The sequence below is a fragment of the Aulostomus chinensis genome, chromosome 13, assembly GCF_037954235.1.
Source record: "Aulostomus chinensis isolate RoL2024-O1b breed Wild chromosome 13, RoL_Achi_v1.0, whole genome shotgun sequence".
In the NCBI taxonomy this organism is placed as follows: Eukaryota; Metazoa; Chordata; class Actinopteri; order Syngnathiformes; family Aulostomidae; genus Aulostomus; species Aulostomus chinensis.
This window is the reverse complement of record NC_141332.1, coordinates 7,056,551-7,113,554: the sequence shown is the minus strand read 5'-3', so window position 1 is coordinate 7,113,554 and position 57,004 is coordinate 7,056,551. Positions and strand designations below refer to the sequence as shown.

At 48.4% G+C, this 57,004-nt stretch overlaps 6 protein-coding genes across 6 annotated transcripts; 4 read left to right on the top strand and 2 right to left on the bottom strand.

Moving 5' to 3' along the window:
- The first annotated feature begins 2,324 nt into the window (after window positions 1-2,324).
- eif1ad (eukaryotic translation initiation factor 1A domain containing) lies at window positions 2,325-8,800 on the top strand. Its single transcript, XM_086222906.1, has 4 exons — window positions 2,325-2,916; window positions 3,018-3,126; window positions 6,033-6,141; window positions 6,646-8,800. Exons 1-4 carry the CDS (start codon window positions 2,830-2,832, stop codon window positions 6,863-6,865), a joined length of 525 nt encoding a protein of 174 aa, XP_086079032.1. The 5' UTR covers window positions 2,325-2,829; the 3' UTR covers window positions 6,866-8,800.
- Window positions 8,801-8,990: 190 nt separating this feature from the next.
- LOC147250710 (N-acetyllactosaminide beta-1,3-N-acetylglucosaminyltransferase 2-like) lies at window positions 8,991-11,052 on the bottom strand. Its single transcript, XM_086222522.1, has one exon. It carries the CDS (start codon window positions 11,050-11,052, stop codon window positions 9,637-9,639), a length of 1,416 nt encoding a protein of 471 aa, XP_086078648.1. The 3' UTR covers window positions 8,991-9,636.
- Window positions 11,053-13,082: 2,030 nt separating this feature from the next.
- Window positions 13,083-19,137, bottom strand: ctsf (cathepsin F). Its single transcript, XM_086222904.1, has 14 exons — window positions 18,831-19,137; window positions 18,039-18,149; window positions 17,750-17,831; window positions 17,383-17,432; window positions 17,208-17,280; window positions 16,272-16,385; window positions 16,007-16,155; window positions 15,764-15,860; window positions 15,605-15,685; window positions 15,411-15,530; window positions 15,215-15,279; window positions 15,030-15,120; window positions 13,523-13,581; window positions 13,083-13,204 (listed from the first exon to the last, which is right to left on the bottom strand). Exons 1-14 carry the CDS (start codon window positions 19,059-19,061, stop codon window positions 13,130-13,132), a joined length of 1,398 nt encoding a protein of 465 aa, XP_086079030.1. The 5' UTR covers window positions 19,062-19,137; the 3' UTR covers window positions 13,083-13,129.
- A 481-nt stretch (window positions 19,138-19,618) lies between these two features.
- On the top strand, window positions 19,619-29,909 carry aup1 (AUP1 lipid droplet regulating VLDL assembly factor). Its single transcript, XM_086222905.1, has 12 exons — window positions 19,619-19,910; window positions 21,172-21,309; window positions 22,444-22,594; window positions 23,263-23,450; window positions 24,822-24,894; window positions 25,264-25,334; window positions 25,635-25,701; window positions 25,783-25,885; window positions 26,310-26,447; window positions 26,649-26,788; window positions 26,879-26,967; window positions 29,574-29,909. Exons 1-12 carry the CDS (start codon window positions 19,870-19,872, stop codon window positions 29,617-29,619), a joined length of 1,245 nt encoding a protein of 414 aa, XP_086079031.1. The 5' UTR covers window positions 19,619-19,869; the 3' UTR covers window positions 29,620-29,909.
- A 1,771-nt stretch (window positions 29,910-31,680) lies between these two features.
- On the top strand, window positions 31,681-37,553 carry fnta (farnesyltransferase, CAAX box, subunit alpha). The gene is made up of 9 exons (XM_086222902.1): window positions 31,681-31,874; window positions 32,216-32,301; window positions 34,645-34,759; window positions 35,377-35,481; window positions 35,569-35,695; window positions 35,880-36,028; window positions 36,193-36,255; window positions 36,495-36,684; window positions 36,783-37,553. Exons 1-9 carry the CDS (start codon window positions 31,753-31,755, stop codon window positions 36,909-36,911), a joined length of 1,086 nt encoding a protein of 361 aa, XP_086079028.1. The 5' UTR covers window positions 31,681-31,752; the 3' UTR covers window positions 36,912-37,553.
- Window positions 37,554-37,940: 387 nt separating this feature from the next.
- Window positions 37,941-41,920, top strand: tmem271 (transmembrane protein 271). Its single transcript, XM_086222903.1, has one exon. The coding sequence runs from the start codon at window positions 41,091-41,093 to the stop codon at window positions 41,877-41,879; it is 789 nt and encodes a 262-aa protein (XP_086079029.1). The 5' UTR covers window positions 37,941-41,090; the 3' UTR covers window positions 41,880-41,920.
- The last annotated feature ends 15,084 nt before the right edge of the window (window positions 41,921-57,004 follow it).

Here is a 57,004-nt window from a genome sequence, read left to right as displayed (position 1 = left end):
CTGAGGCTCCAGGCTGCTTTCATCAAAGAAATTCACTGGAACTGCATGTCTGTGTCCCACAGTAGAAGCCAACGTTAGCATGGAAGGTCTGACCTTGCAGGACAGTTGGACACCCAAACACAAAAACATGCTCAGTCTCGTTGGCGCATGCAGGCCCCTCATGGTGCGACAATGACATAAATAACAATAATAGGACAAATAGAGAACAATCGAGCAAATCATCATCAACGTGAACTATAAAACTGTAAAAGTGTTCAGGAATTGTTTTGTATTCTGAATTGAAACTGAATAAGACTGACCCCCCCCCCCCCCCCCGACGCAGCTACTTCTCACACTCCTCATGCACATCAGGCTGCTGACTGGCCGGCAGAAGTAAAGAGAAGTAAATAACAGCATTAAAAACATAGCATAACCTATTATTGATTGTTTGTCCATGAACACACACATCTGGAACAACTGGATCGGTCCCTCATCGCTCCAAGTCTGGGTCCACTCCTGCAAACACTGCTCGATGTCTTCACGTTGACCGCAGGCTCCTCATCCGAGTGTCCAGGTGTCCGAGGCGGAGGACTGAAGCACCGTTTCAGCCTCTTCCTCTGCCAAAAATCACTTCCTGGCTATCTTCTCTGGCTCTGTCGCGTTCACCGGCATCAACGACTACAGCGCTGCTTTACGCAGCCAAGCTAACTTTACGCACAGCGAGTACGCAAACGCAGTGTTGCTGCCCACCAAACTTGATAGTTTCATGGAAGGCACCGTTTTTTTTCATCTGTTTATTGGCTAAAAGAATATCTACTTCCCGTTAGGAAAAATCTCATAGGCAAGCGTAAGAGTCAATTGGATGCTGCATGGTCCTGACTGTAAACTGGGGGCTGGCAGCTCAACAGCCCAGGCACTGATTGGCTCGTGTGTGGTATATTTGTGTTCAGCAGGGTCTCACCGTGACCCAACGAGTCGTGTCGCGTGGACCAAATGAATAGTGGCAACTCCCCATGACGCTGTAAGGAAAAGTAGCTGTGATGCTCCAAACATCGCACAACGCAGCTTTCCCAGTAAAGCATTGATGACACTGGAAATACCGAACGCTGGTGGAAATCCTTCAAGATTCGACATTGATGGACTCTTGGTGCCTTCATGAAAACAAGTCAGTTTCCAAATTTAGGCGACGTTGGGAGAACAGAGTTGGTATGTAGGTATTTTCCTTCATATGCCATCTGCCTAGCAACAGTCGAACTCAGCTCCGGCTACAAGTAACTTTATTCATCGTGATTGTTAGACCACCAGGTTTCAAATGAGGTATAAGAAGACCGGATACGTTGTTGTATGCCCTTGAAATCCGTCGAATACTCCCTGTACTGGTGACGGTCCACTGTGGCTTGATTAATCTTGCGGTAATTTTTTTAATGCGTTAATTTGCAGTGTAATTAATTAATCTAATTAAGGCATTTAAGTGGCAGCCCTAGGAGTTTTTTATATACTCTTCAGAAAATTCAGCTGTCAAAAGATTTGTCCAACAAATATATTTTGTAGCCTGATTGTGGTTCAGTCACTCAGACATTTGGCGCTGAGGTGAATCCGTCTCTCCGGCCGGCCAAAGCAACGGACATGTTGCTATTTAAAGTATTCATAAAAATGCGACAGGAGAGTCGGTGGGAAAAAGGCCCATTCCTCTTCTGCAGGCTGTTACTCTGTCTTTCTCCCTGCAGGGAATCCTTGAACTTTCCTTTCCCTCTCTAGAAAGATTCGTTTGGAGCTCATCTCAGCGACCCGTCTGGAGGCCTCACCTGCTGCCCAGGCCGAGAGCGATCACAGTCACCCGTCACGCGCTGAAGAACTCCCTCACCCAGCATTTGATGGGATAAGAACGAGTCTGTTCCCTGCATACATGGTAACTGTTTTTTTAAGAATCCATCATCCACCCATCCATTCATCCTCCTTCATCATCCCATCATTTATCATCAACCCACCCATCATCAACCCATCCATCCAGTTTCTATACCTCTTATCCATGAAGGGTGGGGGGTGGAGTCTATCCCAGCTGACACTGAGTGAGAGGTGGTATTCACCCTGGATGGGTCACCAGTCCTTCTCAGGGCCATCAGGTGCAATTAGGGGTTCAGTATCTTGCTCAAGGACACTTGGACAGGGTCACCGGGGGAAGTGGGGATCGAACCAGCGACCCTTCGGTTGCAAGACGCCACGCACCTCTGAATTAAAACAACTGAACAATAAAAACAGAAATCAGCAACGCGCTTCAGCTCCTGGCGGAAATGCAAGCGACCATGAACGCCCCTCAGCGTGAGAGGAAACTCTGTATCCCATGATGCAGGGCGCTGCTGCGGAAGAACCGACACACTTGGAGTTTATCTTAGGACAGCCGAGAGCAGCAGCAGGGTTCGAGAGACTGCTCGATGGACACAAACAGTAGACGCACGATTTCCCTCGAAAGATAAGTTCACCAGAGCGGAAGTGACATCATTGCCCGTTCTACCTTCCGGTCCAGTGTGGTCAGAAAACACGAGTGAGCCCACGCTGCTGCTGTCACCGGATTGTTTCCACTCGCTCATCGATGATTAAACGCTGCTGTTACCGTCGTTCGTTGTTTCCAGGTGCCGTCGCGGTCGTTCGGTAGCTCGGCTAACGCGAGCTAACGCCGCTAGCTGGACAAAGCAGTGCGCGCCCTGCTCCTGTAATGGAGGACTGAGGCTGAAGCAGCAGCTGGCAAGTTTTTGATTAAACTTCTGGGCGGGCAAAGGTTCCAAACTTGACTCGTCCCGTTCGGATATTTGTGTCTCGTGGCTCGCTGTGCTGAAGCGGAAGCTCGCGAGGATGTCTCAGGCCACCAAACGCAAACACGTAGTCAAGGAGGTGCTGGGAGACCTGGTGACGCCAGCAGAGAACCAGCAGATCGTGAAGGTTCCCCGACACACGCACACACACACACACACACACACACACTGGACTGGATCCAGCAGATCTACAATAGGATGAGCTGTCCCTCCTCTGCCTGTGTTTAGGTGACCGGTAGCCGCGGCAACAACCTCCATGAAGCTGTCACCTCTCTGGGGGAGACGTTCCTGGTCAGCATGCCCACCAAGTTCCGCAAGAACATCTGGATCAAGAGAGGTAAGCAATCCAGTAGGGGGTGGAAGTAACCACAAGAGGGGTAGGATGTAATCCTGGAAGCGCCTCGTCACACTGCTTCCTCTCTGGAAGGTAAAGGTCCCTCTGCTTGTCGAGAACCTTAATAAAACACCCCTTCAAAGCTGATGCGTGTTCCCTGGTGTTGGCGGGTCCAGGTTGTTCTGGTTACTTGTTGTGATGGGCTGATGGTGGCCGACCCACAAGTTCACGCGCGGCCCGCCTGGGTTAGAGGATTTATAGTCTTCACGTATGATTTAACAAAACATTACATCATTAGATATTTAACAGGTTGATTGATTCTTTATGACCACACAGCCAGGCTGAGGGAATTTGTTTTCAGGTCCAGGTTCCAATTCCACATTCAGCATCAAACACGTAACATTGAGGTACAGACAGACACGTGCATGCGTGAATCCTCAGAGTTCAGTGTTTATTGTAGTGGGAATGAAACTGTTTTTGAAGCAGGTTGTTTTGGAGGCAATTATCCTGTAGCGCCCCCCAGAGGGCAGCAACTGGAAGGCACAGTGTGTGGGCGAGAGGGGTCAGAGATGATCATTTGCGGCGGAGTGACTCAGTGAATCGTAGGGTGAGCCAGGGTGCACTGCACTTTCCTCCGGGAGTGTGTGGACACTGCTGAACCAGACTGTTAGGAAGACACAACCTACAGATTTTTTTACCATGGCTTTATGGGGGGGGGGGGGGGGGGTGCCTTCTCTCAAAACTGCCTGTCTGTGCTGTTCACATTTTCAACAGAACTTTACTTCCCTGCTGATGCTCTGTGTACTGTAGCTCCTACTTTGAGTTTAAAAACACAGATAGTTCACCCCTGCATAAGGAGTTGGTCCTGGTTCTGGTTTAAGCTCAGCCCCCTCTGAGCATGGCGACTGGTCATTTTGGTAGATGTGCAGATCACATCCTGGTAAGACCTCAGGAGGCGTGTGGCCTCTGGCACCGATCCATCGGTTGTTTGTGGAACCAACAATTAACAAATTCCCAAATCAAGAGAGAAGCATAGACGATGGTCAATGAGGGGACTTTGTGTGCTGAGATGATGATGATGATGGTGGTGATGATGGTGGTGATGATGATGATGATGGTGATGATGTTGATGATGGTGGTGATGATGATGATGGTGGTGGTGATGATGATGGTGATGATGTTGATGATGGTGGTGGTGATGATGATGGTGATGATGTTGATGATGGTGATGATGATGATGGTGATGTGATGGTGATGATGGTGATGGTGATGATGGTGATGGTGATGATGGTGATGATGATGATGGTGATGATGATGGTGGTGATGATGATGATGGTGATGGTGGTGGTGATGATGGTGATGATGATGGTGATGATGATGGTGATGATGTTGATGATGGTGATGATGATGATGGTGATGATGATGGTGATGATGATGATGGTGATGATGATGATGATGATGGTGATGATGGTGGTGATGATGATGATGGTGGTGATGTTGATGATGGCGGTGATGATGATGATGGTGGTGATGTTGATGATGGCGGTGATGATGGTGATGATGATGATGATGGTGATGATGATGCTGGTGATGTGATGTGATGATGATGATGGTGATGATGATGATGGTGATGATGACGATGGTGGTGATGGTGATGATGGTGATGGTGATGGTGATGATGACGATGGTGGTGATGATGATGGTGGTGGTGGTGGTGGTGGTGATGGTGGTGATGTTGATGATGGCGGTGATGATGGTGGTGATGATGGTGATGATGGTGATGGTGATGATGATGATGGTGGTGATGGTGATGATGATGATGATGGTGGTGATGATGATGATGGTGGTGATGATGGTGGTGATGATGGTGATGATGATGGTGATGATGATGATGGTGGTGATGTTGATGATGGCGGTGATGATGGTGATGATGATGGTGATGATGATGATGATGGTGGTGATGTTGATGATGGCGGTGATGATGGTGATGATGATGGTGATGATGGTGGTGATGGTGATGATGATGGTGGTGGTGATGATGATGATGGTGGTGATGATGATGGCGGTGATGGTGATGATGATGATGGTGGTGATGATGATGATGATGGTGGTGATGGCGATGATGATGATGGTGATGATTTAAGTTCTAACCTTATCCATCCATCTATCATCCATTCATCCCTCCATCTTCTCCCTCTTCTCCTGTTCAGGGTGGTGGGGGTGGAGCCTATCCCAGCAGCCTTTACCCTGGACAGGTCACCAGAGATGTACCGATTCCACTTTTCTTGACTGATTCTGATTTCCAGTTTTTCGATCATGTGACTTGCGGATACTATTTTTGCTGATTCCAATGTTCTATCTCAGAGTGATACTTGACAAAATAGAATAACCTAAAAACGAACTTTTCTCCAATTTGTAACATTTATCATCAAAATTACGGACTAATTTCTAACCCTAACCCTGCACCCTGGTTCTGAGCTTTTCCCACTGGCGTTAGCTGCTTTCCTTTGATAGCTTCCTCCAGCTGGTGGAGGTTGAAGGGTCTGATTAGGTTGTTGGTTGCTGCTGGTTCTCACTGACATGAACCCTGAATTCCCATTAGTCCGGCTTCTTCGGTAGTTTTTGAGATCAACAGGCTGCACACAGTGTTTTATATTGAAAACTGACCAGATGTACCGTGATAAAACGTGCCCTTTGCAGACTGATGTCTGACTGATGTGCTGTCTGTCAACAATAAACTGCGCTGCTCCTCCCTGCTCAGCAGCGCAAACACACGACCCTGACCAGCCTGTTACTGGCCAGGCTGGTTTATGGCTCTGTTTGATTTTATGTTGTATTTCATGGAATGAAAAACCTTTCCGTAATTCCATTAAGTTGACTGATGAGTAAGTTTGCCTGCTCTTCCTCAGGTGATTTTGTAATCGTGGATCCTATCGAGGAAGGAGAGAAAGTGAAGGCAGAAATCAGCTTCATTCTCTACAAGGATCACATCCAGCATCTGCAGAAGCAACAGCTGTGGTGGGTGGAACTCCACCACCGCATCTCTGATCCCACGATCTCTGCAATCACTCTGATCACATGATCCACGATCTCTGCAATCACTCTGATCACATGATCCACGATCTCTGCAATCACTCTGATCACATGATCCACGATCACTCTGATCTCTGCAATCACTCTGATCACATGATCCACGATCTCTGCAATCACTCTGATCACATGATCCACGATCACTCTGATCTCTGCAATCACTCTGATCACATGATCCACGATCACTCTGATCTCTGCAATCACTCTGATCACATGATCCACGATCTCTGCAATCACTCTGATCACGTGATCCATGATCACTCTGATCTCTGCAATCACTCTGATCACGTGATCCACAATCACTCTGATCTCTGCAATCACTCTGATCACATGATCCACGATCACTCTGATCTCTGCAATCACTGATCACATGATCCACGATCACTTGTATTATAGAGTGTAACCAAGTGCATTGTGATTGTCTCGGTTCAGGCCAGACGGCTTTATGGAGGAGTCACCAGTGGAGGACAAAACCAGCAGAGAGCAGGGGGAGCAGGACAAGGAGGAGGAGGAAGATGTCAGCAGCTCTGAGGATGATGATGCGGATCTCTTTGTGAATACCAACCGCTGTAACTACCAGTACAGTGAGAGTGAGGATGAGGAGGACAGTCAGACAGCAGACGAAGAGGGAAGGACAGACACCACTGTGTAAGCAGGGCAAGAGACAGGTTCCCTCTGTGCTAACGGACTGATGATGATGATGATGATGATGATGTAACAGCTCCTTGGGACATTGGTAGGTGATGGCCTGCTGGACTCTGTCCTGGACTTCCTGGCTGCCTCTCGGGACTCAGCAGAACCAAATAAGTTTTACTGGTGGAAAAAAGTGTAAAGGTGACTGAAATTTTTCAAGAATTCTGTTGTTGAGGGTGTGAATGTTAAATTCTGCCGGAACGTTTCTGCTCAGCTCAACGATGGTGTGTTGACCTCTGAAAAGTTTGATTCTCCTCTCTCCTTCGGATTTCCATCAAACCCTGGAGCCAGTATTTATTTTCAATGTACTGGTATATTTACAGGTTCACAGTCATTCAAGGGGCTACACAAGTGGTTGAAATGTAATCAGTCACATTGTGACCTGCAGCCACGTTCCAGTCAGGAGCCCAAGAATCTTCGAGGGCTGCTTGGCGTGTACACACAGAACTGTGCTGCAGACGTCCTGCCGCCCAGGGAAACCGCCATCGATCCAGATTCCCTCTGCAATCACACCTCTTGAATTGGGTTTCCATGAAAATAAGAGCAATCATGTAAAAACTCAGTAGTTGAGATATGTGTGGAAAATTGTGGTTTAAGTCGCCTTTCTTTAACCCTGTTAATAAAGTGGAGACTAAAAAGATGAAGGTCTGTTTAAAATTCCCCATCAGACCCTGATGGAGGCCCAAGGTCCTGGAAGCTGGAACAACCACGAAGATCAAGAGGACTTGTATCGATATATACTTTCAGGTGCACACAGACAGGACAGTGAATCCACAGGGTTCCCACGCGTCCTGGAAAACCTGGAAAATTACCAATTTTCCAGTCATGGAAAATGTATGGAGAATGAGAAAAAAGGACGAATGTACCGGAAATGGTTGATATTTCCTGGAAAATTATTTTTCCTCCTGCCTTGTGAGCGAATGATGATGGGTTAAAAGTTACGTGCATGTAGTTAACTGTCACTGTGCTTCTCTGCTGCCAGCCGGTGCAGCGCCAGCGTGACACCGCCGGCCAATCAAATTTGCATTTCAGTTTAGAGCAGTTCTGCAACCCCGTGTTTCCAGTTTATTCTGTTGCTGGATTTAGCGACTTTTCAGATGCCGTTAAGGATTTAGACCCTAGAGATCAAACTAGCGACTCCAAGTTGAAAAGTGTCGCTGGTGTCGGTCCACCAGTGTGAGGTCTTCCTCTCCCGCGGCCGCAGCCTCCTCTCGTTCTAAATTATAGCCATGGACTGCACACAATGTATTAGTAACAAACATGGAAACAATCTGGATAAATGCAAGTTACAACTGTAGAAAAGAAGACTTCCAAAGAGTGAGGGGGACAGAGACGTGGAGTATTGACGTCAGAACTTGTCTCTGTAGCCGCTGAAAAAGTCCTGGAAAATAATTTCAGGGAAAGTGTGGGAACCCAGGACACCTTTGGAGAGGAAGAAATGGTACCTAGCCAGTAGATGAAGGTGCAGCTGTATCTCAGGGAGGAAGCTGAAAGAACCTGCCCATGGACCAGTCAGGGAGGGTTAGACTAAGCCCATATTTCCTCGATCAGCAGCATACAGATGCTGTCAAGAGAAATATTTGGACTATGGACATTTACGGTGCAGCAGTGGTCAGCACTGTGGCCCCCAGCAAGAAGGTTGTGGGTGGAGCCCCGGCTGGAGCACGGGGTCTTTCTGTGTGAGTCTCCATGTTCTCCCTGTTCCTGCTGGGTTCTGTCTGGTACTCCAGCTTCCTCCACAGTCCAAAGACATCAAGAGGGACCAGGTTAATCCAGACTCTAAATTGACCGTAGGCGTGGCTGGGAGAGCCAATGGTTGTCTGTCTCTATGTGTTGGCCCTGCCATGGACTGGTGACCTGTCCAGGGTGAAGGCTGCTGGGATAGGCTCCACCCACACCACCCTGAACAGGAGAAGAGGGGGAACATGGAGGGAGGGATGGAGGGATGATGGAGGGATGGGTGGATGGATGGATGATGGATGGAGGGATGGAACAGGACTTTTTTTTAATTAAAGCATTTCACCATTTAAAATATGTCTCATCATTTTTTTCCTCACAATGACAAATCTGTAGATGAAGGTTCTGGATTAACAAACCGTCACTTTTATTGATTCTTGACCAAAGCACAAGGTTACGCTGTTGCAGGATGTGCTTGCTGATGGAGAATTGTTGGGTGGAGGTTCATTGAAGGAGGGAGGTGCTGGACCTGCTCTACTTGGAAAGAGTCAGGACAGAACTTTGGTTGGGGTTTGGTGACACCCTAATAAACCTGACTTGACCACACATTCCCATGCCTCCTCTGAAACATGTAGAAACATGACTGGAAAAGGCGCAACATGTTTCTCTCCATCAGTGCTGCTGCTGCAAAAATGCTGTTCAACACTGTGAATTTGGATTTCAAATATCTCCAAAGTCCAACTAAGATCATGGTACGTGTCTGGATATATATTTTTTTGCATAAAGGTCCATGTAGCGTTTCCTGAAAACTGAGTGGAAATGTTCAGAAATCCCCCAAAACTCTGCATATGAACAGGTCATGCTGGAACCCAACAAGGACAGACCTGAGCTGTTTCAGGAGGAATTCTGCTGAGAGGATCTGCTGGGGCACTGGATGAGTGAGCATCGGCCTCCTTGTCCAGGCACATTGAATGTTGTCACTGGACTTTGACCCGTTCAGCTGAGACGAGTGTTGGTGACTCCTGAGATCTGTGGACGCGGCACCAACTGCCATCAGGCTCTTGAAGAATAATCCTTGAATCTTCCATTCATGTCCGATTCATTCCCCTTCTTGTCAGCAGCTCTCAGGGCGACATCCCAGCACTGCGTCTGTGTGTTCTTCATGTCGGCCCACAGCTGAACCATCTGGCTTGGGCTTCGTTTGTGGACCATTATGATCGTGTGGTAGACGCACGGTCTGTCCTCTTCATTTTTTGCGAAGTCAAATGAGAGGAAGGCCGGGTGGTGGATGGGGTAGGCGTCCAGCCGTGCCATACACATTCCTACAAAAACATCATCAATGGGGAACAGGTGAACCCTTCTGGATATTTGGTTCAGGCGTTGGGCCAGCAGCCCTGAGTACAGCACCCCTCCCCCTCCAGCGTACGAGGGGTAGAGACCCTTGTAGAAACTGTCCGGGATGAAGTACTTGGACTCGTAGACTCGGTTGGGTGCAGCTGCACTGATGACATCTCCAACCATGAATTCCTCCATGGTTCCTTTTGCCTCTGGCAGTCTCACCTGGTCCTGGAGGTAGGTGATCATGTTGGGCGTATGAACAAAAACATCATCATCCCCCTTAAAGACAAAGCGGGTGTGGCTGCAGTAGCATGAGAACCAGCCCCAGAAGAGCACATCCTTCAAGGTGAGGTTGAAGAACGTGTCACTGAAGTCCCACTGTAGAATGTCTCCATATTCTTTTGCCTCCTTCTGCAGAAGCTGCACTATGTCCACGCTCAGTTCTTCAGGGCTTTCTTTGCCCAGCAGGAAGACCCTCCGGATGTACCCACCACCTCCTCCCCTGCTCTTCCTCTGCTGTCCTGCCGCCCAGCCCACCTGGCCCCAGGTCTGTCGGATGGCCTGGCGGTTCCTGAAGTTCAGCTCTGAGGTCTTGATCGCCAGCAGAAGCAGAGAGGGCTCTTTCTCATCCCTTGCCCCAGCTCCACATGTTCCATCTGGCTGGATGAGGACTGGGTAGTCTCTCCTCATCATGTGACTCACAAACCTTTGCATCTGCTGTGGGAGTTTGTCAAAGTTTCTACTCATGCTATCTGAGCCAGCACCTCCAGAGAAGCTTAGTTTTAGGAGGGAATTAAATATTCTCTTACTTTCTAATCTCGTTTTGTGGTGTTGGGGAAGCAGAATGGGGTTGAAATGGCGGTCAACATCCAGCTGGAGTTTGTTCCACAGGGCGTCTTCATGGAGCTTCCAGAAAGTTTTAGGCATTGAGGCAAAGCTGTCATTTGTAAATGTTCCTGAAGCCACAAAGTGAACATGTTCTATCCCATGAACTCGGGTCCCATGCAAGACTCTGGTGTTTATGTTCAGACACACCATGGCACTGATGTAGATGAACAGCAGCGCCAGGCAGATGCAGGGCATGCACACACAGCCCAATGCATTCCACCAGCGACAGTAGCACCGTGCCATTCACCTGCAAACACACAGACAGCAAATCTGGTCCTTAGTTATGTACCATTAGTGAGTGGGCTGGTGAACAAATGTTTGGTTGAAGAGAAAGAACAGCAGGACAACCCATTTCAATTTGTCTGAGCCAATAAATAAATCATAGACAAGAAGGCGACTCAGAGAGAACCTCACCTGACATCCAGCAGCTTCAGAGACCCGGTGTGACGCGCCTGTTGGGTGGAAAGCTGCTGCTAAAGCCAAGAACGATCACGTAAATGACCAGATGGGATCAAGATAACTAAGGAAGAGTGCAATCTTTGCCCGACTTTTTCAGATGAAGACTCCCTCGTTCACTGTCTGAGTAAAGTTAGTGTCCAACTTATGTCTGAGTCCAAACAAGGCTGTGTCAGTCTGCGGCGCTGCGGTCTGATGAGGCTCCTGTGCTTCTGTGACTCAGCAGCTCTCCAGAGGGCAAGGAGACAAGCAGCAAACTGGAAAGACACGTTACCTCAGAGCAATCAAGGAGGAGGCTGCTGACTCGCTCAGGTGGTCGAGTGGGTAGAGCGTACGTCACATTGTCACAAAAATAAATTCCTAAAAAAAAAGGAGGAGGCTGCTAATGTGGCTAGAACTCATGGGAGACCATCTTCACAGCCACACACACATCCAGCAGGGCTGACACACCGCAGCTGTGTGACCACCGGCTACCAATGGAAACACCAATATCATCCAGAATCTTGTTGGCTCAGGACCTCATACGTCCCTGCAGAACAGGTTTGGCAGCTGGTGAACAACTGGATCATTCACACCCTGGAGAATTCCAGTCTGCTCTGAGCCTCGGCCAGCAGGTCCAACTGGAATTGTGGATGGAAACCATGTCTTGTGTGCTGGGAGTGTCCTGTCTGTCATTGTTGGGCTTTAAAATTTGCACCAACTCACATTCAACCACAAATACTTCCCAGATACCTTGATAATACCAGATACTTCCCCCAGTACTTGCACACCAAACTGTCCAACATTCAGACCGACTGGGACATTTTGTCCTTCACATACATAGAAACAACAGTTGCTGTAAATATACTTTAGCTGTCAGTCATGAAGAGTTGAGGACTCCAAGTGGGGACTGTGACCATTAATGCATCAGGAAATTAAGAACATGTTTAGGGAGGTAATAAGTCACCCCATGCTGGTCTTAAGGGGCACTTCAAGCTTTGGGTGAAGCCCACCTGACATATGGATCACTAGTGGGCTCCATTTTTAGTTAGTCCTGCTGCAAGGAGGTCTTGCTGCTCTGATCTCCTTCAGTTATCAACTTCACCATCAGGGGGTGACACTGAGTTAGTCGACAGCCCCTGACCGCAGATGGCGGTGGAGGCCTCCAGAACTGCTGCTCAACTGCTTCCTTTCACAGTTTGGCAGACACTCAGACAGCTTCAATCTACTTTTCTAAACTCACAAATGACTTTTCTTTAAAACATAGCTCTTATCTTCAGTGTGAGGTTCACCACAAAAGTTGCTGCTGGGCGCTCCAGCGAATTCATCCTCCAAACAGAGACAGAACACAATTACTGCTAACGCTCTTAATTTCAAAAAGACATGACACACTGCAGCTACGGGACATTCACACAAACAGGCATATCTTAGTCCTCCAGACACGGTCGCTGCACGTCTCTGCATTGCTGTGAGGAAGCAGCTGGGCGTCGACGCATGGAGGAATGTAAAGACCACAAAGACTGCACACGTTCGACTTCAACCTTCATTTATTTCTCACTGTCTCACAGCAAAAACTGCAGCTGAGAAGCCTGTAGAGAACAAAACCCAAGTCAGTAGTTATGTGACATAAGCACATCAGAGAACACATCAGAGAACACATCAGAGAATACATCAGACAACACATCAGAGAATACTAGGGAGACAGCAGCCTAACCAGGGTCAGAGTATCGCTATGGAGACCACTGCAGACCTGCAGGGTGAACGGAATCACTTCAGATTCAAGGTAATTTATTCAGTAGCTCAGTAAAACTTAGTATTAATACACGTGGTAGGAAGGGGTGTGTGTGTGTGTGGGGGGGGGGGGGTGTGTGTGTGTGTTAGTGGTTTAGTTGACAACAGCAGAGGAACACATCCTGTTGATCCCACAGGCGCTGGACCCTCTGTACAGGTAGTAGTAACCCTGGAGTAGAGAGAGGAGAGTTAAACACATACAAACACACACACACACACACACACACACACACACACACACACACACACACACACACACACACACACACACACACGATCCCTGAGAGGCTCTTGTGGCTGTCAGAGCTGCTCATCAAACTTGTGTCAGGTATGTAGATCAAACACAAGTCCGACCAATGAGAGACAAGCAGCTCTGGCGTGTTTGTGCTCAACTCCTGAACATTCAAGTATTCTAGATACGGCCGCCAGGTGCACATGGCACCTGGATCCTCCCACCACCTCCACCTGCTGCCGCCGGCCGTCTCACCTCTTCTCCATAGTCCTCCCCCCAGCTGTTCTTGATGGCCCAGAATGGGACTCCAGCACCTGTAGGGACAGAGACAGGGCTCACAACTGGCTGCTGCCATGGTGTTGTGTCCTAGCACACGGCAGGAACACCTGGGTCCGGGTCCTGCTGCTCAGCACATCTGTCAGACTGTTACGGCCAGTGCCTGCCCCCCCATCTGTGTTTATGCAAACGTTCTGGTCTCTGGTCCCTGATTGGATGCCAATGACAGAGGTGTGGTTCCTGCCGCCCACTCTTCTAAAGCCTGGCAGAGCCATTCACCTGGCGGCCAACGCACTGCACGCCCCGGCAGAACTGTGTGGTCTCTGAGGCCGAGCAGCCAGTGTGTCCAAAAGGGTTTGTGCTGGGAGCAACAACAGAGAACCGCTCCCAGTTCACACAGGGCTGTGGTATCTGTCTGGACCCACCAGAACACACGGGGGGCCAACTTTCGCATGGTTCTGTTTTCCCACCAGTGTTCCAGCTGGTGAGGATCCTTTTAGCTCAACCTTCAGACCGTTAGTGGTAAGTTCTCCTGATGAGGACTCTGTTTCTGTTCCATTACTTTGATAAGAGCAACACCACCAGTTCTTTTCCTTCGTTACCTTTGGTATCCAGCTTTAATAGTTTTATTGATACCAGTTATAACTGGTTTCATGTTGCTTCCCTTTCCCTGAGCCGGATCGCAACCAAGACATGTGAGCCGGCCTTGATGCCTCAACTCCAATGGTATGGACCAAGCTGACCCACCACCAGCAGGACCAGTATCAGTATAAGCACCAGCAACAGCAGTGCCAGTATCAATACAAGCACCAGCAGGACCAGTACCAATACAAGCACCAGTAGGACCAGTACCAATACAAGCACCAGCACCAGCAGGACCAGTACCAATACAAGCACCAGCACCAGTAGGACCAGTACCAATACAAGCACCAGCACTTGCAGGACCAGTACCAATACAAGCACCAGCAGGACCAGTACCAATACAAGCACCAGCACCAGCAGTGCCAGTATCAAAACAAGCACCAGCACTTGCAGGACCAGTACCAATACAAGCACCAGCAGTACCAGTACCAATACAAGCAACAGTACCAGCAGGACCAGTACCAATACAAGCACCAGTACCAGCAATACCAGTACCAATACAAGCACCAGTACCAGCGGGACCAGTACCAATACAAGCACCAGTACCAGCGGGACCAGTACCAATACAAGCACCAGTCCCAGCAGCAGCCTCGATGGTGTGATATTCGGGCCCAGCTGAGCGGCTCTGGCTCGTCCACCGTGAGGCCTGTCAGCAGTGCAGCACCAGTGTTTGAACCTCCCACAGATATGCGAGCGTTCTGCTGCTGGTCACAATAATGCAGACGGCGCCGTTCAGCTGGGCCCTGAAGTGCATTTAGTCCATCTGGATCTGACTGGAGGTCATACGATGCTCATAATAAAAATATGGCAGCCATATTTGTTAGTGGCCACCTCAATCACGTACGTTGCCCGTATCCCACCATCAGCACGGCGTGGTCGATCATCCAGGGGTTGCAGAAGATCTTGAAAGGGTGTGACACTCCCTTCCTGTAGAACTGCAGGTGCAGAGTAGCACAGGTTAATGTGATGATGTAAGCACAAGCACAGTGACATCGTAAGTGTTTCTGGTCTGCCGCAGCGACAGCGTACCTGCATGGCAAAGGCATTCAGAGCCACAGAGATCGGACCATTCTCTGCCAGCCAGGCTGCGATTTCTGAGCCACAGGAGAAGAACATCAGTCCGTTTCGCATCCGCACACACAAGAAAAGCCGTTCTTGAGGTCAGAGGTCAACATGCTAGCGGACGCGCGGAGGACCCCTCTGACGATGACGCAACCTCACTCACCGCTCTCGTCTTTGGAGAGTTCCACCGAGCTGTTGATGTAGGCCGCCACCTTCCTGCTGCTGAAGTCGCAGTTCTGTTTGCGTCCGGTGTAGGAGTAGTCCCTCTCCGACTCCAGACCGCCTGGACCACACCCATGAGTCAAGTCCTTCATTGTGAAGGAAACCAGCAGGTAGAAAGTGCTTGCTCACACTCACCAAGCCTCTCGATAGCTTCATAAGCATTTGAGGGCAGCCCGCCTCTGCACGCCTGGTCCAGCCCATCGCAGTCAACCAGCTCTGTGATTGGCAGATCAATAAACCAATCAAACTGGGCCATCAACAGAGATAACTGGTTCTTGTGCAGGAGAAGTTTACCTTGCTCAGACAATGACAGCAAAGTTCCATTTTTTAGAAACCACTGTCCTTCAATATTCCCTGTGACAGAAAACGCCCAGCAAGACCCACACATGCCCTGCGCACGCGCACACACACACACACACACACACACACTCATTAGCAGGACATATCACTGATCAGCTGGTCACGTGAGCAACTGCATCCATGGCTCTCGTCACCTCCACCAGCTTTACTAACTGACCTATCCACAACTGATGCTACCTGGTTTTTAACAGGGCTGACAGCACCGTGATCCCTCCAGTCCCAGCTGTCGGGGGCGGGGCCTTGGGCGCGAGAGGCCGGTTTCATTGGCCGTTGGAGAGTCCACTGACTCAGCAGCGGGTTCAGATATGTAGAGCGAAACTCGTCCTCTTGACAGACAGAAGGAAAGAAGTCAGATGTTGATGTGAAAGACAGGAAAGCAAAAAGTGCATTTCCTCATAAACAATGTGGAGACACACACGCACACACACACACACACACACACCAGTGAGGTCGCTGAACTTGGTGATCCCGTACTCTGCTGAACCCTGATCCACAGACTGGATCTTCTCAGCAGTCCTTAGGTTCTGGTGGAAGATCTGCAGACGGCGCTCCGCCTCTACAAGGGGAACACATCAGCGTGTTTGAAAGAACATCCAGACTCCTCCTGCTTCCAGGGGCTATGCTAACACTTCCCACCCGCTATCATTCACTGTGCTAAGCTAAGCAGCGTAGCTGTCAGCTCTGATGGTGTGGATCTGTGCATCTGACCGATGGGTTCCTCCATCTTGGACTCTCAGGTATTGCTGGACTCCGGTCATGGGAAATCTCACACATGCTCTCGCTCTCTCTCTCACACGCTTGCTCTCTCTCTCTCACACACTTGCTCTCTCTCTCTCTCACACACACACTTGCTCTCTCTCTCTCACACACACTTGCTCTCTCTCTCTCACACACACTTGCTCTCTCTCTCTCACACACACTTGCTCTCTCTCTCTCACACACACTTGCTCTCTCTCTCACACACACACTTGCTCTCTCTCTCACACACACACTTGCTCTCTCTCTCACACACACACACACTTGCCCTCTCTCTCTCACACACACTTGCTCTCTCTCTCTCTCACACACACTTGCTCTCTCTCTCTCTCACACACACTTGCTCTCTCTCTCTCTCACACACACACACTTGCTCTCTCTCTCTCACACACTTGCTCTCTCTCTCTCACACACACACACACACTTGCTCTCTCTCACACACACTTGCTCTCTCTCTCTCTCACACACACACTTGCTCTCTCTCTCTCTCACACACACACTTGCTCTCTCTCTCTCTCACACGCTCTCTCTCTCTCTCACACACACACACTTGCTCTCTCTCGCTCTCTCTCTCTCTCACACACTTGCTCTCTCTCTCTCCCACACACACACACATACTCACCCTCTTGGCTGCTGTAGACTTTCTTGTATTTCATCATGAAGTCTTTAAACTGGCCTAGCAGCTCCACAGACTCCTGATACACACGCACACACACACACACACACACACACACCAGTCAAAGTGATTATTGCAGGTGTGTTTGAGGTCTGTGGCTGAAGGAAGTCAGTGTGTGGACCTGCTGGCTGCTGGACGGGTCCCTGGTGGCCTCCTCCACTTCAGCATCAGCTGCAAACAAAGACAAACGACGGGAACACGTCAGCGTACATACAACATGTGTGTAGTTGACCTGCAGCGGGTGAATGGATGCAGCAGCGGGAGGCTGCTCTGCGGTGTTTGACATGGCTCCCCCTGGGCTGAGCTTCTTCACCTGTCAATCACCCTGAGTGGCATGTGGGGGTTCCACTCAGCTGAGTAAACATCAGTGTTGTATGACATTTCTGTGTTGGGGGTCAAACATGAGGCTCAGGCTGCCAGCATGAAACTGAGCTCACACGTCACGCCATTGTTCTAGTCTCTGTTCCAGCAAGTTCTCTGGTTCCCACCTTTGGGTTGGCACTTCTGTTTGAGCAAAGTTGAGGTTCCCTGCCATGGAACGTCCCAAACCTCGAACACACAAACCTCCGTCTGAAAAACCCAATACAGAGCAGGGACAGGACATTGAGCATGAAGAGGAATCATGGGTTCTAAGCTTCTTAACAACACAGAACACAGAACACTGATGAGAACACCAGTGGATCACGCCGGTGTCAAACCCCAGTCATGAGATCAGATGACGGTTGGCACACAACTACTCTGCTGTAGTAACACATCAACACACACACACACACCTACCTTGAGTTTGTGTAACTCGGGGTAGAAGTCACATGTCCTCAGCGTGCTGGATTTCTTACACTGGGTGTTACTGAGTTCCACTGTTAGAGTGTAGCGGACCCCCTTCACCAGCTGCAAGCACACACACACACAAACACACACACACACACACACACACACACACACCCTTTCAGCCACATTCTATGGTGTGAAACGTCACAAGCCAAACACTATGGTTACCCTCTGACTTCATAATTACAGACATTACACCATCCACTGACTCCTCAGGTGTTGAGACGTCACTCTTCAGATTCTTTCATTACTTGAACTGATGAAAGATTTATGACCAATCAGATGTAGCCAATCATCAATATGATGAGCTAGCTTGTGTTTTGGTACTAGATGCTCGTGCCTGAGCAGCCGGGCTGAAAAGATGGACACGCTGAGAAAATTCACATCATCCGGGAACTATCAAGCAACTTCGAGCCAATAAAGCGACTTCCGGTCACCCTGACAGATGCCATTACTGAGGTACAACATGCCAGCAAGCTGGTGGGTGCTAGCATAAACCACCAACATGAAACATCTGACAGTCTTTGAATTTGTGCATTTGGAATATTGTTGTTGTTTGTACCGCAGTGAGTAGTTTGCACTTTTGTTTTGAAGGGGACCTCTGTTGTTTCCGGTTTCACTAATCACCGACGCAAATCGCCTCCCTCTTGTTTACTGAACATCAAACACGCCTAATGCGACCTTGTCGCGCGGCCCGGTGTGCTACATCGGTACCGATGTCGGAGAAACGCGGTGGTGCACCTGCTTGGTTGCTGACAGGAGCCGGCGGACACGGCGGAGGTGCAGGGCGTTGGAAGCCATGTTGTATCGCTCCTCGGCGAACTGCAAAGCCTTCTGTAGGCCTGGGTCGGACTCCTGAAGCGGGATGGGAGACCCGGGAGGCCCGAACAGAGACTGTCCCAGGTCCTCGCCAAGCGTCAGCACAGAGCCCCCAACGGCGGCCAAGGCCAGCCAGAGTGAGAATCCCAGCATCGTGATCGCGGCGGAGGAGACGGGAGACTGACGCTGGGGCTTCTTCCTCTGGATCAGCGTGGTGTGTTCAGGGACATCGAGTAAACATCACAGGCAGTTGCGACACGAAGGATCTAATTTAGGATCCCGGCAACACCTGTATTATCAAAATATATAATAAAATGTTTTGTGTACTACTGTAATGTGTCTAATACTGTAATGTGTGTCCTACGTTTTTTCAGCGTGGTTTTGCTTTCATTCACCACCAGAATCATTCGAAATAAAAACATCACAAAAAAATCCACATTTTCATGCCCCCCCCCCCCCACCACGCCTATGGCTACACGTCAGCCTCTGTATTCGCTCCCGTCAATCATCCGTCAATGCTACGGGATGGTTTCACATTGGTCACTGTACTCGGATCCTAACTGCATTTCAACATCTAGGATTGCCGTGACACTACCAAATACTACCACTGGAGGGCAGCACATACCCGCCAACCCGCTTCTGACTTGACGCGGCACTTGTTTTGAAGGAGGTGACTATGACGTCATTCTAGGGGACTTGAACCGGAAGTAATGATGCTGGCGCTAGCGGAGCATACTGCCTTAGCAGCGCTAGCAGGACGTAGCAGGCTGTCTGTTGACACCTGCTAAGCTAATGCCCCAAACTAGCCTGAAGCCGTGACAAGAAGAGCCTGACAGTGACGTTAGCTGCCGGTTAGCCAGCGCACCGTTTACCGCTGCGGAACGTTATGAAGAATTCCCCTTCAGGGAGCCTGTGGTTGCGTTCATAGCAGTGGCCCTGAGCAGAGGTCTGACCGGCAGACATGGAGGCTCCGGGGATTGAAGACATGTTTGACTTTCGTCGGTAAGTCAGCCGACGGGGCGAGCTAATGTAGTGCTAAGCTAACCAGGTGTTAGCCGCAGCTCCTGGCGTCAACGTCATTCAGTATTAAACCGCCGCCTGATAGACGCTAGCTAACCAGTAGCCTGATTAGTTCTCTGAAAGCATGCAGCAAACTAGCCAGTCCGGCTCCTCGCCAGTGACGCCTGCACGTCCCGCTGTGGTCACTGGCGCTCGGCTCAGTGCAAATGGAGGCCGGCAGAACTAACGAGGTGTCTCCAGGTGGCCGAGGGTGTTTTTCTCCATAATTCAGTGACAGTAGTCAACAGCATCTTCAACCCGCGGATGCTGCTAGCGTCCCCCAGCTACACGTCGCCCAGCCACACGTCCCCTCAGCTAGATGTTCCCCAGCTAGAGGTCCTCTCGGCTACAGGTCCCTCCGCTACACGTCACCCAGCCACACGTCCCCTCAGCTAGATGTCCCTCAGCAAGACGTCCCCCAGCTACATGTCCCCTCAGGTACACGTCCCTCAGCTAGATGTCCCCCCCAGCTAGACGCCCCCTCAGATGTCCCCTTAGACACACTCACACGTCCCCCAGCTAGCATCTCTCAACTAGACGTCCCCTTAGTTAGACGTCCCCTCAGCTGAACATCCCCTTAGACACACTCACACGTCCCTCAGCTAGACGTCCCCTCAGATGTTATAAGTTGACGTGCGTTAGTCAAATACTCTGAGACTGAAACGGTTCCACGGCGTTTAACATGTCACTCAAGCAGAACTGGAGGCGCTGGTTTCTGCAGCAGTGATCCGGACCACTGGACTCGCTGAGTCCATGGTGGAGACACGTGTGATTACGAGAGTGGATGATTGTGGTGGGAAAAGGGAACTAGACAGCATAATGCTGACTCAGTGTTGAAGCAGGTGGTAAAGTTATTTGTTTATGTGGAGTTTTCACATTAAATGTCAGAATTTAGCGAACCCCCGCATGCTTGAGAAATGGGACCTTCTACCTAGACACAGACCTGTAGTTTTTCCTGTTGGTGCTGTTGGAATACATGGTGATGGACCGCCAGACTCATCCCAAGACCTGCTAATGTTGAAAAATGGGTGTTTATATTCTTTCTCTTTATTAAGAAGAAGTACTAACTTTAAACATGATGCCAGGAGACATGAACAGCAGCCATGTTGAGATCTGGTTGTGGCTGGAATGTGAACTGGAGACCGGGTTGCTGCGTCCGGCTCACAGCCCCCTCTCTCTCTCTCTGTCTCTCTCTCCTGCACAGCTTCCCCAAAGATCCACTTCTTCTCCTGCTGTTGCTGATTTACTTTCCAGTCGGCATCTGTTTGATGTTAATACGGATTTTTATTGGTGTCCATGTGTTCTTGGTCAGCTGTGCCCTTCCAGAGTGTTTTATTAGAAGGTAGGTATATTGATCGTGTATTCATCTGTTATGAATATAGTCTGTATCTAATGTCCACACATCTCTCAGGAGACTTCAAGGTCCAAGTTTCACCCTTTGGCTCACTGGCCAAGCTCAGCTTTTTTCCACTGGCTAAAATAAAACATCGCCTGTTTTTAGCCAACTGCATTTCATCTCGCTCACTCGACAGGGTTTCCTGCTGCACTTTATAGCCGAGGCGGCCACCTAAGCAACAAATGCCTGCCGCCTTAACTAACATCTTCCAAAAAAAGAAAACGATATTGGCCGTGTTATTCAGTCCTGCTCTCTTCCTTTCATTCCAAACGTGACCAATGCCAGTCTCACTTCTCAGCACAACTCGTTAAAACACGTGTCATGAATCGGAAATCAGTATTTAAATCTTTAAGTACAGCAGGTCTATGTGGTTTGCCTCTGAATGGTGGGACGCGTCCCAACAGCGACACCTGCTGGTTGAACGTCTTTGCGCTTTGTCGCTGTCTGACAACTTTCGCCATCATCCGGGAAAAAAGAAAAATAAAACTTTTTGGGAAGACGTTCATCTGGAAGTTGGCCAACTGACCCTCCTCCTCCTCCTCCTCCTCCTCCTCCTTAATATAATAATTTTTTAATATTTAGAGTTTATTAAATTATTGTTCAGTGTAGTGCAGAGTCTGGAGTCTACATCACACAACAACCCCCTCCTCCAACCCCTCGACTAACAAAGTTTCTGCTAGATAATATCAGGTTGAAAACAAACTCAAGGATGTCAGAGCTGGATTATTTAGATACGCTCATCAGTGGTCGACACAGTGCTGAAAAGTATCTTCAGCTCATTCTTAAATTCTCAACATGGGTGCAGAGTTACATTTTTATAAATTTGATGTATACGTCTTCTTTGTATTTTTACATTTACATCCTTATGCTGTTATATTTCGATGTAGGAGTTGTTAATGCCTCTCAACACCTGGAGCCGTGAGAAACACCGTGTCATCTCCTGCATGTCTCGTACATGCGGGATGTCGGCCAATCAAGCTGACTTTATGGACTTGGCGTGTGAATGACCTGAGTATCACTGTACGTCTGAGTGTGTGACCTCAGCCTGTTCACACTAACTTCTCTCCTCGTCATCTCCAGATTTATCGTGAGGGTCATGTGCTCAGTCCTGGGGATGCATGTGAGACAGAGAAACCCTCGTTCCAGGGACAAAAATACCAAGCTCTACATATGCAATCACGTGACCCAGTTTGATCACAACATGATCAACCTCCTGAACCCGTGCTGCACCGTGAGTGTCCTCCACTCATCCTTTTCATGGCTAGACCGCGTTGTGCAACATGTACTGTATGTTAGGAAAATAGGCCTGAACTGCCTCCTGCAGCTGCACACGTCAGGGACATACTGTCTGAAAGCTGTCTGTGGAAGGTGGAGACACGCCACTCAACAACATTTCTCACCGACAGGCATGCTGACCCACTCAAAGATGTTCATGAAAAAGACACTTAACATCCTGGTGTTTGGTCCTTCTCTTGTTATGTGCCAATGAGATTAAGAAGCCACAATCAGAGTATTTTTTTAGCCCAATATTTATTTCTCTTCTGGGAAAAGTAAGTAAAACTTGAATAGCTCACTGTACTCAGGGGCATGAGCAGATTTTGCATCCAATGAAAATACTGTCAGATTTTTGTTGATACGTCATGTGATGCACTGCAGGCCTAAAAGTCTTGCTATTGTACACCTACATTGTGACAGATGTGGCTGTGAAACAGGTAGCAAGTTGATTAAAAAGACTCAATTGGCTGTCAAAGTGTGTTTGGTAGTGTTTGGGACCTGTGGAAGTCTCCATCCTCAGCCTTGCTAATACAGGGCTGACCAGTAGAAGCTTCATAACCTGGTGCTTTTGAGGCTGTAACATGGAGCAGGATGGTAGTGACAGTGTTGTCCCCTGCTCATCAGCCCCAGTTGGAGGGCTCCACAGGCTTTGTGTGTTGGGCCAGAGGGTTCATGGAGATCCAGTCGGCGTCTGGCCAGGGAGCTGTAGGAGAGTCCCTGCAGAGGTACTGCTCCACTGAGGGCACCCCACCGTTGCTCCTGCTTCCTGAAGAGGACACCACCAATGGCCGCACTGGTCTGCTCAGGTTCAGGTAAGAACATCCAGGTTTATGTGTGTAATCTGAACTGTAACTGTGTGGAATTCATCTACACAGCTAACGGTGATTGAACTCAACCAGCCTCAGACGATCATCTGTTTTCAGTCTGCGATTATTGACACTGCTGCTGTTCTCCTTTTATGCTTTTCCATACTCACAACTGTGTACGTACATCTACTGATATCTCTGGACACAACTTCAGTCATGTTCCTGGAATCATTGGGTGTTTCGGGTCTTTCAGCATCATACACCCTCCTTTAGGTGACCCAACCAGGGCTGATCAGACCCCGGCTTGTGTCCAGATGGCTAGCTACCGTGACTCCATGGCTCTCCTCTTTTGGGCCACAGCCATCCCGAGGCTCTCTCTGCCGCATCGGTGGTACTGCCGATGGCTCTCCTCTTCCTCTCTCCCTGGATGCCTAAACTGCTGAAGGCTCTGGCCAAAAAACGGGCTAAAAACCCCCTGCAACTGACCTCCACCGGAAGACACCTTGCTCTCCACCCAGCCTGCTGACAATCACTGACCAGTCCGACGTACTGGGAGAGTTTCCTCTCAAAGGCTTCTTTCTCAGCGATCTTCCCATGGGACCGTCAGCTCCAGCATCACCGCTTGCTTGGTGGACTTTTTCTTTTCTTTTTTCTCTGACATCTCATTCTTTGCAGTATTGATCGTCCCGTGTCCCCCCCCCCCCCCCCCCCACACACACACACACACTACTGATATTTTGGGCCATAGTCCAGTCCCTTCCCAGCTTGACCACTGAAACTTCCTTCTGTTTGGTCTCCCTCAGAGGTCCCTCCACAAACCTCAGCTGGTTCAGAACTCTGCCACCAGCATCATTACCTGGACCCCATCTACCTGTCACATCTCCCCTGCAGCTACGCTGGCTGCCCATTGCTGACCGCATCCAATACGACATCCGACTGTTAACATACGAGACCATCCATAAGTCGCCCCCCATACCTCTCTGACCTGCTCCTCATGAGCTTCCCCACCCTCAGCTCTTCTTCCACCATTAACCTCACTGTCACCTCTGTTCGCCTCACTGCCATGGGAGGCGGAGCTTTCTGCCACTCTGCCCCCAACTCTGGAGAGCCCCCCACCCCCCACCCCCTCCACCTCCAGAACACAGAAACACTGGCACTTTGTAAATCCAGACTCGAAATCTGGTCCATCTCGCCTTCTCTCTTTAATTGTTTTTTTTATTCTTATTGTTTGTATGCACTTGTTTGAATCTATTTTTGCTTTGTAAGGTGACTTTTAGTGTCATGAAAGGCACCACTAAATAAAATGAATTATTATTATTATTATTATAATTATGAGTTCCAGCTCACACACTCACTCATGCTGTGTTTCCCTCTCAGCTCCTGGCCCTTCACGCTGACCGACTCCATTCAGCCGGTGGCCTTACGTGTGACAAGACCACTGATTGCTTTGGTAATGTCATTTAAATTAGCATTGCTGCAAGAAAACAGAGTAAAAGGAAAAGTTATGAAGGATTGGACGAATATCATGAAATATCATTGTTTATTCTGACTGGAAAGGGACCTGGTGAAATTTCTTAATGCAACAAATGTAAGTTAATTTCCTTCAGTCCCACACAGAAGACTTGCTTGATAAATACATGTAAGCCAGGTTTGACTGATATTTTTTCAGCTTTTCGTCATGTCCTGGTTACATGTGGGGGTGACAAGTGTGCCCGGTGCCTCCATTGACTCCGTTGAGCAGTGAAACTGTTGTGGTACTGTCAGGGTCCAGCCTGCTACTACTAGCACCACTGACTGACTTGTGTTTTTCTGCCCACAGAGCACAGAGTCCAGCTGGCTAATGGAGCTTTTGTGGACATTTTTTGCTCCATGTACAGTGTATCATGTAAGGTACTAAATAATTTGTATCATTATTTCTACCAGCAACAGCTTTTTATTTTTAAAACCAGAGTTTCTCTCGTTAAAAGGTCCCAGTGCTGTAAAGTAGATCCCTAAATCTTTATTTATTTATTAGCAGTAGAAAATATAGTTGGCGTTGGGATCAATGATATGATTAATGAGCATCATCATCACTTTTTTCACTCATCAGTTCAAGTCATTTTTAATTTTAGCAGTCAAAAATGATTCTTTGACACAATTGTAGTCAGAGTTTATACATAACACTGCTTTTGGCTTGTCTGTCCAACCCAGTTGGCTCCCACCAGTATCCAGACAAGATGGCGAGTCCTTGCAGGAGTTTGCCAACAAAGTCCAGGAGGTAAACTTCAGCCAGCTGAGCCTCAAATCAGCCTGCTGTCGATCTGTCTGACTGAAGGTTGTGTCTGGCCGTTGTTTTCAGCTGCTGGCGTGTGAGCTGGGCTTGGTCTCTACCAAAATCACGAAAGCTGACAAAGCAGAGCACATCAAAAGGAAAAGACACAGTGCACCACAGACCTCTTCAAGTAAGCCAACTGTTTGATGACATCCTGTCAGCGGCCCTGTGTCCAGTGCACCGCTTATTCTTCTCATCCTGTGAATATGACTAACGTTCCATTTGCCGCTCGTCTCCACTGCCCTCTGAACCTTCTCTGATGTGACACAAACCACGCTGGTACTGTCCAGGAGGTGGGCGGTGGGTCAGGTTCCATTTTCTGTGTGCTTCGTTGCGACGGGGTCCATTCTAGTTCAGCAGGTGCTGGGCTGGGTTCACATGATGCATATGTGGTGAGACAGTGCTCCTGGAGGGGATCCGTGTGCTCACACGAAAAACTGAAAAGGCTTCTCAGCCCAAAAGGGCTGTGTTAGCCAACACTCGAGATTGTGAGCGTGTTACAGACTGATCCAGCTGTGTGTGAGGCATCTCAGCTGATGTGTCTCTGGTTCCAGGTGTCAGACCTGGTTCTCTTGGTCTTGGTTTCATGGTGCACAGTTTGGGAACAGATGAGCATAGGGTTGCAAAGATGGCCCAGCAGGTGAAGGACGTGCTGCCTCATGTCCCGCTCAACGTCATCGCTCAGGACTTGGGTAAGACGCCACATGAGTGCACATTTAGTTCAGCCCTGCCTCTGTGCCGCCGGTCCCTGATGGGCTGTCGGCTCAACCACCTGTTAGGAAACATCATCTTGTTCTGTACAGGCTCTGCAATCCTAAGCCACAGTCTCTTCCCTCTCCTTCGTTCGCTCCACATTCTGAACATAGTTGTATTTGCTCTTGTTTACTTTGCAGCAAAGACTAATTGTGTGGACGCCACCATAACCAATCTACTGGAGAACAAGGATCAGACTCCAGTGGAGGCAAGCGACACGTCAACATCTGGGCCCTCGAAGAGCAGCACGTACCCCTCTGCCTCTGCCCCCACCATCAAGGTTTCCCTCCTCCACTCTGCTGGGCTCATGCAGTTTCTCCAGCTTATTTATCTCCCTGAAAGTTCATAGTCCTTCTCCTGTCATTCACAGCCTGCTGCCAAATCTTTTGGGAAATCACCAGCTGACAGACATTTGTCTCTCCAGGAGAGGAAAGAAGCGCTGTATAACTTTGCAAGAAGGTTAGATTTTCTTACCTTCTGCAGTATCGGGAGTGAGAGACAGGTGACGATGTGCAGCTCTGTAGCTTTATATTAAGACAGGCGCAGAAAGGTCAGCTACCTCATCAGCCTCTCAACTCTTCTTTCGCCATCATATATTTGTGCGCTCGTTGAAATGCTCTGCTGCAAAAGCCAAAGCTGCTACTTTATGCGCAGCACATTGTTCAGAAGAATCAGTATTGCAGTATTCATTAGGTCTGAGATTAACTTTGAATTAATTCCCAGGGATGCTTCTGTTGTTGGATACAGCTTCTCCATGCTGCATCGGTCTAAAGTCAAATGCACCTGTCCCCACTCCTTCACTCCCCTCAGACAGGTTCAAGTCCAGGGCGTCTACCCTCCGCCAGAAGTACTGACTATATTCTAGCTTCATCATATCAGTCAGTGTTTCCAACATAATCAGGTGTAGGTGTGGGGGGGGGGGGGGGGCAATTTTAGAATAAGAATAATACTACCTTGTTATAAAGGAATTAAAAGTAAGAAAATAGTGCAGTAAGTTATCATTATTTCTGCAACTGCAATGTCATACTGGCAGTGGTTCATTGTTTCTGTCAAACAATCATGAGTTCCACTCCATGATGACAACAGGGCAGCGAACCTATCACATGCTCCCGGTTCTTCTTCTACTCTTTTCATGACAGTAGCTATCAGGAGCAGCCGAGATTACCAAGGGTTTAGCTAGTTATCGGCCAGGTTCTCACCACACATTGTCAGTGGAGCGCCCAGCTGCTGCTGGGACGTGCCTGACCAGCGCCATGGCTTCTAATAGGGACCAAATCATTGATGAGAACGGCGGCAATTTGCTCTGGCAGTGGCAGTGCAGCAGTAACGCCACAGAGACATTTTAGAATGCAGCTGGTTAATGGCCTTGCTCACGTTGAGCTGCTGCTACAACGCACACACACCCTCGTACTTCTATCTTTGGGAAGACTTTGATTGACCTAATTCTGACCTTGACCCTCAACTCAAGTCTTGACCTTCAAACATCCCATTGAAGATCTGAGGACCTGCTGAAATGTCCTCACTCTGATGGTTTAACACGTATGCTAGTCCTCAGTATGTAGCAGGTACAGGAGCATACACACACACACCCTTTCTCCATTTTTCCCCCGAACGCTCCTCGCTTAAAATACTCAGCTCCTCCTCTTGTTCATAAGGTGGGGCTGCCACGTTTAAATGACTATGCAGGAAACCCAGTCAGTGTCTCCCAGAAGACGCTACCTACATTTGAAAGCTGCTGGTCAGTAGCTTCATACCATCCACGGGCAGATATGAGGCTGTCGCAAAAACGATTCATTGATCACTTTTCTGACATCAGTTTCATTTTTGGTTACATTTGCATATTTTTTCATGAGAAAAATATTCCGAAAGACGTGTTACCAGTTGTGCTGCCCCCCCCTCCCAAGTCTTTGATTCACCAAGGGACGGGTAGCCGCGGCTCCCCTCTGCTTATTGGATCTCACACTGGACCCTACTTACAAAGGTCCGGGAAGCTCAGTGTTAAACCAGTTTCAGTCTCCTGGAAATAGTCTGTTCCCTGCACACCCAAGAGCCTCCATCCTGGCTGGAGTTGGTGACGCCAGAGGAGGACACAAAGAGGCAACATGCAGCAGCAGATCAAAACCTCAGCAGCAGCCTCCTCTCACTCCTGGATGAAGCTAGAATACTGTTTATCTGATGAGCTGTAACTGACTGACTGAGTTCAAGCGTGCAAACATTGGCCTGCTTGATGCTAGCACTGTGTCCACAGTCCTCTATCACCCACAGCACACTGGAGCCAAGATAAACAGAAAGACAGAGGTTCCATCAAAAATTTACACATTTTCAAGTGTATGAACAAACTCTTAAGATGCTCTCGCCTGAGATAAAAGATGACGAAAAGAACCATGACACGCCTCCTGACTGGACCCTGCAGTCGCCACAATACAGGTGACTGCGATTGTTTCTGGGAGGGACCCAGACTCACAGAAATGGACTGCAGTCCAGCTGTGTTTTAGTGTCCTTTAGCTAATAGTTCTGTTTCTCAGTCAAATTCTGGCTGGCCACCTGTTGCTGAGTCAGACGGCTCTGCTCACCACTGGTGAGTCCACATCACACCTGGGGATCATAATCACAGTGACAGCTTTCGTTGTAGAGCTCTTTCAGTTCAGAACTCACATCTCGTTAAGTGATGTTTAACTGAGATTTAAAGACAAACCTGGAGCTCACTGGTCTGACATCCTCATGAAGGCTGAGAGGGAGCCGTCTCCCAGAAAGCCACACCACCCTCGACCACCCTGGGCCCTCAGCCTGGACTCTGGAACGGGGAGCAGAGGACGACCTTAGCTTGCGACCTGGAGCACATGGTGTTAGCAGGCCTAAAGGACTTGGAGCAAGTCCAGAGAGAGCCTGACAAGCAATTGATAAAATAAAATGAATTTTAACTTGATCAGGAGCCCACGTAGAGACGCTGAAATCTGGGTGATGCACCCATTGGTGTGGGTGGGTGTTACATACCCAGACTTCTACCATGACGGCGTCACTATTATCGGCTCTTCGTGACCTCTGGACTGGTGTTTGTTTTCCAGACGCTACATTGAGAAACACAGCCTGGATCAGGAGGACAACCAGTGACCTGTGGGCGCGGAGCTGTCGCCACAGCTGTGGGAGGAGGAAGCGTCCTCGGCGTGCTAAAGCAGCATCACGTTTCAATGACAACAGATTTTGTTCATTGCAAATCATCCAGGCAAGCCTGGGCAACATGTACACAGGTGGAGCGGCGATCACGCATGTTTAATTCTTCATTCTGGCTGATACTTAATTTTGATAACAATTTGTATTATGATCCACTGACTGTGAATCATCTATTTATTTTTATAATGTCCAGAGTCGTCGATGAAAATAAACTTCAGCTTGACCTTCGAGTTCAGAGTGATTACTTCAAGACAGTAGTAGCCACCTAGTAGTTGTTACTACATCATCACATGGGTACCCAGTAGTTGTTACTACATCATCACATGGGTACCCAGTAGTTGTTACTACATCATTACTACATCATCACATGGGTACCCAGTAGTTGTTACTACATCATTACGACATCATCACATGGGTACCCAGTAGTTGTTACTACATCATCACATGGGTACCCAGTAGTTGTTACTACATCATCACATGGGTACCCAGTAGTTGTTACTACATCATCACATGGGTACTTAGTTCTTACTACATCATTACTACATCATCACATGGGTACCCAGTAGTTGTTACTACATCATTACTACATCATCACATGGGTACACAGTAGTTGTTACTACATGGGAACCCAGTGGCCAAATAGTGATCCATGTCTTAGTCGTATGTCCACCTGGTTTGGGGATCAAGTGTTAACATCACAAATTTGTCTTTAAGCAACTGTCACAAAAAGCCCTTTAGATCAAAGTCAGAGATTAAAGTCTGAGCAAAGTGAGCACCTGAGATCAAAGTCAGATGTACAATCACTGAACAGTAGGGTCGCCAACTGTGCCTTGGACAATGGAATCGTCCTGTTTTAGAAACACGAGTATGCGTCCCGTTTTGAGCTGAAAACGGACGCACTTTGTCCCGTATTACTGTGAGAATCCCAAAATAGTCTGTAAAATGACAACATAATTAATGCTTCATATGAAAACTTTCGGTAAACTTGTTCCCAGGCCCTCTCCTCCTCTGTGACCAATGAGCTGACAGCACACTCACACACCAGTATGACAGTACAGATCCCACTGATCTCATTGGCTGAGGGAGGGTCACTTGATGAGGAGAACCAGAGGACATCAGACGACCCTCACAGAGCAGCCTGGGTGACAGTGACACAGACGCTCCACATCTGAGGGAGGACGACAGCTGTCCCTGAAAATACAGAACCGTCCCTCATTTGGGAACTAAAAGATCTGTCCCTTCAGGATGAGGGACGGACTTTGTCCATCATCTCTGAATCTCTGTCAGGGGGAATTCTATCGTAATGAAAGAAATCCCACAGCTCTGACTGCTGCCGGCTGGTTCTGCTCCCTCTGCCTGTCTGGAGTCATGTGCTTCTTGTTAACCAATGAGACGCGCTGATGCTGTTGATGCCATCCTCTTGCCAGGCCGCATGGATTCAAAAATATCCTGGACGCCACGCATTCAGACTCCAGTTCACCTGGAGAAGATGAATGCTGCAAGGAGAAAACATTTTGAGCTGCTTGGTGTTTCTGCTACTGAAAACCATGTTCCATGTTCTATATGTTGACTTCTATTTATGCTGTATTCAAATTGTATTTAGAATTGTTTTTTAATTTATTTGTATTCTAAAGACTGGTACACTGTTGAAAGTACATTGCACTTAGTTCATACAGAATAAAATAGAGTGGATCAAATTCAGTGTGTATTTGTCACCATGCAGGGGTCATGAAAATGCCCCCCCCCCCCCCCCCCCCCCCCCACACACACACACACACATTTCCATGTCATGGAGTTGGCGACCCTACTGCCAGTCAGCTGATTTAGACTTTTGCCCTGAGCTCCCAGGATACCCACATACAGGATTCACGATCCTGGCTCCCAGAATTTGGATGATTATTCCTAGCAATAATTTATCATTTTATTCAAACGTCTACCCGAGTCGAATAGAAGTGCTGATGTTGGTCGAAGTGCTGAAAACCGCACAGGACAGGAAGGAACCATTCTGCGACACCGGAAGTTACGTATGTTCCTTCCTTACTACACAGACGGGATTGAGCTAACGCGTTAGCCATGTCAGGTCTCAAGGAAATTCACACTGAAGCTGCATTATGCAAAGATGACGTGGACGTGGAGGCCGAGGACCGCTTGGACGAGGATTTTGCTGTTGACCCGACTCGATACGTTTTTTACAGGTAGATGTGTGAAGGTGTGTCAGTGCTAGCTACAGTAGCTAGCTACAGTAGCTAGCTAGCTCACTAGCTTACTAGAGTAGCTAGCTCACCTTCCTCGTATGCTAATTACTCCCACGGTCCCTCCGCAAGAGGTGGTGCTGGAATATCCAGTTTGGTGCAAACTAGAAAGGAGTCGCGGGGCTACCTAAGGTTCACTAGCGGGATTCCCCCAACCTTCAAATGGGTTCATCATGTCTCATCGTGGTTCCGTTCAACTGAGAGATTGTTGCCGACCAGGGCAGAACCTGGACCAGCTAACTGCTACCTGATCGTCCTGCAGTAGAATGTGTTTTGTGTTCCAGAGACCGGAAAGAGTGGGCAGACCTGGACCCGGTCCCCCAGGACGATGGACCCAACCCCGTCGTCAAGATCGCCTACTCAGAGAAATGTAAGCGAGTTGGACGGGTGGCACCTGCCGCGCGTAGCTACTCAGCATAAACTTTGGTTTGTCTGACGTTTCTTTTAGGTCATTTGGGCCTTGTATTTCTTCTCAAAGCGCTCGGCTCCAATCATCGTTAGTCATTTCATTTTCATGGTGTGTAAACAGAGCATTGGGGAGCATCATGACCTCGGTGTTGTCGGGCTCCTTCTCTCCATCATTGTTGACTGGTGGTGCAGTTATTATCCTTTTCACACAGCCTCAAAAACATGCTTTTCAGAATCAGAATCCTTTATTCATCTTCAAGGGAAATTCTGTTCCTAACAGCGCTCCACTCAACAACAATAAACAGGGAATGAAAGCGAACAAGGCTATTCAGATTCAGATTACTTTATTTATCCCCGAGGGGCAATTAAAATGTGTAAGCGATTAAAATATGTACAATAACAATAAATGTTAAATAATGTTAAATAATAAATATTATAATAATTAATAATAATAAATGTTAAATAATGTACGATACAATTAAAATATGAACATAATGACAGAGAAGACGATATACAAGTGCAAAAGAGCAGTGAGCAAAAATAAGTACGTACAATAAGTGGGTTGTTGACATGAATTAACCCGGAGACAGGGCAGTGAGTGAGGATGGTCGACAGTCCAATCACTGACATGTGTTCTACAGTTTTATTGCCACTGGGAGAAAGGACCTCTGTGGCGCTCAGTTTTTGAGGTGGGGGGTCTGAGTCTGTTGGTCCGTGTCCTCCTGTGTTGGACCAGGAGCTGATGGAGGGGTGGATGATGTTGTCCAGGATGCTCCGTAGTTTCAGAAGCATCCGTCTCTCCATCACTGTCTCTAAGAAGTCCAGTTTCACCCCCACCACATCACCAGCTTAGAGGATGAGTCTATTGGGTCTGTTTGCGTCTGCCCTCCAAATTGCTGGGGCGCCTGTTGTGTTCACATGGATCGGTTGGGGGGGGGGGGGGTCTCCTCCAAGCCTGGTCTCTTTGCAGGAGCAAGGTTGATCTGACCAGCCCGCCCACTCTGACACTGGTGATGACGTAGCCAATCCAGCAGGACATTGATAAACACGCTAGCACACAAGGGAGACACAAGAAAATTTTCACCTGCCAGTTCCAAGTTCAAGATTTTGGAAGACGGCCAGCCGGGGGGGACACTGAGACCCTGAGCTCCTGAGCCTCCGTACAGAGGAGGAACATTTCAGGAACGGTGAACGTCTGGAGGGTGACGGAGCGCGGCTTCCCTCACTACAAGGCCCAGGTCCTTTATAAACTGAAGACTTTGGACACGCCTAGCATAGCGTGTGACGTGTTATCAGGATGTGCCTCTAGACTCAGCCTCCTGTTTCTTGGGGCATTGGAGTCCACACAGAAATTGATGTAGTTGGTGGGACACCTGTGACTCTGTCGATGTCGTCACCATGTGGCTCACAGAGTACGTCCCAGTCAGTGACTTCAAAACAGCCCTGCAGTGTCTGGTAGGCCTCCTCAGACCACTTCAAAAAAGTCCTAATGGTCACAGGCTGCCTCCTCACCAGGGGCACATAGCAGGGGTGGACCAGGTTGTGGACAGATCTTCCCAAGGGGGGGGGAGGGGTGAGAACCTGTATGGCTCCTTAATGTTAGCATTCAGCATGTCTTAAGTCTTCCCCTCCCTGGTTGGACAGTCCACGTACTGAGTGAATGCTGTCAGGGTTTTGTCCATGTTGACATGGTTAAAATCCCCTGAGATGGTGATGAGGGCACTGGGGAGCAACGTCTGTAGCTCCGTGGATGACGTCATACGCTGTTGTCCGGTTGGCAAACGGGGGGGGGTGGGGTGTAAACTGTTACAACAATGGCGTGTGAGGTCTCCCGGGGCATGTAATATGGGCGAAGTCCAACAGCTAACAGTTCTAAGGTCCGGGCCACGTATTCGTTTTTGAACCGTGATATTACCGGGATGAACCCACTTGTTGTTCAGGAGAACAGCAAGCCCGCCTCCTTTCTGTTCGCCGCACGCAGTGAAATTGGCCCGTACAGTCTGGAACCCTGCCAGAGAGACGTTGTTGGGAACATCCCGGTGAAGCCATGAGTCCGTAAAGCACATGACACTGCATTCACGATACTCCTGTTGAGTCCGGGTTAGCGCCGTTAGCTCGTCCAAAAAGCTGGATACTCTGCTACGGCAATTTGTAGGTCTTTGAGTCTGAAAACAGCTGTTGAAATAAGATGGAGTGTGTTGTGCTGGCGGGAGGCCTGGTCGGGGGGCTGAGCACTTCTGCATCAAAGCAACACAACACACCTGTAACACTCAGGCTCTAAATGAATCCATGTTTCCTCCTACAGTCTCGGATGTGTACGACTACTTCCGCGCCCTCCTGAAGAATGACGAAAGGAGCGAACGAGGTTTGGCCTTGACAGCAGACGCTATCGAGCTAAACGCTGCAAATTACACAGTCTGGTGAGCGTTCTGCTGTCCACTAATCCAGGTCTCAGTTCCACAGCTGGAGGGGAAACAATCTGAGAGGTGTTTCTGTCATTAATCACTGAGCCGTTTAAGTGTTACTTCACTCAAAAAATGTCATTTGTTTTCAAAGTACTCAGGAATTTTGAACTCACTTTTTCTCTTCTGCATTACTTGTTGGATACTATCAGTATCCACGGTAGCACGAACGGTGCAGCTGGTAGCGTTTCTGTCCCACTGGACCAGAAGTACCCTGTCTTGTGACTTTCTAGCACAAATCAAAGTATTTGAGCACAAAGCAGCTTCTAATATGTAGCTGGAGCTTCCTGATGTCTGAATTCACCAAGAAATCATTCAGGAGGGAAATATGTCTGAGTTCAAGACCCCGGCTGCGAGTACATGGAGATGAGTAGTAGAAGTCATGCCAAATGTAACAAGTGCTGGCGTGTGGCGACGCCTGTGTGGTTTGATCTTTGCCTTTGTGTGATCAGTATAATCAAGACCAGTCATTCCTTTGGTCCTGAAGGATTCAGGCGCTGAAACAAAGTGCCAGTGTACCAGTACATTTACCAGCTGTGTGTTAGAGGCCAGTGTTGGTGTTTGTGGCCCTGCAGGCACTACAGGAGAGTGCTGCTACAAGCCCTGGAGAAGGACCTGAGCGAGGAGATGAGGTACATCACCGCCATCATCGAGGAGCAACCCAAGAACTACCAAGTCTGGTGAGAGCTCCCAACATTGTTTCATTCTTCAGTGACCGATTTTGTAATGTCTGAAGAGTAAGACAAGTAGTGCCACCTATGGTGCAGGCATCACAGGCGCATGGTGGTGGAGTGGCTGAAGGACCCCTCCCAGGAGCTGGACTTCATCGCCGACATCCTCAGCCAAGACGCCAAGAACTACCACGCCTGGCAGCACAGACAGTGGGTCATCCAAGTAGGTGGTGGAGCTCTTTCAGCGTGTGGCTTCAAACTGACGACTCACATAGAGTTTTCCTCCCACGATGAGCTACTGAGCCAGAGTCAGTGCTGCGATATGACCTGCTGCTCTGGTGCTGTAGCTTCTCTGGCAGCCATGAAAGGGCCGTCACTGAAGGAACGTTTGTCTTCTACATGGTCAGGAGTACAAACTGTGGGACAACGAGCTGAAGTTTGTGGAGAATCTCTTGGAGGAAGATGTGAGGAATAATTCAGCGTGGAACCAGAGGCACTTTGTCATTACTCACACGACAGGCTTCTCTGATGGCGCCACGCTGGAGAGAGAGATTGAGTAAGAACCCTGATGGAAACAGACACAAACACAGGTTGTGTAGAAAGTTTGACTCATACATGGTCAGGAGGTAACCCAGAGGAACATTCAAGGCTTCAGTATTTGCATGTTCCATCGCTTATCTCACAGTTAATGGATCGTTTCTTCTTGGTCTTTGACGCCAGGTACTGTCTGACCCAGATCAAGAAGGCCCCCCACAATGAAAGCGTATGGAACTATATGAAAGGGTAAGATGCTGAACACCTCGACCTTCCGCGTATTGAAGTGTTGGACGACTGCGTGAAGGAAAAACCTTTCTGATATTCAGTTGTTTTTTAAAAGATTCACTCTGTTCACATTTTGAGAGGAAATATTTTGTGACATTATAATTTGTGCCACGAGTCCCAGATATTCCTTCCTGTGTCCCTCTGGATGACCAGTCACAGTGGGGTTATTGGCTCATTGGCATCCCGTCATCTTCTCCTAGGATGCTGCAGGACCGAGGACTGTCGTCTCAGCCGGGCCTGCTAGAGAAGATCCTGGATCTGAAGGAGACCCACTGCTCCCCACATCTTCTAGCGTTTCTCTTTGATTGCTACGAAGATGCCCTGGAGGCCAGCAGTCAGAGAGGAAACACAGAGGAGGAACGGAAGGAAACTTTAAAAAGGGCTCTAGAAGTAAGTGACTGAGAAATGACTGGCATGTTTAGCTTTCATCGTCCAGACGAGTTCAGGCAACGTCTCACTGCTCCTCCTTGTGTTTGCTCCCCTCAAAGATCTGCGAGCTTCTGGCGCAGGAGAAGGACAGCGTCCGGAAGGAGTATTGGCTTTTCTTGGGACGGTCTTTAAAAGGCAAATATGGAAGCAGTGGTCTGAGGGATGAGCCCAACCTAGAAGAGAACTAGACCTCTAGTAGACCAGAACCATTGCAACGCCTGCTCCATCCCATGGAGGTCCATATGACTATGAAGTGCTACTAGGTTTATTAATGAGTTTCCTGAAGTAACAACTAACGAGGAGATGCAGACTGACCTGAGACAGCAGGAGCCAGGACGGCGCCCTCCTGGTAGTGTTTCACCTGGACTCACCAGTGTCAACCACATCACCTTTACAGTGCTGCAGGAGTCTGTGACCACATGTTTTAATGCTTTCTGTCCCTTTTTAAGTGTAATTGAGTTGGATGTTTTCACTTCACAGGATTTATGTTCAGTCAGCACATGTTACTAAACACTGCAGCTCATCTGGATTGTTTGGAGACCTCATGTTTCCCGGAGCGGTAACATCATGAAACACGGGAAAGACAGACGTGGAAACATCCAGGTCTGCTGTAGTTTCCTGAGAAATAAACGAGCCCTGAACATGCTGGAACACCCCTGAGTAGCTGGTTTGGCTCAGGTGGACTGAGAGAATGTCCTTTGGTGGATTTTGGTGAGTTTGTCTGATGTACACAGGGGAATTCTCTCTGCCGTGTGGACTGAAGTACATGTATGACCATGGAATCCTTCCTCTGCGAGTGTGTATGCAGTACTGCTGTTACACTAGTGGTAATAATACAGCGAGTGTCTTGCTCAGGTGTACTCGTGGTAGGTTGCGTCCTGCTGTTGCTGCTGACTCTGGACCAGTGATCTGAGTCAGTGCTGCTCATCTGACCCACTTGACCTTTGACACGCAGCTGAACAAGTTTACGGACTCATTGTCTCAGCTTCCAGTCACAACGGTGTACAGGATCGGTGTGGTGGGTGCGCTGCTCAAGGTCTGTGACATCAGGGGGAGGGGCCTGTGCAGGTGAAGGGCAGGAGAGTGGGGGGGCATTGGAATCTGGGAGGGGTCTGTGCAGGTCAACTATGGGAGAACTGTTTAATTTTAAGTGGTTGGATCAGTGACCCCCATGTGACTTAACCCTGTAGAAGGTCACGACCACCCAGAGTTATAGAAGCCTGCTGCTCCCCACCAGAGACCAGAGCTGAAGAACCCTCCAGATGAGAGGAGAACTGGAACTGGCCCAGGTGAGCCCACTCAGAACTGAAGAGAAACCAGGACCTGAAGGACTGAGAACCTTGAATGACACAGAGAGCAGTTAGATTTTCACATCCAATCTTCAGTTTTTACTGCTGTTAAATTTTTCAAATTTGATTCCATTAACTGGGTGTTATGTCATTAGAAACTACATCAGAACCTTCAGCTCTTGTTTTGAAAGCTGGTGGAAAAGGTTAACAAAAACGAGAAGTAAAAACATGGAACAAATGTTGTGGAAACGAGTGGTGAGGTCCTGCCGCTTGACCCAAATGGCAGTCCTCCTTACAGTCATCGTCCCCGCGCTGCCCTGCACTTCAGTTTCAGCGTCTGGGCTGGTTGCTACGGTAACAGAACCCACCACCCAGCTCTCATTGTTGGTATTAAGAGTCTGCATCTGTCAATGATCGCGTCAGCCCTCTGTCTTGTGTTCTGTCCCCCCACTGCATCCTGACCAGTCATTTTCCTCCTCTCTGTTAGAACGCTGAAGGTTTTGAGTTCATTCTTTTTAGAGGCTGATTCTTTTGGACCATCCTGGTTCCTTAGAGACTCACAGGCTTACAGGCCGACCTGCTCCTGTACCTGCTGCCGTAAAAATGCCCCTCAGGTGCCAGAGAAGACGTCCCTTTACAGCTGACACACTCGCTTGTAGAGACTAGAGTTGGAAAGCTGCTCATGCAGCTCATGGTACTCGTAAAACAATAAAGCAGTCAAGTGAATTCTCGTAAAAAGTGTAATTTGCCTTTGAAGTAAATGATGCCTTGCACTCATAAAGACACGGCCCCCTCCATCATTTCCTTCTGTGTGAGTCTGAAACGCAGCAAGCAAGCCAAGCGTAGAGAGCTTGAAGCAAATGGCAACACCTGATCTGGTAACAGGACGTGGTTTCCCCCTGGAAGTCAAAGTGCTCATGGAAGGTGGTTGATGATGATGAGTTTTTGGACAGTGTAGCAGCCGTTAGCCATCGCTCTCCGTTAGTTTCAAGATGCATGGCTAACTAGCGGGAGGGACGACCACCTTTGACCTCCACTTTGTGTTCCGGAAGGTAAAATACACATTTTGGGTGAGTTGTCACGCTGATTTCGAGGCTGTTCTTTACGTTGTAACAATTCTCGGATCTATGGTGGCGGTTCCCTCCAGCATCGTCCAGGTGTGCGACCACAACAGGGAATAAAATGTTCTGTGTGATGGAGATGAGCGCTGCTCTCGTCATGACCTCGGACACAGACACTTTTAACAACGTCACCTGGGTCGCATTTGCTGGATATTTGAATTCAGTGGTTCTGAAGGTTAAAGGCCCGCTGGCTATCTGAGCCTGCTTCTGCCAAATGCAGCCCTGGCCAGAGCAGCTCGGTTTGTGTGGCTCTTAATCACAGCTGCATGGTCCAGAGGTGTCGGCGCGCCTGCTCGAGCAAACCTGAGAGAAGAGTCGGTCCAGAGGCAGCGACTGTGTTCAGCCGTCACTCACTGCAACACCGCACACCTGTGGTGACCCCCTGAGACGCTCTGGCAGGCTGGCGGCTGTCCGGCCGGGTTGACGAGGTGGCTCACCGTGATGAATGGATGACTAGTCTTGTCTCACCTGCACGCATCTGATGTTGCTTCATTAAATAAAAACTCTCATTTGTCCTCTGAAAGTTTTCACATCCACAGTTAATGAGTTGGAAAACAACCTAAAACCGACAAGCTGCAATTCTGGCAGTGTTCAACACGACCTTGAAGTCTTTTCAGCCGTTTCCGAGCCGATGGTGTCACCTCCTTCCTGAACGAGGTTGTGTTTCCCCAGCAGTGTGTGAGCAGGAGGACGACGACCAGACTCGGTGGAAGGAAGAGCCCAGACACGTGCTCTGCTCTGGGCCGTCTCCAGCTGGCTCTGTGTTAGCATGTTGGCATCATGAGGGTCTTTGGTGATGAAGTTGTGAGATGACAGTCATGGTCCCTCGAGATGCCGCCTGATGAACCTCTGAACTTCCACCTCCAACGTCGTGGCTGTAGTTTGGATGACCGCCATCAAAGTTGGTTCAAACATTGGTGTCTCCTAATCAATTGTAATTACATCTCTACTCATTTAAGAAAACGTGTTTAACATTTCATGGAGCAACCAGATCAGCGCTGCCATCTGCAGTCTGTCACTGTATAAAGCTTTCAAAGGTGCGTGGTTGTTGCGAGGCTGACCTTTGTCAGAGCAGGTTCCTGGAGATGGCGCCTGAGTGTTTGAGCGCTGATCACACATCTTCACTCACACACCAGTGTTTCCTTCGGCCCGCAGGTCCAACCAGCTTCTGTCACACAGCGTGATATGCCAGCCGGGGGTCTGCCGTGGTTTGGGGAGTCAAAAGAGTTGCCTCACTGGCCCACTGTTCCACTGGTCCACTGTTCCACTGGCCCACTGTCCACTGACTCACCGATCACTGACTTTATCTCGCTCTCTGCCTCACTCTCAATGTCTCTCTACCTAACTCTCTCTCTCTCTAACTGTCTCACTGCCCCTCTGCCTCTCACTACTCCTCTGTCTAACCCTGACCCTCTGTCTCACTGGCTCTGTAGCAGCGTGACTCCTCAGGTTTCTCAGCTTCTGTGTGCATGAATCCCACAGCAGCTCCGGCCCAGCAGGCGGAGGAACACCGGAGCCTCCAGGATCATCGGCTGTGGCTGCCTCCGTGCTCATCCTCCGCTGCCACACACACACACAAACACACACAAACACACACACACACACTTTCCACTGGGTCTGCAGACACTCTCACTCGCTTCTCAGGAGGAGGGCTGAAGGGAAACTGGAGCCGGCGAAGCTTGGGCGCTGGGGGCTCGAGGGTCTGGGATCAAGTGATCAGTGCTGTCTATGGATTATCGATCGCAGTGAGCGAAAGGGCGGGGTGGGCGGCATTAATTATTGATTTATTCCCGGAAAGCGGAGAGGATGCGGGAGCGACGCGGTGGCGGCGCGGAGCGGCCGCTGTGAACCAGAAGAGCCGCCGCGGACGATGTCCCGGTGCCGGAGCGATTCCCGAGGACACGAAGGAGGATGAAGCCGCGCCGGGAGGCATCGAGAGCGGCAGAGGGGGAATATAATGCAGCTGAGCGGGAGCGGGCTGTGCGCCGTCCTCTCCGGCGCCCTCCTCCTCCTGTGCGCCCTCAGCGAGGTTGCGGTCGGACTCAGATGCGTCTCGCTGGGATCCGCCGTCAGGGCGCAGTTCCACCTCGGCGCCGCAGCCGGAGCCTTCTACTCCGGGCTGCTTCTGGGGGTCGGCCAGGTCCTGCTGGGCGTCGCGCTGCTCTGCTGCATGGAGAAGCACGGCTGCAGGAATTTCTTACTCCTCGGGGTCGTGGTCTTCCTGCTGGGGGTTCTCACCGCCTTCTCCGGCGCGGTGGTGGACGGGGACGCGGCTTCCCTGGTGGAGCGGAAATATTCCCACTACTGCTCCCGCTCCTGGCTGGCGGCCGGCGCCTGCGAGCAGCTGCGGGAGTACCAGCGGAGCCTGGTGGTGTCCGCGGTGCTCAGCGCGCTGGAGTGCCTGCTTGGGCTCCTCCACCTGGCGGTCATCAAGAGGTACAACACGGCACAGTTGTCCCGGAGCAGACGGCGGCAGGGCGCGCGCAGGGCCATCATGCAGGGCGAGGAGCGGGACGGCTCCTCCGCGGACCTCCGGCCGGTGTCTTACATCAATCTGGGTGTTTTCAGCGTGTTTGATGAGACGGGCGCGGAAGTGCTGTGCGGGGGTCACCCGTCTATCGAGCTGCCGGGATACGCGCCCTCGGACCAGGAGCTCAACCGCTGCTTCCCCTTCTCCTGCCCGCTCCCTGGCGAGCTGCCGCCCGCATACGAGGACATTTACCCGGCGGAGGCGAGCAGCACATAGCCGCTGTGACACCCCCCCCCCCCCCACACACACACACACACACACACGCCTGCGAGTTTCTGTGGAACATCCCGTCAGACTGATTCAGACCGACAGGAGCAGCAGCTTGATGGTGTAACCAGTAGCAGAGTTTGTGTTTTGAATGTTTGCTGTTCCAATTTCTACTTGTGAATAAAAATTCAACCTATTTAACCTCAAGTGGCATCTAGCAGCTGCTGCCAGTGTAGCTGCTGTAAATCCTGCTGGTTTCTTCTGTGTAAAGTTCATTTCCAAAGGCTTAAATTTGTATTTGACCCTCTCAAGTACTCAAAGGCAGGAATAATTCTCAAATGTAATCCAGGTCTTCCTAATCCAGCTGTAAATACCGACTGGAGATGAGACTAAAACATCTGGCTTGGTAAACAAGCACAAGTTAGTTCAGTTTAGGGTTAGTGGTGATACAGCAGGACTAGGAAGACCTGGATTATACCTGTGACACACTTTTCTGAAGTTTTTTGAAAGTTAAACTGTTGTTAGCATCAGTCTCCGTTAGCTTCAAGCTACCTGTACATGGCTGGTTCTTCCTGCATTCTGGAGTCAGTAATAGGTGATGCAGGAGGGAGAAACGTGACGGTGAGGTGGATACTCCGGTTAGTGAGTACTTGGAAGATGAAAGGTACTTGTGGGTGGAGAATTGCCATTTTTATCTCTGAAATCATCCCTCCATCCATCCATCCATCCTCCATCCCTCCATCATCCCTCCCTCCATCTTCTCCCTCTTCTCCTGTTCAGGGTGGTGGGGGTGGAGCCTATCCCAGCAGCCTTCCCCCTGGACAGGTCACCAGTCCATGGCAGGGCCAACACATAGAGACAGACAACCATTGGCTCTCCCAGCCACGCCTACAGTCAATTTAGAGTCTGGATTAACCTGGTCCCTCTTGATGTCTTTGGACTGTGGAGGAAGCTGGAGTACCAGAGAGAACCCAGCAGGAACAGGGAGAACATGGAGACTCACACAGAAAGACCCCGTGCTGCAGCCGGGGCTCCACCCACAACCTTCTTGATGGGGGCCACAGAGAGGACCACTGCTGCACCGGGCCAGTCAGGTCTGGTTATTTATGTAGTGGTAGGCAGCATGTCAGCGTCAGACCTTCACTCTGCTGGCTCATGAAGATGAGAGGCTCAGAAAGAGTGAAGAAGACTTGGAGTCATTAGAAAGAAAATAGATTGTTCTTCCATTTGTGTGAATCAAGTTTAAAACTCAAATCCAGGATTTCACATTAGTTAGACATTCTTTACCTGGTAACCCCCACCCCCACCCCCATAATATCAAAGCCCAAACAGTACAAGCAGGAGAGTACAATCCCAAATATAAAGCTTAAAGTATTTTTTAAAAGGGTTTTTTTTCCCCACACAACAATTTAACAACCTCAAGAAATGATCTGGTGGTCCTGACTGGCAGGTTGAGAACTGCGGTGGAGAGCTGTATTGGTACAGAGGTGCCAGTCCTTCCTCAACACAACAGTACTTTTACAGTTTAGTGCATACAAGTCAAGTCAAGTCAGGTTTATTTGTGGCACCAAACCCCAACCAAAGTTCTCTCCTGACACTTTCCAAGTAGAGCAGGTCCAGCACCTCCCTCCTTCAATGAACCTCCACCTGATGGACTGATGGACAGAGACAAAGACAGAGAATGGAGGAAGACAGAGACGGAAGGAGAGAGAGGGACAGAGATAAAGAGGGAGAGAAAGGAGGAGAGACTGATGGACAGAGACAAAGACAGAGAATGGAGGAAGACAGAGAGACGGAAGGAGAGAGAGGGACAGAGATAAAGAGGGAGAGAAAGGAGGAGAGACTGATGGACAGAGACAAAGACAGAGAAAGGAGGAAGACAGAGAGACGGAAGGAGAGAGAGGGACAGAGATAAAGAGGGAGAGAAAGGAGGAGAGACTGATGGACAGACGGGGACGTGAGCAGGTGGAGCTACGGGTGGCAGCTGGAGCCTCTTCAGGTCTGGAGCCTCCTCCAGCAGCACCAGGATCTGGGATGAGGGGAGAAGAAGAGGAGTTAGTAACACGTCTGAGGACAGGAGGAGGAGAGAGAAGCCCAGTGCATCATGGGAGATCCCAGCAGTCTGAGCCTATAGCAGCAGATCTAAGGGCCAGCCATTTACGTACATATTGCTGATACAATGGAACTTTTACTTTAGTAAACATCAAAGTACTTCTAGTCAGGAGCAGTACTTCGTCCACCTGTGGAGAAGAAATAAATCGGACCAAGTAGCCTTTATAGGAAGCAGCTGAGTGTTTTTTGTGTTTGTCTCTCTCTCCACCAGATAATGAAAGAGAGTAAATGTCACATTTCTGCAAATATGCGTGTTCAGTCAGCTGTTGCCGTGAAGCACTGGTGCATTTAATAAATGTTCCTATCATGAGCTGCTTACTGGAGGGAGAAGTTCCCACATGTCCAAGCCAACCGGCAGCTTTCAGTTTTACCCCAGTGCTTTTGATTAGATTAGACTTAACGTGCTGCAAGGACGCTCAACACTTATGAACACATGACAGTCTGGTGTGTGACGGTGTGACAGTGTGGCGGTGTGGCGGTCCAGCATGTAGCAGTGTGACGGTGTGGCGGTCCAGTGCGTGACAGTGTGACGGTGTGGCGGTCCAGTGCGTGACAGTGTGACGGTGTGGCGGTCCAGTGCGTGACAGTGTGACAGTGTGGTGGTCCAGTGCGTGACAGTGTGGCAATGTGGTGGTCCAGTGCGTGACAGTGTGGCAATGTGGTGGTACAGTGCGTGACAGAGTGACAGTGTGGTGGTCCAGTGCGTGACAGTGTGGCAGTCCAACACGTGACAGTGTGGCAGTGTGACAGTATGGCAGTCCAACACTTGACAGTGTGGCAGTGTGACAGTATGGCAGTCCAACACGTGACGGTGTGGCGGTCCAGCATGTAGCAGTGTGACGGTGTGGCAGTGTGACAGTGTGGCAGTCCAACACGTGACGGTGTGGCGGTCCAGCATGTAGCAGTGTGACGGTGTGGCGGTGCGCTGGTCCGGTGTGTGGCAGTCTAGCATGTCGCGGTGTAACAGTCCAGCATGGTGGTCCAGGATGTGATGGTCCACTGTTAAAACCTCTCAGAAATGACGAGATAGTGAAATTAAAGCTTCAAGCAGTACTTCCCGTGGGAAGTATATTTTGCCTTTGAAATACTCAGGAATACTCCCTCCCTTTATGCAGCCGTATAATCAGTAACCCTCAATCACTTGATTTGAGTCTAAAACAAAGAACACTTCAGATTGTTGCTCATTCACGTTTCCATAGAAACAGATTTGTTCTTGTTGGTTAGTTTTAATCTCCAGCCCAAGTCAAAGTGGATCCCTGATCCTCCGTCTGGACCTGCTGCCGGATTCACCAATCTGTTCTTAAGAAAGATCTTAAGATCTAAAATCAAGAGGTTCTAAAGAGAGTTCTTAAGTGCAGTTCCTCGATATCTTCTGAAGAACAGCCCCACCACTTATGAAGTTCTTTATTTTTCCTACTTACGAACTTCTCAAAATACGTCATGAGTGTAGGCTGCATCGCAGCATCGCAACCGACGCTGACGTCAGCATCATCAATTACCAATGGGGAGGGAGAAAAAGCGGTCTGAAAACTTTTCAGACCAGGAGCTGGAGGTGATGTTGGAGGAAATTAATTCAAGGAAAAAACTACGACTTGGGAAAAGTGATAATATGGGAGGAACTGCTGAAAACAAGAGGAGGGGGCGGGCCAAAGTGGCTGAGGTGGTCTCAGCGGTGGGAGGGAGGCTGAGAGACGGGGGAGGAGTGAAGGAAAGGTCTGCTCTTAGAGGCTCACCTTTTCACTGAGGCTATTTAAGACAGGCCTGGGTTGTCTTAAACTTGAGGAAAACTCAAGAAAAAATGAAGAACTTTGATTTCAAGAATACCATTTCTTCTTAAGTACTTTCCTAGGACAAAAGATATGAAGAAAGGTGTGAAAATATTTAAGAGCCTTTTCTGAGAATATCACTTTTTCTCTATTTCCTTCTTAAGACTTAATTTAAGAAAAAAGTGACACTTAAGAAGATTTTTTTTGGTTTGGTGAATCCAGCCCCTGGAGAGTTGGTGACCGGACGTTCCTGCTGTTCAGCCGCTGTTAGCATCAGTCTCCGTTAGCTTCAAGCTAAACATTCGTGGCTGGTTCTTCCTGCATTCAGGAGTCACTAAGAGGTATTGAAGGAGGGAAAAACATCTTAGTGAGCTGAGTACTCCTATTAGTGAGTACTTGGAGGGTATTAATACACTGTTGTGGGTGAAGAATTGTTCAGTTCAGTTACCATGAAGCCATGTGAAGGCAACCCTGGAGCAGGTTCTGGGTGACGCGTGTTTGTCATGCTCCTCTGGGATGTCCCCCTGATGGAGACACTTGATATGCCCCTAAATCTGCTGCTTCAGAGTTCAGTCATTGGACGTCCATCAAACGCATGGTGAATGTCCGCTTGCGTTCTCTGAGGATCTCTCGTCCTGCTGCTGCTGCTGCAGCCACAGCCTCCAGCCTCGCTCACACAAGTAAACACTGCTGACTTGCAACTTCAGCTCTGCACTGGGAGGAATATATTTGAGTGTCTGCCCCAGCCATGACACTGCAGGCATCGGGGTGACCCATGTGGATGTGGACGGGAGCGTCCAGGACAGAATGTGACAATCGAGAACATCTCGGTTCTACGACTTGCACATTAATGCGCGTTGTAGTCACACTTCTGCTGCTCACACAAGAAAATGCCAGCAGTGCAGGGAGAGAGGAGGCATCACACACACTTTTAGTTTTAGTGTTTTTCGGCATATTTCTCTGAATGTATGTCAAGGACAAAACTGCTGGCTATAAAAATCAATACCCCCTAAAAGCCTTTGATTAGACACATCCATTTGTCTGTGTGCTGTTGCCAGGGAAATTTGTGTCTGGAAAACCTCCAGTGGATTTGAGGAGCCAGCGCTGGCCCAATTCTGGCTGAAGCGTGGCTCACTGTAGCTCATTACTGCGAGCTTGCAACTTCGTAAGAGCTGGATTTGTACCTGTACTTCTTAAAATTGAAGTTTCTGTTTGAATGTTGAGTCTGAAGAAGCAACAGGCGAGGAGATGGTGCATGTGGGTTGAACCTGGATATGCGACACGTAGCTTGCTGTGCTGTAGTGTGTGTGTGTGTGTAGTGTACCATGTGTCTCACATGGTTGTGGCACGGACTCACGACAGGAACATGCAGAGGTTCTCTGGAGAGTCAGAGAGGCCGAGTCCACTGGGTTGAGCTGCTTAGTTCTAGACGTGGCGTCACAGGAGATGTGAACTACCGACGCTGACAACTCACCATTCTATTAAAACCCTGAGCCATGAGGCTCAATATTGTATTTTTTCCGTTATGCTTGACAACTGACGAGGCTGGTTAACCAACATCAATATGATCTCTACAACACAAGTTTATATATTTACATTCCGTACTGAAAATAACATTTACAAACTGTGAATTTGAAAAAGTAAGGCTTTTTATTTCAAAAAGATCTGGAAAAGTCCTTTACATTTATGTCCTCATCATAAACAACAGAAGATGAACCAAGAAGAAAAAGAAGAGACTGAGTAAAACGGGGCTGATATGAGGACCGACACCCACACGTTCAAAGACGTGAGGGGTATCTGCTGATATTATGGCGCATCTCTGAAAGCGTTTAAACAAACTCACTTCCTCGCCTTGTTCATCTGAACCGTATGATCCTGCCCCTTGGAATGAATCAAGTTATTTCAACTGAACAGAATCAGCAAATAGCTGACATGAAGTCATCCGTACTTCTGGCTGATGACTTCATACCTTTGCTGGTTTTAGTTTTAAATATTCTCAGCATGCGAGTTGGTTAGATATCAAGAGTCACAGCAACTTTATCAATCAGTTCTATTTCATCACTGAGTCCAGACCCCCTTCAGGAACCAGGAGGAACCGCACCTATTTTTCCTGATTACAGGGATCAGGAGCTAAATCTAGTTTTTACCCCACTGGGTTCTACAGTGCCGAACATCTCTGATTGGTTCAGAACCATCCTGCAGGAAGTCCAAATACCTGCAGCAGGCCAGTGAAGACCATCTTCACGTTAGCGGACTGCTTTAATCTTCAGGGGTCTGTAAACCAGATGACAAACCTTTTTAGGAACTTCTTGTCCTGGGAACTTTTGGTTGGTGATATGCACACGCTCTCCACTCTGGTTCTGGTCTCTAGCCACCTTCAGTAACAAAGTGCTCCACTATATTCACCTGCTGAGTGCTAACCTAGCTGCTGCTGGCACCATGACAACACTGCACAACCAAAACAATGAGCTGAAAAACACTAAAAAGTTCCTACAGACCCGTCTATGCTCAACGTTAAATACGCATACATGCAAGATACATATACATACCGCCTCCACAGTGGCCATGCTTTTGAGTTTGTTGTGTCATAAACTTTTGACTGTGGGCTGCCCCCTGGTGGATGTATTGGTTAACATCTATGCCAACTTAAAGGACGCATGGAAGTATGTGGCAGTGACGGTAACATCGTCTGAAATGAACGCATACATTTTTGTACATCGGTTGAGCATAAACGGCCTTTTGAGCTGAAGGGTTTTACAATCATGTGATCCACTGTCAATGTAAGAAACGTCCCTTTGCTCTGTTTCTGCTGTTGCCGACAGCAAAGTGACAACAACCTCATTTACTACAAAACCAAATCAAGCTCAGAGTCAGTATTTCATCTGACTTCTGTCAGTCCCAGCATAGAAAGAAAAACCTCTTCCATGAGTTGGTTATGTCAGTTCCCTCGTCTCGGAAGTGTTGGGGGAATTTTTTTCCAGCGTCATCAGAGGGTTCATGAGTGAAGATGATCTTGATGAACTCAACCTGGAAGATCATCAACTTCTGTTCACCAGAGCTGATTTGCTGATTCAATCACCACAATCACATGGAGCAATCCTATTGGCTGCTGGGAGGAACCAGGAGATGATCACTTCCTGTGAGAGGCGATTGTTATGCAGATTACAGGAAGACCTCTTTTGGTCAATCAGCTTTTTCTGTTCGTGCAGTTAAAAAATAGAATGCAATTCCAGTTCACATCAGAAGCAGCACAAGCTTTAACCAGTTTAAATGATCATTAAAGACATGGGTGAAGGCTAATCAAAGGTGTGACCACGCATCAATGTGCTGTGTTATGGTAAGAATTGCCATATGGTTTGTGCATCACAGTATGTGTATCATTGTATGTGTATCATGGTATGTGCATCACGGTATGTGCATCACGGGATGTGCATCACGGTATGTGTATCACGGTATGTGTATCACTGTATATGTATCACGGTATATGCATCACGGGATGTGCATCACGGTATGTGCATCACGGTATGTGTATCACGGTATGTGTATCACTGTATGTGTATCACGGTATGTGTGTCATTGTATGTGTATCATTGTATGTGTATCACGGTATGTGCATCACGGGATGTGCATCACGGTATGTGTATCACGGTATGTGTATCACTGTATATGTATCACGGTATATGCATCACGGGATGTGCATCACGGTATGTGCATCACGGTATGTGTATCACGGGATGTGCATCACGGTATGTGTATCACGGTATGTGTATCACGGTATATGCATCACGGGATGTGCATCACGGTATGTGCATCACGGTATGTGTATCACGGTATGTGTATCACTGTATGTGTATCACGGTATGTGTATCACGGTATGTGCATCACGGTATGTGCATCACGGTATGTGCATCACGGTATGTGTATCACGGTATGTGTGTCATTGTATGTGTATCATTGTATGTGTATCACGGTATGTGCATCACGGGATGTGCATCACGGTATGTGTATCACTGTATGTGTATCACTGTATATGTATCACGGTATATGCATCACGGGATGTGCATCACGGTATGTGTATCACGGTATGTGTATCACGGTATGTGTATCACGGTATGTGCATCACGGTATGTGCATCACGGTATGTGTATCACGGTATGTGTGTCATTGTATGTGTATCATTGTATGTGTATCACGGTATATGCATCACGGGATGTGCATCACGGTATGTGCATCACGGGATGTGCATCACGGTATGTGCATCACGGTATGTGCATCACGGTATGTGTATCACGGTATGTGTGTCACTGTATGTGTATCATTGTATGTGTATCACGGTATGTGCATCACGGGATGTGCATCACGGTATGTGTTTCACTGTATGTGTATCACGGTATATGCATCACGGGATGTGCATCACGGTATGTGCATCACGGTATGTGTATCACGGTATGTGTATCACGGTATGTGCATCACGGTATGTGCATCACGGTATGTGCATCACGGTATGTGCATCACGGTATGTGTATCACGGTATGTGTGTCATTGTATGTGTATCATTGTATGTGTATCACGGTATGTGCATCACGGGATGTGCATCACGGTATGTGTATCACTGTATGTGTATCACTGTATATGTATCACGGTATATGCATCACGGGATGTGCATCACGGTATGTGCATCACGGTATGTGTATCACGGGATGTGCATCACGGTATGTGTATCACGGTATGTGTATCACTGTATATGTATCACGGTATATGCATCACGGGATGTGCATCACGGTATGTGCATCACGGTATGTGTATCACGGTATGTGTATCACTGTATGTGTATCACGGTATGTGTATCACGGTATGTGCATCACGGTATGTGTATCATTGTATGTGTATCATTGTATGTGTGTCACGGTATGTGTATCATTGTATGTGTATCATTGTATGTGTGTCACGGTATGTGTATCACGGTATGTGTGTCACTGTATGTGTATCATTGTATGTGCATCACGGTATGTGTACCACGGTATGTGTATCATTGTATGTGTATCACGGTATGTGCATCACTGTATGTGTATCATTGTATGTGTATCACGGTATGTGCATCACGGTATGTGTATCACTGTATGTGTATCATTGTATGTGCATCACGGTATGTGTATCACTGTATATGTATCATTGTATGTGCATCACGGTATGTGTATCACTGTATGTGTATCATTGTATGTGCATCACGGTATGTGTATCACTGTATGTGTATCATTGTATGTGCATCACTGTATGTGTATCACGGTATGTGCATCACGGTATGTGTATCACTGTATGTGTATCACGGTATGTGTATCACTGTATGTGTATCATTGTATGTGCATCACTGTATGTGTATCACGGTATGTGTATCACTGTATGTGTATCACGGTATGTGTATCACTGTATGTGTATCATTGTATGTGCATCACGGTATGTGTATCACTGTATGTGTATCATTGTATGTGCATCACTGTATGTGTATCACGGTATGTGCATCAGGGTATGTGTATCACTGTATGTGTATCATTTTATGTGTGTCACGGTATGTGCGTCATGGTATGTGTATTGCTTTTTATGTGATGATGTGATTTGTATATGGTTTTATGTTTTAGTATGATGTTGCTGCCTCTAGTGTGTACCTTGTAGTGGTGACAGTCGTGCCTGCATTTTCCATGTTTTTAATGTGTTTGTTTTATGGCTCCCTGCCCAGGGACCACAGATGTAATATAGCTTTATAGCTAACTCGGGTACTAGAACTGTTTTGTACATGGCCCCTGTCAAATAAGCTAATAAACTAAACTGTTGGTGGAGGAACCAGGAGATGGACACTTCCTGCTGGGGGAGGAACCAGGAGATGGACACTTCTTGCTGGGGGAGGAACCAGGAGATGGACACTTCCATCATTCCGTCAGTTCGTATATTCTCCCTCCTCATGGACGCACACCTTGACTCCAGAAGAAGGGCCACACAGCACACAGTTTTACAATTCCGCTGCACAAGTGCATAGAGCAGGAGGTTGATGAGCTGATCAGCTCACTACTACTCTCTCACCTACGCACAGATCCTCAGGGCTGGCATTGCTAGTTCTGGAGGACCGATGGGGAGGAAGTTGCTCCACTGGTACAGCTTACTGACCACCACCAACCTGCAACTGGTTTTCTGGGTTCACATCTCATAAATGAATACTTCATGAATTATTGTAGTCACTGCTGCTGTTTCATTATCTCTTGTTCTGGCTAAGTCTTTGTACCAGATGTGGGTTGACTCTGTGTGTGTGGGAACTAATTTGCCCCATCATGTGTCTGCTAGGTATTTATATGATGGTTAACTGCTGCCTGTTTGCTCAACTGCTTTGTGATACTCCAAGATGACGCTGCCAGTTGCATGCTCGGGTGTCATTTCTCTCACCTTCAACAGCGCCATAATATTCTGAATACGGAGTTACATGATCCAGAAAGTCTGCAACTGTCCTGACATTTAAGGCGTAAAATATTTGTTTCCAGGTCACTGCATTCAATCCTGGAAAAAGAAGAATGTGTGTATAATTGATCAGTGGAGGTCAGATCTGAGTGGCCAGCAGCTCGTGTTCGGTTCATTAATGAATGAGCCGAGTTTGCGAGAGCTGGGTTGGAGAGCTGCCGTGGTCGTGCATCACTCAATAGATCCTGCAGACGTCGTGATTTCAGAGCAAACTTCAAACTTGCAAAATCTCTTTGGCTCACTGCCAACTGCCACTTACCAAACGAAGCATCAAAAGAGCGTGGCGGTGCAGCTGAGGTAAGGTCGGTTTCACAGGGAGCGCTCCAACTTCCATTTAGTTCTCCAGCTGCTCTGTTTCTGTAATTAGGTCTGTTTTCTGATGGACGACTTCACACAAGAGAGACAACGAGGTCCCCGAGTCACAGCACACATGCTGAGGAAGAGCAAAACTCTGATTCATGGAAACGATTCATCCGCCTTCACGAGTACTTCCATCTTCGTTGGCAACTGTTTGGTGCCGGGCAGCTACTTTGGAGCTCAGAGAGGAAACCATCCATCCATCCATCCCTCCATCTTCTCCTGTTCAGGGTGGTGGGGGTGGAGCCTATCCCAGCAGCCTTCCCCCTGGACAGGTCACCAGTCCATGGCGGGGCCAACACATATAGACAGACAACCATTGGCTCTCCCAGCCACGCCTACGGTCAATTTAGAGTCTGGATTAACCTGGTCCCTCTTGATGTCTTTGGACTGTGGAGGAAGCTGGAGTACCAGAGAGAACCCAGCAGGAACAGGGAGAACATGGAGACTCAAACAGAAAGACCCCGTGCTGCAGCCGGGGCTCCACCCACAACCTTCTTGATGGGGGGCCACAGGGAGGACCACTGCTAACCCTAACCCTAACAAAAAAAAAAATTGAATAAAAAAAGATTTGGAAACCAACCAAAAATATAAACACTGCACTGAGGTTGTATGTGTGTCACAGTGACCTTTGACCAGTTCAACCTTGGGTCCCAGTGGACATTTGAAGAAGTTCAGAACACCACCAGACCAAAGTCCTTCATCCTGATTTGACATCTGGCTTGTTGCCTGAGCTGGGTGCAGAGACACCGGTGCCAGGGAGCAGGAGAGCCTCTTGCGAGATGGTGGGTTTAGAAGTCCTAACATGAATAATGATGTCTGAGGACTTTGCAGCAGTACCTGAGCTCACAGACCCACAGCAGCCCTGAGTTTGCCTCTGGATTCCTGCAGCCAGCTGGGGGGCGAGGCCAGATAAGTGAGGGGAGGTGGGGGTCAAGACTGATGATTAAAGAAGTCAATAAGCAGTGAAAGAACAAGGATTTTATCTGGTTTCTAAACTCACACAAGTATTAGATTTAACGACGTGATGAAACTGAACAGGTGAAGTTGTGGGCGCTGTTGTTGTCCTCTGCAATCAAACAATTCCAGCACATTGTGCTTCAAACTTTTGGCTAGCAGGGTGTTAATATATCTTCGGTGTGTCGTCAGTGTCAATGTTAGAGGGATGCCCACTCAGACGTGAAGTCGGCAGGAAACTATGTCACCCCTCCTGCCCAAGGGTCCGCAGACAGATGGCCTCCGCCCAGGCTGCAGGCCACTAGAAGGCAATTTAATGGGCAGCTAATCACTCATATTACAGGGAGACACGTTCATGAATTCTTATTAAAATGTTTGTCTTTGAAAGTTCTTCTGACACTCGACAAAAGTCACAGAAACTGAACCCATGGAGGACAGAGTCCTTTATTTCATCATCCAGAACACCAACAATGCAGGAGTGAGTGGTGATGGAGGGCTTCGCTATATTGGCACCTGCCACTTTTCATTCGTTCATGTTTGATTCAGGAAATCTGCAATAACAGTAGTAATAATAATGATGATGATGATGATGATAGTGATGATGATGATGATGATAGTGATGATGATGATGATAGTGATAATAATAATAATAATATGAATAAAAACTCAGCTAGAAAATAGAGAAATGAGACTCCACTTTCATCCTGTTAAACACTAAACATGAAGAATCAGAGAACCTGAGTAGAAGCACACTGACGGCATCACGACAAAACCCCAGACAGACGCTCAAAGATGCAAACCTTGATTCACGACTGACAAAGTGATATTTCATCCAAGAGTGGATTTGACCTTCCATGGAATCACTAATAGGAGTGTTCCGCTCACTGAGACACGTTTCCCTCCTGCATTACTTCTTTGTAGTGCCAGAATGCAGAAAGAGCCAGCCACGTATATATTGGAAATGTTAGAGTTTGTAGTCTGTGAGGTCAAAACATTTAGTAACTTTAAATAACATTTTGATGCAAAGACTCCTAACCCTGTAAAAAGTATTCCTGTTTCCCTGGGTAGCAAAGGTTTCATAGACTTAATTATGACAAAATTCTACTGATGAGAGAGAAACATCGATGCTCAGCACATGCAACCTGGAGGGGCATGCTAGCAAGTGGCCAACAGCAGCAACAGAGGAAGTCATGCGCTGCTCCCTTCATACCATAACGGGAGTTTTATATTTCTTAAATCATAGTAAGTAGTGTTTCTGTCTTTTAAACTTGTGTTTTACATAGTTTATTGTCACAATAATTCAAAATTCTGTTGGCTTTTGGTCGAGGGTGAGACGCTAACATCCTGGTTGGCTGTCATGCCGCACACAGACTAATGGGATCTAGCGTCAGTGCTCCAACAGAAATGTCCCCTCGATTATATTCAGTTTTGAGTGAAACTGTCTGATAACTTGGAATGTTTGGTCTTAGAAAGTCGAGCGGTGGAGAACTGGACTCTGTGGGAACTCACAGTGGATTCAGTTCATCTGAGTCACTAAAATGATCCGTGTTGAGGGGTCACTTGAATCAGGTTTGACTGCTAGAGGGCTCAGGACAAATGCAGTGGCTCAGTGGCCGATTCACTCCTGTGCATGGATTCACTACTGTGTGTGGGTTCACTCCTGTGTTCATTCCTGTGCGTGGGTTCACTCCGGTGTGTGGGTTCACTCCTGTGTGTGGGGTCACAACTGTGTTCACTACTGTGTGTGGGCTCACTACTGTGTTCACTCCTGTGCGTGGGGTCACTCCTGTGTTGCGTCTGACTGGATTTGGCTCAGACAGATTGGTCATAGAAATCCACTCCTTGCTGCCAGTTCTGTCACTTTTGTCCCCCTGCAGGAGTTTGTGTTGATTAGTTTGCAAAGGTTTCCGTAGGTTTGAGGGTGATGCCATTTGTGGTTGCTTTAGAAATTCTCCATCAATAATGGCAGGACTCAGCTGATCTGGATTAGTTGGCTCTACAGATCCTCAAGTCTTGAGTCAGGGTTGTGTTGCTTGTGTTGTACATTGTTTGTTTGTAGAATTGTAGGGTTATCGGGTTGGCGTTCATGGCCTCTGGTGTGACGAAGCATCACGGCGAGTGACAGGTAGGAACTTTAGATACTTCTTGAAGGGTTGGTGTAATTGTTATGATCCGCTGGCTCTCTGTTTTTTGTGACTTATGACTGCAATGAAGGAGTTGAATTTATGGGCTCATTTTTATTGAAACCCTGGCCGTGATGGCATGGATGCATCCATGAAGTGATGCAGCAATGCAGGAATGAACCAAAACAAAAATGACAGTGGCATTATGTAATCACACGGAAATTTTGAGAGTGGAGAAAAGAATGCGGTGATGTCGACGGCAGATGTTGGTTTCACTTTCATCTGCACAGCAGTTTAATTACAGGACATTTTTGTGACTGTTTAAAAAATCCTTCACAGAAGCAATCCTGCAAAACCCTGGACCCAATCAACCTGCTGTAAATGTTAACTGGATCAGACATCTACATCCACCCATCCATATACTGTATGTATATATACACATACATGTACACATATATGTATATACATACATACATACATACATACATGTGTATATATATACACACACACACACACGTATATATACACGTGTATATATACACACACACACACACGTATACACACACACACGTATATATACACACACACACGTATATATACACACATGTATGTATAGAAAGTTTTATTCTCGGACGAGAAAAAACGTAACCTTGAAGGTCCTGATGGCTTCCAACATCACTGGCATGGCGAGGAGATGCCACCTGAGATGTTTCCTGGCACAGTGGGGGGCGCCATCATGAACTGGGAGCTTTTTCCTTCAGCGGAACAATGGCGCTCCAGGCTGTGCAGGGGCGTCATACAGAAGCTGGCTATGTGGGGGTGCTGCAGCGGCGTCCCTCAGGACGGAGGCCCTCATCTGTGAGGTCATGACTGGGTTACCAGCAGGACAACGCTACAATTCACAACGCCATCTGACAGAGAACTTTTTCCAGGAGAGTAATGTCACTCTTTTTGACCACCTTGCGTGTTCGCCTGATCTAAATCCTGTTGAGAACATTTGGGGATGGATGGTGAGGGATGTTTACAGAAATGGACATCAGTCCCAGACAGTGGACGCCCTCGGTGAAACTGTCCTCACCACTTGGAGCCTCTTGGAAACGCCTGCATCCAGCAGGCTAAACCAGTGCTGAGGTGCTCAGCAGTCCTGGTGGAGCTGCTGACTGCTGAGGCGTTTCTGACACTTCAACTTCTGTTTTAGGAGGTTTGGGGGTTTTTGAGCTGGGGTCTCAAACTTTTGATCAGCTGATCAACAGCCTGTTTCAGTTCAATTGTTTTCAATAAATTGCCTGCTCACAACTTTCGGTCTCTTGTTCCC

Coding starts and splice junctions, on each gene's coding strand:
- LOC147250710 (XM_086222522.1), bottom strand. CDS start 11,052: ATGGCACGGTGCTACTGTCGCTGGTGGAATGCATTGGGCTGTGTGTGC.
- tmem271 (XM_086222903.1), top strand. CDS start 41,091: ATGCAGCTGAGCGGGAGCGGGCTGTGCGCCGTCCTCTCCGGCGCCCTC.
- ctsf (XM_086222904.1), bottom strand. CDS start 19,061: ATGCTGGGATTCTCACTCTGGCTGGCCTTGGCCGCCGTTGGGGGCTCT. Junction 17,281..17,382: donor ACCCGTCCAGCAGCCAGCAG/GTCCACACACTG, acceptor CGTGTGTATCAG/GAGTCTGTGGAGCTGCTAGG. Junction 15,121..15,214: donor TGAATGCCTTTGCCATGCAG/GTACGCTGTCGC, acceptor CTGCACCTGCAG/TTCTACAGGAAGGGAGTGTC.
- aup1 (XM_086222905.1), top strand. CDS start 19,870: ATGGAGGCTCCGGGGATTGAAGACATGTTTGACTTTCGTCG. Junction 19,911..21,171: donor GACATGTTTGACTTTCGTCG/GTAAGTCAGCCG, acceptor TCTCCTGCACAG/CTTCCCCAAAGATCCACTTC. Junction 23,451..24,821: donor ACTGGTCTGCTCAGGTTCAG/GTAAGAACATCC, acceptor TTTCCCTCTCAG/CTCCTGGCCCTTCACGCTGA.
- eif1ad (XM_086222906.1), top strand. CDS start 2,830: ATGTCTCAGGCCACCAAACGCAAACACGTAGTCAAGGAGGTGCTGGGA. Junction 2,917..3,017: donor AGAACCAGCAGATCGTGAAG/GTTCCCCGACAC, acceptor GCCTGTGTTTAG/GTGACCGGTAGCCGCGGCAA. Junction 6,142..6,645: donor CTGCAGAAGCAACAGCTGTG/GTGGGTGGAACT, acceptor GTCTCGGTTCAG/GCCAGACGGCTTTATGGAGG.
- fnta (XM_086222902.1), top strand. CDS start 31,753: ATGTCAGGTCTCAAGGAAATTCACACTGAAGCTGCATTATGCAAAGAT. Junction 35,696..35,879: donor ACAGACAGTGGGTCATCCAA/GTAGGTGGTGGA, acceptor CTACATGGTCAG/GAGTACAAACTGTGGGACAA. Junction 36,685..36,782: donor CTTTAAAAAGGGCTCTAGAA/GTAAGTGACTGA, acceptor CTCCCCTCAAAG/ATCTGCGAGCTTCTGGCGCA.